The 72089-nt window shown below is 40.0% G+C and overlaps 1 protein-coding gene across 1 annotated transcript; it reads left to right on the forward strand.

The window, feature by feature from the left end:
* The first annotated feature begins 7843 nt into the window (after positions 1-7843).
* Positions 7844-36844, forward strand: tmprss13 (transmembrane serine protease 13). The gene is made up of 13 exons (XM_002932904.5): positions 7844-7968; positions 20660-20783; positions 21585-21692; positions 23600-23722; positions 24573-24705; positions 27908-27997; positions 30019-30062; positions 30178-30349; positions 30606-30772; positions 31437-31535; positions 33030-33172; positions 34669-34821; positions 35715-36844. Exons 1-13 carry the CDS (start codon positions 7954-7956, stop codon positions 35730-35732), a joined length of 1389 nt encoding a protein of 462 aa, XP_002932950.2. The 5' UTR covers positions 7844-7953; the 3' UTR covers positions 35733-36844.
* The last annotated feature ends 35245 nt before the right edge of the window (positions 36845-72089 follow it).

The raw sequence follows: 72089 nt of genomic DNA on the forward strand, positions 1-72089 counted from the left end.
CTAGGAACTGCTAGGACCTGTAGGGGAATAGTCGGATGAGAGAAGAACTTAGAGGAGGATTTAGAAACCAAAAAGAGGAAAGCACCATGAGATGCTATAAAGCACCTCTAGCATACCTCCCAACATTTTGAAAACAGAAAGAGGGACAAAAACAAATGGCGTGCGTAGCGCGGCAAAATTTCTGACCACGCCCGTTTTTGTGACCACACCCCTAAATACCACTCCCATTTGACTAAATTTGGCAGGTTATTTAAAGTTTGAACACATTTCTGTGGGTTTTGGGGTCCTGTTTTATGCATTATTACAGTTTTGCTTAAAAGGTAAAATTGCCCTTTAAGCTGCGAGTCTCAGCTCCCCTTAGAGACCTGTTTAGCTTATTAGTTACAATTGTATCTCAGTGCAGGGGGGGGGCTTTTTACCTTTCTGGGCTCTCTGCCAAAACCCCACTTTTTTAATTAAAAGTGAGAAACACTGTATCTAAGTGCAGGTGACAGTCGTTACGATTTCTGGGCTCTCTGCCAAAAGCTACTTTTAATTAAATTTGTATCTTTTTTAGCATTCAGTGCAGGAGATCAAAGGGAAATGAGGGACATTTCAGTAAGAATGCGGGTTGAGGTGTCAAAAGAGGGACTGTTCCACGAAAATAGGCGCAGTTGGGAGGTATGTAGTTTGTATAAAGGGGACACAAATGTAGAACACAGGATCTTGTAAGGAGCACATGAGTTTGCGCAGACTCTGGGGGTACTATACTCCCTTCACACACACAATTACTGCATAATTACATTATTATGTAACAAACGCAGATATGGCACAATCTTTACGGCAAATCCATGTCTGTCGAAAAATTCACGCATCACTACACTATAAAAATAATTACAAAAAAGATTTTAACTGTAAAAACTCGAACTCTAGGCTACAAAAAGAATGGGCTAAGCATGCAGTGATCTTCCCACATATTTAATATTTGGTTGATATAAAAGATGACACGGTGGGTCCTGCCACTCGTTACTGTTGGTACAAGGCACGGTAGGTTGGCGAGAAAACCCGAAGAAAGCCAAGCACTGCGGGACAATTCTGTAAGTATCTGGGACAGCGGGGCGGGGTGAAAAAAGCGGGACAGTTGGGAGGTATGCCTCTAGTACTATCTATATAGCTATGTATATAATTATGTACAAATAGTTTGTGTTAAATGTAATCTCTTAAACCAAATTAATTTAGTGCTTCTGAAATGAACAGCATTTTGGTCTGCAGTTTACATTATATGTGTAGAATTCTGGGCCAAATAAATTGAATTCTATCCCAGTCCACAATCACCAAGCCTTATAGCTTAGGAAAATAATTTTTCTTCAATGTGCATTAAACAGAAGTTTGTGCTTTGTATTTCAAGGAAATAAATAGAGAGGGGGGGTTAACCTGCTTATAGAAAGAGTACATTTTCCCTTTAAAGTTTTTGGAAGGAGGGTGTTAGAAACCTGAACCATGTTAACATAGTAAGTTGGGTTGAAAAAAGACATACGTCCATCACGTTTAACCATAATGCCTGTATATAACCTGCCTAACTACTAGTTGATCCAGAGGAAGGCAAAAAACCCCATCTGAAGTCTCTCTTATTTGCCGCAGAGGGGAAAAAATTCCTTCCTGACTCCAAGATGGCAGTCGGACCAGTCCCTGGATACTAAGAGCTATCTCCCATAACCCTGTATTCCCTCACTTGTACTGAGAGCTATCTCCCATAACCCTGTATTCCCTCACTTGCTAAGAATCCATCCAGCCCCTTCTTAAAGCTATATAATGTATCAGCCAGTACAACTGATTCGGGGAGGGAATTCCACAACTTCACAGCTCTCACAGTAAAAAATCCTTTCCGAATATTTAAATGGAACCTCCCTTCTTCTAAACGGAGTGGGTGCCCTCGTGTCCGTTGGAAGGACCTACTGGTAAATAAAACATTAGAAAGGTTATTATATGATCCCCTTATATATTTATACATAGTTATCATGTCACCCCTTAAGCGCCTCTTCTCCAGCGTAAACAGACCCAATTTGGCCAGTCTTTCTTCATAACTGAGACTTTCCATACTCTTTACCAGCTTAGTTGCCCTTCTCTGGAACCTCTCTAACTCAATCATGTCCCGTTTGAGCACTGGAGACCAAAACTGAACAGCATATTCTAGATGGGGCCTTACCAGCGCTCTGTAAAGGGGAAGAATAACCCCCTCCTCCCGTGAATCTATACCCCTTTTAATACAGCTCAAAACCCTGTTTGCCCTTGCAGCTGCTGCCTGGCATTGCTTGCTACAGCCAAGTTTATTATCTACAAGGACTCCAAGGTCCTTCTCCATTATGGATTATAGGGTATAAGTGGCTTGCATATTTTTACATCCCAGGTGCATGACCTTACATTTATCCACATTAAATCTCATCTGCCACTTAGCTGCCCAGATTGACGGTCTCTTGTGGTTGCATATAAAAAGGAGAGCTTTTTTAGGCATTTTGGCCTTTCAAATGTTTTATTCCAGTGAAAAAGCAGTCATTACAAGCTAATAAGGAGAAATAATGTTCCTTTCTGTCAGTCTGGCCTAGCTTGTGTTATTTCTTTATATAGACAATGTCTTTATACAGAGCCAGGAGGAGTTGTCTCCGGGACAGTGCTTGTCCCAAATGAAGCACAGAACACTTTAAAAGGAAAGGTAAGAGTAAAATGTTCTAAATATTAAAATACGGACCTGGCATAAAGGATTAATATAAAATATCTGATTATTTTAATGAAATTCATGCACACTGGAAGCTGACTTATTGCAGGAGGTTCACTGTTCAGCCTCAAAATGTGGATCAGATGGTCCCAGTGTTTCTGAGCCCTTTTATTTCACTCTAATGGCAAAGTAGCTAGGTAAACTCCAATAGGTAGGGATATCTGTAACAGAATCGTCACACAGAGACAGAGCAAATGTGGGGAATAACAGGGACTGTGTTCATTGAAGCTGGGGCTGATGTGAACTTAAACTCCTTAAAGGATTTGATGAGCTTAAATTGCTCTGAGGGAGTTATTTTCAAAGAGGAACCCTACTGTACAGCAGGGGTCCCCAACTTTTCTTACTTGTGAGCCCCAGTCAAACATAAAAAGACTTGGAGAGCAACACAAGTATTATAAAAGTTCTAAATAAGGGCTAAGATTGGCTATTAGGCAGCCTCTATGCACACTGTCAGCTTACAGGTGCCTTTATTTGGTAGAACATCTTGCAATTACAATTTACCACCAAGTCAGGAATTCAAAAATAACTACCTGGTTTGGGGGCACTGAGAGCAACATCCAAGGGACATGTTGCCCCCGAGCCACTGGTTGTGGATCACTGCTATTTGGTTATATGGATTTCTCTTCTGAAGAAGGGGTTGAGAAGACTCTGAAGCTGACTGGGAAAAAGATACTTGGTTCAAAGGCGAAGGTTGAAAAGGCTATGGCTTTTGACAAAAATAAAAATGCCGAAAACTCTATTTGGCAAAAAAATATCCCATGTAGCACAACTGCTGAGGAGCTGAAGGAGATTTTTTAAAATTATAAAAATATTAGAATTTCTTCTTGCAAAGATGGATCCAATAAAGGAATTACATAAGTTGAGTTTAGCAATGAAGCTGAGGCAAACAAAACTCTTGAAGAAAAGCAAGATCCATTTTGGTTGGCTACACTGCCAAAAAGAGGCAGCATTCTGTAAGCAGGAGAGGTCAAGCAGGTGATTTAAAAGTACTTGTTGTAAACAACCTGCCATATGGTACAACAGGAGACAGCATGCTAAAAGTCTTTAAAAAAGCAACGCCTATAAGGATACCACCGAACCAGGAACAGGCTAAGGGGTATTGCCTTTTTTGAATTCTCCTTTGTGGAAGATGCAAAAGAGGCTATGGATTCTTGTAACAACACATAAGTTAAGGAAAGGTCAATACAGTCCTCAAGGTGGAAGGGAAGGTTTAGCAGAATCAAAAACCCTCTTTGTTAGAGGTCTTTCTAAAGACACCATTGAGAAAGCACTAAAGGAAGCATTTGATGGCTCCACTAATGTCAGGATAGCAACAGACTGGAACATCCAAGGGGATTTCTTGAACAAGCATAATATCCAAGTCTATTGTGATTCTAAAATCTACAGTTAGTATTGAAAGGGTTGAACTTAATATAGGGTCTTAATGGGTCTTTTTCAGCCCAACTTAACTATGTAACTACAGTATATAGTGTTTGATTTAAATGTGGGCTAAAAAATTATTGGTATTTTTTAAAAGGAAGGCTCCCTATAAATCTCATCTGGTCTGTTTATGTTCCAAATGAGGGGTAGGTAGAAGTAGAGCGTGCATTCATTGTGTTGTGTTGCCCACATTCCAACTTGAAAAATGCCCCAAGTGCTAGTGCCTTGATTGTGCAGGTATCACATACAATCCAAGTATCACCTCAGTCCAACTGAGGATCAGATTTTCAGAACAGAGTACTTCAGAACATTACTGTGCCAATGGCCTGTACCCATGTTGGCAGCTCAAGTGATCAAAAACCAATCATTATTGTGTTAAGTTCAAAGCCTGATCATACCAGGTGAAAAGACTTTTATCATCAATTTACTCTTTTACACAGAAATGTTCTTTAACAACTGTGTTGCAGTTCTCATTGACCACGGCCTGTTTCCCTTCAGTCCTTATACTAAACAGATTTCTCCTCCTTGTACTTATGGCACATTCTGCAATTGCACCGTACTCTGTAGTTCAGTGCTGCAGTTTGCAGAGGAACATTCCACGCTGGTTGGTCTCTGGGATGTGAATCAGCTGTTGGATAAGGTTACAGACAGAATTCTGAGATGAGTTTTTTCCTGGAATTAGATACAATGACCTTATTGTCACCTGCCGTCTCCATTCATCCTCTGGACAGCTGATCCAAGAATAGAGAGGAGGGGGACTTTGTGTCTTTGTCCCATTGAAGATCTGTGTCACATGACCCAAAGTCTGAGGTACAAACAAACTAGGAGGGGGGAGTTATGATTAGAAACATTTCATGAACCAAAGCAGAAATGCAAAGGGCAAGTGAGAGAATGGGATCAATTTACAGGCAATATTATTGACCATCCTGATGCCATGTATTACAAAGGCCAAACAGCAAAGTATCTCAGAATATTTTCTCTATACTCATTGACAACTATGAAACTACTGCATGAGGTTGTTTTCTCTGGAAAAGAGGCGCTTGCGAGGGGACATGATTACTCTGTACAAGTACATTAGAGGGGATTATAGGCAGTTGGGGGATGTACTTTTTTCCCATAAAAACAATCAGCACACCAGAGGCCACCCCTTTAGATTAGAGGAACGGAGCTTCCATTTGAAGCAGCGTAGGTGGTTTTTCACGGTGAGGGCAGTGAGGTTGTGGAATGCCCTTCCTTGTGATGTGGTAATGGCAGATTCTGTTAATGCCTTTAAGAGGGGCCTGGATGAGTTCTTGATCAATCAGAATATCCAAGGCTATCGTGATACTAATATCTACAGTTAGTACTAGTGGTTGTATTTATAGTTTATGTATGCGAGTGTATAGATTGGTAGGTGTGGGTTGTGGGTGCTGGGTTTACTTGGATGGGTTGAACTTGATGGACACTGGTCTTTTTTCAACCCTATGTAACTATGTAACTATGTAACTATGCATTAAGTAACCCCAACCTCCTCACCCCATTCCACAAGCACTTTTCTCTCAAGAGCTTGTGCAGACTCACCACTAGAACTGTTTATTCAGTGTTCCTCTGCTTTAGCTGCTGTGCTGCCTAAAATGTCCAGTATTTGTTCACCATAGGATCATGGGAATTGCAGTTGCAGTCAGATGGTCTCCAATGAAAATATATATGCCCTGCTGTTATCCTTAGGAGTAGATTTAATATTACAGGATTAGCATTTAAAAATGATTTTGCCTTTCAGAACCATGTTAGCGTATATAATTGTGTCCATAAACCAGCTCTTCTGAAAAGAGTATACAAATAAACCTGATAATCTGGGAACCCCTGGGCTCTGTTTATCATCCTTTCTTTTGTCAGAAGTATTCTGTTAATCTTCAGATTACCAGCAACACTTTGATTGATCCCCTTGTTCAGTCCACAAGCTGATTGGTTGCATCACAATGCAATGTCCATAATGTGGCCATCCACATGTGGACAGCTAGCGCTAGTATGTAGCTTTGTGGACACCCTAACTAGTGAAGTAAAAACACCTGCACAGTGCCCTGTGGCTGAGATACATTAAATTCTTTTCTTTCTGGGTATAAGGGGCACAAATCTGGCCTTTAGCATTATTTTCAAATTGTATGGCAAGGGAATACTCAAAGCAGCTTCTCAGTAATCTTGATAGTTCCACCAGTCAGAGAAGGTGATGCACAGAATAGGTGGTTCGTGGAGCTGGTATGCTCTCCTGCTCCCTGGTGATACTGCTTAGCATTAAACTTAGGGGTATATTTATCAGCATGAGTTGCATAATCATGGTGTAACAGTAATGTCATTTTTATAAAGTCACAGCATTTTCATTTGTACTAAGACTCTAATTTGGCATAAATTCCATTTCTAAAAGCTCGGGCATATCCATTTATAAAAGTTTGTACGGCAAATTATGCTAGACATTATGCCAAAATATTATATTTTTATGGATTTGGTGATGTCTGATTGAAATAAATAGGTACAAAATTTAGTAAACTACTAGTCAGCTGGTGGTCTGAAATGCAGTAGAGGAAACTGCATTTCTCTATCAGCATAATCCTACCCGAGCTGCCTGGAGTATAGGATATAGGAGGACAAGTAAAACAGTGACATAAGGTTGGCAGAGGCTGGTATAACAGGTTAGGTGAGCCTGGGGAAAAGGTGGGGATAGTACTGGAGTTTTCTGGAAAGGAAGAGAGGATCTGAGTTGTTACATACTACAACTCCTAGTAGGCCACATATACTTCAACAGATGGCCGGGTGCTGGGAATTGCCTTTCTGCAACATATGTACCAAATACTGACAATCCTTGGCTCTGGCACTGAAAATAGACATAATTAAAAATATGGCAATGAGTTTGTTTATGGAAAAATTGGAATGTTCAGAACTAGGGAGGGAGATGCTGATTATAATATGTGTAGAAATAACTGGAAGAAAGCATGAGAAAGAAATATGGAGCAATGTAGGCTAAGCAGGTAGAGAGGAGAAGTTTTGGCTGATAGTGAAAGGGAATTGGTAGGGGTGAGGGTAGACTGGAGACAAAGGGTTAAACTACACTGGAGATTTTGATCAGATTGTGTGGGATGGGTTTTATCTGACCCACAAAATCTTGTAACACAACAGCACAAGATTTTGTAGGATCCTACAAAATCTGATCCCCACAACTGTAATGAAAGTCGGATCAGATAAATTCGGATGGAGCCTTTTGTTTCTGTATCTACATCCAAGAGTCAGTGTATTTCAATGAGAGAAAAAAGTCTTTCAGACACCATCAGATATTATCTTGATTGATCCAGAGGCAGCTTGCAGAGTTCCCTTCTGACAGGCGTGTCATTTCAGATGGCAAATATTTCATGTAGTTTACACATCAGATTTGTCTATAACCCATGCAACTACATCTGACTTGTAGGATGAGATCTGTCGATCTGACACCATCCTACAACAGCTCCCAAGTATTTTCGCTTAAAGGAAGAAGCGATGTTATCTGGTTGTGGGAAGGAGGTTCTATTTGACTAAAACAAGAGACCAGAAAGGCATGAGCTGAGAGTGCGGCTGGAGAGGTTTTCTTGGGATTGGGAAAGATTTTACTTAGTAGAGGGAGGAGAGGCTTAGCTAAGAGGGAGGGGAAGAGAGGTTTCACCTGAGACAGGAGAGTTTTTTATCTGAAAGGGAGGGAGCCCTGACACATTCAGACATTTCACATTAGTGCACACCATGTACTTTGCTCTGATCTGCTAACCCTCATTTCTTGATCCATGGAACATCATCAGGTGAGTGCTACTATCACAGCGACATTAGAAACCCTTTGGACTCTAGGGGGGAATGTCCTGGGCTAGCCCGGCAGTTTAGAATGTGTGATGCTTACAAACCTGTCTGCAGGTAGGATCTAATTCCCATTCCATTACAGTATTACTGGGGACAAGTCATAGGAGAGGTACTGGGATTCCAAGGCAGCTGCACACGAATCAATTCAAGTGCAACTATCTTTGTACTCTTCTACCTTCTGAGGAACCTCTTTGCTTCTTTTCACTGCATGTTACATAGCTGACAGTTCATTTCATGACACAACATGATGTTTTGTGCACCAGTAGTTAGCTTTGTAATTTGTTCTAATCTAATTTAAAAAAAAAAAAAATCTTTACTCTGGGTATCTGCAAATTTGCACTAGCCAACAGCTGTGTAACTAAAACTCCCATAATCCTACAGCAGGCTTTATACGCTGTGAATTCACCAAATGACAGATGGCAACAAATACAAGCATATAATGGTTAATACCTTTATAAAAGGACCAAAAGCAAAATAATGTGGTAATATTTGCTGTACATCTCCTTTCCCATAAGGGTTGTTGGATGATTAAACATAAATCAACATGTCAAGCTCTGCTGAATGTTAAATATATCTATTAAACAAATTATAGCTTAGGAGACAATTTATGGGGAACTTCTCGTACATACTCTACAGCTCTTTGTGCGTTGCATTTTTTTAATTTAATTTTCATCTTTATTTATCTTGTTATTTTCCAGCTCTTGTGAACTACATCCATCCATATCTCTATATAGTCAGGATGTACCTGAACACACAAACATTATAAATACCATTTCAGTGTCCTGTTACAACTATCAAAGGGGGTTAAGTAAAGCAGTGTTGTATGGCTCTATGTAGTGTTTGTTTTTCTTGTAATCACATTACATCAGGAGGGATGGTCAAACTGAAGTTATCAGTGCTTGACAAGCTACGACTCCCAGCATTATATGACTCCCAGCATTATATGACTCCCTGCATTATATGCTTGTTTGAGATTTTGAAATTAGTAGTTTGACAAAAGTAGGAGGGCAACAAGGGGGGCGGGGAATAGGTGGACATTACCTAATATTGTTTGTTGTATAGACTTTCTTTTTGAAGTGCTAAAGTGGTATAACAATTTGATATTTTACATGCTAAGGCCCAGGATTATAATAAAATAATGATACCATGAATATATTGAGGGCCATAAAAATTTCTATTGGACTCCACTGATAATCCTCATCTATGGTTTACAGCAGTGTAGTTAGAGCTGCAAAGTGTCTTTGTTGCAGCGGCATCAAATATACAAAACAGCTTGCACACAGGAATATGTTTCATGCAAGACTGCAGGTGTTCAAGTGTGTTCATCACACACTTGTCCCTTTAATTATGTTTCTAAGCTTTAGAAAGGGGTGTTGGTCTTGGAGAGCTCTACCTTATAAAAGGGATGGAATAAATGACTGATTAAACATGGTGCCAGGGAATTAGCATTGATCATTTTTTTTCCTGTTGTATGTTTATAGTCATACTTCCAATAAAACTAACTTTACTTAGCTTCAAAATGCTTCCACAGCCCCCCTTTTTATGATTGTTTCATATTTGCCCATTTGCCCTAGGCCAATGTCAGACACAATGTTGCCCCCTACTGTTCTAGCTGTGTATGCTTCTCACTGTGCACACAAGGAAGATTTTGGCCAGAAAAGTCATACCTGTTACAATGTTTTCTCAGTGTCTGACATGTCCTTAGGAAGCTCCCTTTCCTAACTCTGTAATGAGATTTATGAATCAGATGCAAACATTTCAGGTCAGCTTCTCCTAATGAGATCATAGCAACCAGGTTTGTGGATGTGCCATTCCATCAGTGCATTTCCAAACAAAAATCTTGGACTATGAGCTACTCATGGCCTATATGAGACTCTCATCTTTTGAATCACTGCTACTTTCCTAAGCCATTAACATTTGTCATTTCCCTATGTGATGCAATGAAGGCAAATATACTACTAGGAATGAACATCCCCAGACATAAAGCTTTTGTTTAAAGGGATTTTGTCTTGATTTTTATGGTATACTTTTAATTTCTAAATTACATTGTTTACATAGCAAATAATTCACTCTACCATTTAAAATTTGATTCTTGAACCAACAAATGTATTTTTTTTAGTTGTAATATTGCTGTCTAGGCAGCCATCTCAGTGCATTGTGCCTGAGTGTGAGCTTTCAGAAGGAGCCAGCGCTACACATTAGAACTGCTTTCCGATAACTGTTTCTCCTACTCTGGACGGGGAGTTTTTACTATTGAGTGCTATTCTGATATCTACCACTTTTAGCAATACAGGTGTCAGGGACCTGCTATCTTGTTACCTTCCCATTGTTCTGCTGATTGGCTGCTGGGGGGGAAAGGGAGGGAGGTGATTTCACTCCAACTTGCAGCGCAGCAGTAAAGTGTGACTGATGTTTATCAGAGCATATGTCACATGGCTGTTGCACCCTGGAAATGAAGAATATGGCTAGCCCCTTGTGAATTTTTAAAATTAAATGTAAACAAATCTGTTTGTGGAGAAGCTCTATTAATGGACGCATTTTGAAGAAAACGTGTTTTCCCATGGCAGTATTCCTTTAAGTATACTATACAGGATACATACCCTGGGGTGTACTGCATAAGGAGTATTTCTTTCAGGAAGTTACAACCACTGGGGTAAACATTAGGCACCCCCAGTGATTAGAAACACTTACAAGATAGGCTAGTGCTCCTGAAAACTGCACCGGCCCAGGTACTTGTATACGCAGTAGAGTAAAAAGCCAAACTTAAAGCTAAAAGTGGCTTTTTTCACTCTGCTGTGTTGGCCTAAAGTTACTGATCAATGAAGCAGGAAGAAGAAGGTCACTCTGTGGTGCTCATACAAAAGTACCCCAGGCAGCACAGTTTTCAGCAAACATGAGCACTGGCCAAGGGTATCAGGTAATTATAATCATTGTGTGGCGGGGGGAGGGGCTAACACATTTGGCACCTCCCAGAGATTTTAACTTTCCTCGTCTTTTAATGTTGGGCATCATACCTTATAAGGCCACTAAAAAAAACTTTAAAAGATTTTTTAAAAACAATAGGATTGTTTTTCAAACAGCAAGAATTTATGTTTCATTTGTCATTAAGTGTAATGTCTTATAATATAAAGTTAGCCAAACTGAGTGCTGTTGCTTAAAGGAAAACTATACCCCCAAACAATGTAGGTCTGCATAAAAATATATTGCATAAAGCAGCTCATATGTAAAACCCTGCTTCATCTAAATAAACCATCTATCATTAAAATACATTTTTATAGTATGTGTCATTGGGTAATAAGTACTAAGGGATCGTACGATTCATGGTGCACACAGACAAAGGGCACACATACATGTCAGGTCACATCAGCCAATTAATGGGCAGAGTGAGAATGAAGTCAGAGCAGCATTATTTCCTGTCAGGTGATCTCTGAGAGCGCACACAGACCATTATGAAATGGTGGTGGCTCAGGGCAAAAGATGTAAAATGGCAATATTTTCTGCTATATATATTTCCGTTTGGAAAGATTCTTATATAGGCAACTTAATATGATCAGCTGGTATTCATAAGTATTCATTCTGGGGGTATAGATTTCCTTTAATAGAACACTAAGGAAGATGGCACAGTGGTATTTCAGAGCAATCTAGATAAGGAGTTCCCAAATAATAAATCCCATACCTGCAACTGAGTACATGTGCTCTATCAGTGTAAAGTGTGGAATAACCAGACACAATTTCCATAGCTTACTTTGTAACTAAGCAATTGACTCATACCTTGTGGTAATCACACATAAAAAGATCAATTTAGTTTCAGAACAATAAAAATACAGCTGCCATTCCCATCTGTTTTGAAACACTATGCCTGAGTACTTGCCAATAAACATAGGACTGTAGCTGCGTAGTAAGAATACAATATGAAACCTTGCATAAATTAATACAATTCATTTGATTAGTGAAATAATGCATAAATACAGAAGCTGTCACTAAACTCCTCCAAGTATTGAAACAGAGTAATGTGATAAAAAGAGCAATGTTTTCCCAGATCTAGTAACCATTAATGCTGTCTGGTGATTAGCTGATTAGTTTCAGTAATGAAACTAGGATAAGAGTTACCAATGTTCTTCTTAAAGGAGAACTATACCCCCCGGATAAACGAGTGATCTGTTTAAAATATTGATGGACAGGGAGGGCAGTTCTTCCTTTGCCCAAAAACACAAGCAGGGCGGGACTGAGTGCCAAACAGCAGGGAAGGACTGAGCATGACCTGACTCAGCACCAAAATCAGAAACGACACCTCCCACGACTGCACACTCAGCCCTTCCTCAGGTGATTCTGCTTTGTGACAAAAAGTATCAACGGCACCTAAGCCTTATGCTGAAGGTTTCTAAACTGCAAACATATTTGACCTGAAAGGTATTAAAATAAAAGAGATTCCTTCTATTTTTCAGCATTTAAAAGAGAACTATACTACTGCCTTGATCCCCTCACCTCTCCCTTATTGCATAGTTTCTAACTGTCCTTATCGCTAACCCCAACCTAAAAGAGCAGAGTAGCACAGCAGCAGTGTAGCTTGCCGACATCTTCTTATCAACTAAAGACACTTTGGGGCTGATTTACTTACCCACGAACGGGTCGAATGGAGTCCGATTGCGTTTTTTTCGTAATGATCGGTATTTTGCGATTTTTTCGGATTCTTTACGAATTTTTCGTTACCAATACGATTTTTGCGTAAAAACGCGAGTTTTCGTATCCATTACGAAAGTTGCGTAAAAAGTTGCGCATTTTTCGTAGCGTTAAAACTTACGCGAAAAGTTGCGCATTTTTCGTAGCGCTAAGTTTTAACGCTAGGAAAAATGCGCAACTTTTCGCGTAAGTTTTAACGCTACGAAAAATGCGCAACTTTTTACGCAACTTTTGTAATGGATACGAAAAACTCGCGTTTTTACGCAAAAATCGTATTGGTAACGAAAAATTCGTAAAGAATCCGAAAAAATCGCAAAACATACGAAAAAGTCGCAAAATGTTCGTTTTCAAGTCGGAACTTTTCCAATTCGGGTCGGATTCGTGGGTTAGTAAATCAGCCCCTTTGAGTCTCACCGCCGACACAGAGCCTGCTTGCACATGTGCCGTTTAAGCAGATTTCCTGCTACCTCCAACTGCGCATGCACAAGCAGGGTTGGTATCGGCAGAGAGACCCCAAGACTGTTCACTTGCAGGTAAGATGTCAGCCCGGTACGCAGCTGCAATACTCTGCTCTTTGAAGAAACAATAGCTTATCTCAAAGTAATTCTATGGTGTAGCTCTGGCTCTTTCTAAAAACTCTGAATCAGGCACAATGCACTAAGATGGCTGTCTACACACTAATATTACAACTAAAAATAGATACATTTGATGGTCCAAGAATAACATTTTGAATGGTAGAGTGAATTATCTGCAGTGTAAACAGTGTTGTTTTGAATTTAAATGTGCACCATACAACTCATGACAGAATCCCTTTAAATAAAAGAAAAATAATTTATGAGGCAAGGACATTTATAACATCTCTAAATCTGTAATTCTTGTATGGCTTTATTGAACTGGAACTTTGTGGAAGTTTAAAACAAATGTTTTTCAATTTAACTATTTGATATTCAATTTTAAAAGCTTTAGAAACAGTGCACAATAGTATGTACAGTTCTCCAGTTCCACAACAACAGCTGGGTTGGGTAACTCCCTGCACCCATTAATATACTGTTTCTACAGATTTCTATGTTGTTCTGTAGTTTCACAACAACTGCTTGGGTGCTGTTTTTATGTAACTCCCTGTACCCAATGATATACTGTTTCTACACATTTCTATGTTGTTCTATAGTTTCACAACAACTGCTTGGGTGCTGTTTTTATGTAACTCCCTGTACCCAATGATATACTGTTTCTACACATTTTTATGTTATTTTATACTATTCCAAATTTCAGCACATCTTCATCAAATCAAAAACCATAGATGGTGCTTGTGTCTAGCCACAACCACTGCTGTAAGTGATATATATTATATATTATATAAAATTTTCAGACCACAAGCATGGCCCTAAATGGTCCTCAGCCAATGGCATTCCACAAAGCCGGAAAAATGTCAGATATAAATCAGGTACTCAATTGTTTTGGGCACATCCACATATCAAAAGACTGCCAGGTGGTAGCTGGTTTCTGCCTGGTTTCTGCCTGTACAGGTTCCGACCTGTAGTGTAATAGCACCTCTTATGCCTTGTCTATATAAACCATATTTGTTCTTTAATATAAGGAGCCTAAAGCTGGCCATACACGCACCGATAATATTGTACGAAACCTCGTTTCGTATGATATTCGGTGTGTATATGGCAAGTCGGCGAGTCGATCAATATCGCAGGAGGCTGCTGATATCGGTCGACTCGCCGATCAGGCCAGTTAAAAGATTTTGATTGGGCGCCATAGAAGGCGCAAAATCTGCCTTCAGCGCTGAATCGGCAGAAGGAGGTAGCAATCCTATTGTTTCTACCTCCTTATCTGCCGTTTCAGCCCTGAATGGTTTGTGGCTGATTGAACGATTATTATTTTACTGCCTTGTGTCTAGTAATTACGTAAATTGTTTGTTAAAACAGGAAAATTTATATTTTTGAGCACTGTTCTGTAGTACAGGTATGGGATCCCTTATCCGGAAAACCCATTATCCAGAAAGCTCCGAATTACGGAAAGCCCATCTCCCATAGACTCCATTTTAATCAAATAATTCAGATTTTTAAAACTGATTTCCTTTTTCTCTGTAGAAATAAAACAGTACCTTGTAATTGATCCCAACTAAGATATAAATAATCCTTATTGGATGCAAAACAATCCTAATGGGTTTAATTAATGTTTATTAATTTTTTAGTAGACTTAAGGTATGGAGATCCAAATTACGGAAAGACCCCTTATCCGGAATACCCTTGGTCCCGAGCATTCTGGATAATGGGTCCTATACCTGTATATATTTTTTAGGTTTGTTTTGTGTTTTACCCCTTTCATTTGGTTCTCAGCAGCTTTGTAAGTACAGGTATAGGACCCATTATCCAGAATGCTTGGGACCAAGGGTATTCCGGATAAGGGGTTTTTCTGTAATTTTAGACTACTAAAAAATCAATAAAGCATTAATCAAACCCAATAGGATTGTTTTGCATCCAATAAGGATTATTTATATCTTAGTTGGGATCAATTACAAGGTACTGTTTTATTATTACAGAGAAAAAAGTTTAGTTTTAAAATTCTGAATTATTTGATTAAAATGGGGTCTATGGGAGACGGGCTTTCCGTAATTTGGAGCTTTCTGGATAACAGGTTTCCGGATAAGGGATCCCATACCTGTATTTAGTTATATAATCCTTACCCACAAGCGCAAGTGAGTGGCTTTGTTTAAAACTTAATACCTCCAAGCTGGCCCGATCAATTAACTACACTGGCTCAATAGTTGCAAATTCTACTAAGCATTTGTATATAAATATAGAATCTGAAATCCTAAATTGTATGATTATTCAAACATTCATAGACATTTTTTTTATTGTTTGTTTGTGGAGTAGATTATACCAAGAAAATCATATGTCTGTAAGCTTCCAGCGAACACGTTTTAAGTTTTTGGGAGTATGAGGAATGTTTCTGTTCAGTAAATAGAAATTAGAGAGGATCACAGTCACAATTGGCACAATATATATAAAAAGTACAGGGTGGAAGCAAGAGTTCAGAAAGTCTATCCCTTCTTCCAGTCTCCACTTGCTCTAGCATATACTGCTTGCTGGCAGGCTTTTGTATATGGTAAGAGAAAACATTGTTCCCATTTAGTTTGGCAGACGATGCCTATTCTTTATAGAATCCGTTAGGCACACCATGTCACACTAATTAACGAAGAGCATTGTATTATAAGTTCAGCAGATTTCAATAGGTGGTAAAGCACAGCAAAGGTCATGATACAATTGTTATAATTAATGATGACCATGCAGTTGGCAATACAATAACCACACCTTAGAATTTAACTAGCTCAGGACATAATTCTGGGGTGGTTCAAGAACTCAGTGGGCAACAGTCCCAAAATATAATTCAAATACAAATCTAACTTGAACTAAATAGGCCCTAGGGGTTTTAAAGACAATATATTTTAGCAGAACTAAATGTGTTATAAAAAAAATAGTTAAAGCCCATACAGGCAAGAAGCCCCTAAACTGATTAAATGACATCTTGCATGCTTAATAAATAGAAGGATTCACACTCAAATTTTTAAAGTGGCTATATATATATATATCTTTACAACTAATAATATATTTGTTTCACATTACATAAGTGTTAATAAAGTATAAAGCTGTACATGGCTGAAAGGTGAAAATAGTCTGCGACATGCACAAGGTGAGCTGAGCTCTAATGCTTCTATTTCCAGCAGCACTGGGGTGTGGAATCAGGGAGGGGACAGAAAAATAGTAATTACATCAGGCCTGTAATAGTAAATTGATAGTACACCTGTTCTGTGAACATTAAATAAAAGAAAGATTTAGTATGCCTTTTAAATGATAATTATATGTTATAAACTTTTTTTAGTTGATCGGAACAGTGTTCTGCAATTTCTGGAAAATGCGTTGCTGAAAAGTTACTCCATTTTGGAACTAATTATAATGTGGCAGTCGAGAGGGGAGACGTTTTTCTCTATGCCTCCAATGCATGTTTCTAGGAGAGTGATCACCTCATTTCTCAGTTATGGAGTTACGGTGCTTCAAGTTACCCTAACATTCTAAGCATCACTTGACCATATTCCAGGTGTATTCCAGCCCTGACAGGATTTTCTACAGCCTTGGTCTTCTCCCAAGTAAGTCGCTAGCCATCATGTAGCCAGCGCACTAGGTCACTCTCATTAGACTAGTAGGGATGCTACTTTCTCATCTACATATTGAGCAATGCAAAGGGCTTCGTAAGATACACTATAAAGCCAATGGCTCAAAGGTTGATAAAATATAAGTTGTGATGTGGCAATGTAATGTATATGATTACTAGCTTGTTTCTTTTATTCTGTATGTGTCATTTGGTATATGGTTCACCGTGTGTACATATCTATGTATGAGTTTCATGCCCAGCATACTGTATGTAACCAGCTTTGAAGTGGACAGAACTAGGACCAACTATGAGTAATAAGAGTACTGGGATAATTATGACAAAGCGACCCAGAAAAATGTGCCTCAATTGCCACAGGGTGCTGAACAGGTGTAGAGGTAAAACAGCCATATACCACTCAAAACCACAACCTCAAAAGTTGTCCCTGGTGCTTTGTCCTATTACTTCTTTTGCCTACTCCTCACAGGTGACACCACTGAGTGGGCACAGAATGCATTAGTGGACAACGTTTATACTGTTGTAAAAATTGCAAAATACAGCCTACTAAATATTCACTATACAGTTGATAGACAAGGTAAAGTCAAACTGTTCTGAAGCATAGAATACTGTCAGCCACCTCTGTTGATTCTGTCATAGGTAAATTGGGTTTGGATGATGAGTGGCAAAGATTATCTGTGACATCAGTGTTGATAAGTGTAGGGTCAAGAAGGTTACAAGAAAAATACATAGTGTATACATGCCATGAGTCAAATACTGGCACGGTCCTGTTTAGTGTATAGTGTATGTTCTGGATGGGCGTGTGTGCTGCAATTTGGGGCTAGTTCCTGTTCTGGGTGTCATGATATACAAGAAATAATAGGTTGGGCTGGTATTGCTATTTATGAATACAAAATGGAGTCATGGGAGTATATAGTAGGAAAAAACCTGTACCAGCCACCATATAAGTCAGAAATGATATGGGCAGTATTGGTGTCACAAATAGTTTCTCAAAATGTAACCAACCAGCCACTAGTGCTGGTTCAAAAGTTACACATATATATATTTTAGGAAATTCATTGTGCCAGAGATTGTGTGTAGCTATTCAAACCACATAAAACAATTACTTTACAATATTCCAATTGCTTGGTTGTATTGCTTTGGTACTCAGGGCCACTTGTAGAGTCATCTATTGGGTTTAATGTGCATGGATCTACAACAATCTTGTTATGATTACTTCCAACTTTGTATAATATAACAGCCAATGGCTGTTAAAAAATGTTTTGTCACCATCAAACGTATTTCCCCTGCCAAGCTTGCAAAACCTCATACCGCATATCAGAACAGACAACTAACTTAGACTGAACCGTATTATGATTTTAGGCATAGAGTAATGCTGATCCCTAGTGCCCACAGGAGGAATTTCAGATTCCATACTTCATGTTAGGGATAACAAACTTCTTTTTCAACTCTTGTTGCTGAACTTTAGACTTCAACTACAGGAAAGCTGGGAATGTCAGGACTTTTCATTTAGAATAAGTTAAAGGTGTTCTTATATATCTAACTGTATGCACATAATGTGTATTCTAGTAAAATCTCAATAAATGTATGACTATAAGAGTATGAGGGATGTTATTGTTGCCTGGCAATTATCCAACTTTAGTGTTGGATCCAGGTAACATATGCCTTTTTTTCTACTCAATACCAAATCTAAACTGATTTCCCTATAAAAAGGTCTTCCTCCTACCTAAATATCCAAGCCTGCACTGTAGTTTTATAATTACATAATAAATACAGATAAAGTGCAGATTTAAGCTCCCTTCCTTGCAGTGGCAGATGATGACCTGCACATGAAACCAATATAATCCCCTTTTCTAATAAATAACTGATCAAGATCATTGAGCTATTACTCTAAATGCCTGGAAAATGTGTTCCACCAGGGTACCACATATTATTAAAATGCAGTCTACCTTGCATGCAGTCTACCCTGCAAAGGCCCTCTCACATTATCCGACCTTTTACTTTAGACATTATATTCAACCTAATTTGGCCCACCACATGAATGGCTATATTGGACAAATATCTGATTGTCTTTCAAAGCTAAATATTTCAGATCTTTACATGAATGGTGAACTTTAGTTCATTTCACTCATGATCCCACAACCTACAGAAGTGTTCCATCCTATTATTGGTCTTCTGTACCGATTAAACCCTGTCTGTTTACTAGGCTTTGCAGATGTCTGTAAATATCATCTTAGATTCTTGGTTGCAGTACTATATGTATGTATGTGCTGCCATTATCTAAACTGTCTATCCGTTGTATAATATAATCACAATTTCCCATATTACTAGTAAATCCATTATTAACATGGATGAAAAGCTGTACATCTACACAGTGTTGACCACCTCCCAGTGTTTCTACACATTAGGCACGCAACCAAAACCAGGGGCTACTTCAGAAATGGATGGTGTAAAGGGGATTTTATAGCTTTTAATTTGCATTTTCAAACTACTCTAATAAGCTTTACTGTATGTGGCCTACAGCATGGCAAAACCCTTTTGTATATTATAAAATGTTCCATAGATTTATGCAGATGTGATGATAATTTGTGCAATAACATGATACCTATGCTTTGATAATTGTTATTTACTAGACTCGCCAGCATAGCCACTCTTCTCCTTTTCCCTTCTGAACATTGAGTCTTATCACCAGAAATAGGTAAAGATTGGACCCTTTCAGGCAACATAGACTTCAGTGTAGCCTTGTCCTGTTAAATAATTAGCTTACATGTTACAATATCTATTTCACATTTGCTCAAGTTAAAAATTATTTGTGCACAATACCACAATATACTCTTGTGTTGGGAATGTAATGCATCTGAGGGTGTCTAAAAAAAGGCAGTTTAAATTGCTACAAGCTAAAATATAGAAAATGTTTTAGAATAAAAAAAAACAAATGGAATGCTGAATTCTCACTTCCTCCCTCCCTGCCCGCGACTTTATGCTACCCATCTTCCACATCCGGAAGCCTCTATTTATAGGAACACACCTGCCCCACCCCCTTGTCCCATGTGATGTCAGAGATGGGCCGAGCGCAGGTCTATAAATAGAGGTGCATTGCCGCGTCAGGTTGGAAGGCAGCAGGTTAGGGTTGGGTGCGGATCGACAAAATGTCAACCCACACATCACCATTTAGTATGTTATAAAATGGGCAATTCACAGAAACTTTTCAGATGGTCTTAATTTTATATTTTGTATAGTTTTGGAAATATTTCACTTCTTCTTTCCAACTTTCAAAAGGGAGTCACTGACCCCAGCTGCCAAAAAACAATTTCTCTGTGAGGCTACATTTTTATTGTTATTTTTATTCCTTACCTCTTCTATTGATATTCCAATCTGTCATTCAAACCACTGCATGGTTGTTCGGATAATCTAAACCCTAGGCACCATATAGCTGATGAATTTCAAAGCCCTTTGATATTCAATTGTCATTATCATTATTCACGTGTGGCGTAGGGTGCAAAGTGAAAAAAGTGTCATTTAGGTGTGCACCAGGGTCCGTACTTATGTCCTTACCCTATGGCAGGTGGCAAGGACAGGACCTACTTCCGTCTGCCAGCACTGTTTTTTTTTCAATCCGGTGTAAAGTATAAAGTGTGTACCTCATAGAGTGTGATTTTGTGTGCCCTGTTGCTCAAGCATTTGCGCCCAGGACCATTTTCTTTATATGAATACATTGTAATTATGTCATATTTCCTTGATTGCAGTGTCTAACTTACTTTCTTTATCTGATTTTAACAGCCTTATGCCAATGCTCCTTATATATCCCCTCCTAACAACATACCTGGAAGCCATGGAACCTTCTACCAACCATACAGCATCCAGCCAGGGGTACCACCTACCCACTATATTATAGACAGACCTCGTAAGTATTGCATATTGGTTTGTCCATTGTACAGTATTCGAATATTACATACTAGCTGTTACTTATTCCATTCCTCAATAATAAATTATTTTAATGTTTGAAATACTATAAAATGACAGCCTTCATTTACTAAAAAAAAAAAGAAAAACCTGAAATTTAAAGTAAACTCACATTCTACTAAGAAGCCCTCTGTATAAACAAACCCCTTCCTTTTCATAGGTTGGGTCTTTATTAGGCTTTGTGATAAGGAGCCTCTCATTACACAGAGGCATCTCTGTGGACTCAGGAATTGTTTTGATTGTTCTAAATAATGTGTTATGTGACTTTACTTTCAATTTTAGTTTTTGTCTTGTTAAGTGCAATAAGTAACAAATGCCATACATATTTCCTAATTAAAACAACAGGCAAAATGTATATTCATTACAATTCCCATTGAATGCTAAAGGTCACTTTTCCAGTGTTGACATCATTGCACCTTTAATGCTGAGGACTCATACACACTATACACACCCATATACACTACACGGTACGTCTTCAATTTGTAAGTGTTTGCAGGGAGCGCCACAGAAATTCTCCATCCTGACTGCTTGCCTCAACTTGCTCATGAGTCATAAAATATGAGCATTAATTAGCTCTTGTATTGCGGCATTTTGCAATGAATAAATCTCACATGGATGTCCCAACTGCTCTTCCACCTTTAAACAAACCACATTGCTAAGGATGCCATGCAGCTGAGCAAGGACGATTATTTACTTATTGTTATCATTACTGTGTCATTTAACAAACTCTATTTATTCCTAGCAACACGCAAGCTTCCATTTCTTTCTTTCTTTTCAAATCGTGGCATGAATGCTGCTGTTATTTTGATCGGGATCATTGTGGTTGCTGGACTTGCTCTGATCGCTGCATGTAAGTCAACTGGAAGTCTTTGTTACTATCCCATTATGCACCCCCACTTTGCATCAATTTGCATCCCTTCTCATCATCAGGGGCAATTTAATGGCCAGTTGGGCCCTGGCCTTTCCCCAGTACATGCCCAACCTGCCCAAGCCTGCAAAGCCATTCCTAGACACACAGTGGCTCCTCCTCTGATCGGCTCAAGCCCCATCCCCTTTGTATCAGTACTGGGTCCTGGGCAGCTGCCTCCATAGGATTAATGGAAATCCACCACTGTCTTTATATATTTGAGAGTCTCACAGTGCATCTTGCAATTTGTAATGTTTCAGCATATGTGAATACAACACAAATAATATCTTCCTACCTGTTCTAGCTGTCACTTCTGCTACTGGGCATCTTACAGTGCATTATGAAATTGATTAAATAAATACAAATACTTTTATTTAAATAATCAATAATGATCGGTAATGTAAAAAAATAATTCAACCCATATCAACCATAACCCAATCTAACCCAAATCAAGACCTGCCCATCTCTGACATCACTAGTGGGGGCAGGCACAAGTATACAATGCAACAGTAGTAGGGCTGGGACAGAGCAGAACTGTTGGGAAAGGGCTGGATTGGTTGTAAATACAGGCGGCCACCCACATGTGAGACTCTTTTGGAGGCAGTTGGTCAGCTTAAAGTCACTGACCCTATGGTGCTTGGGCACTTGGGCATTTTGGACCAAAATTTTAGAAGCCCACTTTGCAGTAATCCCTAAGCCTGGTAAGGATCCAACAGCCTGTACTAGATATATTTATAAAGATCAGGTGGGCTTTGTCCACAGAATGAGCGGACAGTGTCTTAAAGACTTTTTCATTGATTGAGCAAATGCTAAATAGTACAGACAAGACCTTGGTATTATCAACAGATGCCAAAAAATCATTCAGTAGAGTGTCCTGACCCTTTCGTGAAGCCACGTTTAGACAGATAGGCATGGGGAATTGAGCGCTAGCTAGAGTATTGTTTTGTATAAAAACCCATCTGCTAAATTAAAGATCAATGGCATTCTATTGGACTGATCACCTCTCTCCGTATATTAGATTGGCAGCATCATTTAGACAGGAAGGACTAGGTGGCGCTGGAGCTCCACCATCTGCATAGCCCTGTTTATGTTAAAAAGATCCCCCCATTATGAATAATATTGGCAAGACAGAGGGACCAACTTAAAACCCTTTTCCAGAATATTACTCATGTAGAGGGTCCTCTAATACTAGCAGCAGGAAATCCATTGGCAGCCCCTACACATACAATTTCAATAACCAATGGTGCAAGTTCAAATCTACTTGTGCCATAAACTGGGAAAAATAATTGGGGTAATTCTTCTCTGATGCAGCCTGGCAGAAGGTTTTTGTACTAACACATAAAATGAGGATAGCAAGTAAAGCACAGGAGACAAATTGGTATCAGATGGTATCTCTGCCTGCCTATACCAAAGCAAATACTGTATATCCAACCACTTTGGATATTTGCCGAAGGAGTGGCAGGGAGAGGAGTACTCCAGTACACATAGATACAGCTATCTGGGGACCTTGAAGCACTATCCTGGCTCTTTTAGTGTTGCCGAAAAGGCCTTCTTTAGATTTGCACTGGAGACAGCCAGGAAAGTCATTCCCAGGCACTTAAAATCAATACAACCCTTTTGACTGCGAAATGGATGAGGCAAACAGAAATCATAATGAGAGTTAATATCTTCAATTTATGGTACTCATTTTCCTTTTTTGCTGATAATCTTCCTTTCACAGATTTGTGATGAAGGCAGAAGCTCACCATGTTCATTTTCAAAATATTTAATAATGCAAGTTAAATTGGTGAAACTGTTGTTTAATACAGGCTTGCCCAGACTCTATTGCAGCGCTCACTTTTCTCTTTTAGATAAACTGAATGCATTTCATACTACACCATCAAACTCGATTCCCAGAGAAAAATGCCTCTCTAACGTGACTCTATGCAATGGAGTGGCCGAGTGCGAACGAGGAGGGGATGAGATGGGATGTGGTATGGTAAATTCTATTATTCTTGCTGAGGTGTGGTGACATGGGTTGGTTGGGGCTAGTGTTAAGCAACCCTATGAAGCTAACCACACCCACTAGGTGCAACTTTAGTAGCATTTATGGGGTGTAAAAACAGTGTAACACTGCTCCAAGAGTGTAGGCTGTCAAGTTCCAACAAATGCTTTACTAAATCCAGGGCTCCTCAGTGCCTTCCATTCCGCAGTGTCCCAAAACTTAGTGTAAGACTAAGGCATAATGGTATACCATCAAATACTATTAAAATATGTAGCATTGCAAACACATTCTATTGCCTTTGCTTTTAAGGCCCTTTTCTAAGTACTGTGCAGAGGCTCAGTGCACAAATTATTATTTCCTATTTCAGGATTAATGGTTAAACAAAGGGTTGTTATTTGGGGGAGACAGTAGCAGAAATATGATGGACAGTATTCAACTGGAAGTCAGTCTGATTTTACCACTCAAACTTCATATATATGCAAATATCTGAATGTGTTTTTATATTTAAGAATTTGCTCAGATTCTCCTCTCAATATTAACTCTTAAGACAAGCACAATCGCTGTAGTAATTAACAAATACCTTAGCTTCATGTCCAGAGTAGTGTTGTCAAAATAAAGGGGCAGTGCTGACTCCTCCAAACTATTGGCATAACTACAGGTGGAGGAGGAGTGATTGTGACTTGTGGGTCATCTGCAAGTGTCCCAGCATCCACTTAAGAATAAGGCCCAAAAAATATAAATGAAGTTACATTACTACTTCAGTTTCCGCTAGCAGTGATAACGCTAGCATCGATAACATCCATATGGACGTGTTCTTCATCTGCATTCCTGTCTTGCAGCGAGATTTCTATGGGACAATTCCATGGTCGAAGTCATGTCCCGCAAAAAGGAAAACTTGTGGTTACCTGTGTGTTACAACGAATACAGTTCAGACTTTCCCTCCTTTGTGTGCCAGCGCTATGGATTTGAAGGGTAAGAATGATTCTCATTTCTCTCACCTTATATAAATATTATGGCAGGATCACTTTTAAGGAATTTATGCTGTTGTAAAGATTTTTAACCCAGAAACAGGAACAATGTCTTACATATATATTCTACAGAGCATGCATAGAAGCCAATTACATTTTCAATTAAACTGGTTATAATGAAATGTCCCCCTAAGTGTAAGCTGACCCCTTATATTTTTGCAAAGTTCATATTCTGAATGGGTAAATATAGCTTTCTCCATACCTCAAGATAAAAAAAAATGTAAAGCCTACATTTACCTACAATGTATATCAGTTGGGCACGTCTCTCCTACCCAAATGGCATCATTTGTACTGCATATATCCCCTTTGCTTGCCAGCACCATCACATTTTCCTAAAGCAAATAGCAGCTTTCACCCGCAGCTTACACACACACAGACCCTTATTCAGCATACATTTCATCAAGAATACAGGCTCACACAGGCACCACTGTCTCTGATAAAAGTTCTGCTTTGTTTGAGCACTGTAGGTAAAGCTGAGCTCAGGAGAAAAAAATTGAAGCAGACAGCTAGAGCTGAGTTTCTATGGGAACCAGCAATGCCATCTCTTCACTGGCTGCTAGACTGGGGGGCGTGTTTAGTAATCTGAGCTTAGAACAACTGAGCATGCCCACAAGCCAACAGCCAAAGCCAATTCCTGAGGGAGGGGGCCAAGTGGGTTACAGGAGGAGACGGAAATCTAAGTGATTAAGTATATGTTGCAGCCTTACTATTAACCTCTAGACAACCAGTGTGGCAGGGTATTGAAAGATTCCAAAGAGGCTGTTCACTGATTAAATTTTTGTGTGTGGGGTTTACATGTCCTTTAAAACACTTGAGGGCTGTGACAGACGGGGAGATTAGTCGCCGCGTGACTAATCTCCCCAAAATGCCATCCCACCGGCTAGAATGTAAATCGCCGGTGGTATGGCATATGCGGCGATTTACCGAAATCGCTGAAGTTGCCTTGAGAGGAAACTTCGCTGATTTTGGCGTCACATATGCCATCCCACTGGTGATTTCTAGCCGGTGGGATGGCATTTTGGGGAGATTAGTCGCTGGCGATAAGGGAGATTTGTCGTGTGGCAACTAATCTCCCCGTCTGTCACAGCCCTTACAGCATCCCATCTTCATAGTAATCATAAATATAAATGCCAGAGGTCTTATGAAGAGTTTCATAAGATTCCCTTGATACATGGTGCATAGTGACCCTAAAATATGTACCATATACAGGTATGGGACCTGTTATCCAGGTACTGTTTTATGGAAACCATTTTAAAAGAATTATTTGCTTATAATGGTGTCTATAGGAGATGGCCTTGTCCCTGCTCCCAATTTTATTCAGTGTTAAGCGCCCCATGTAATAAACACGTGACAGAAGGACTGTGGTGCTAAAACACTCTGTGCAGTGTCATTGGGCCAATTTTCATTCAATAGAATTTTGAGCAGCGACAGCAGGAAGGCAGTGGTGGTCCAAGTGCCATGGGTACTATTTCCCTAACAATCAGATTCTAAGAGGCAGATTTACTAAAACTCGAATTCATCTCATTTGAATTTTTTTTAAACCACAAGTAACTTAGGGGCCGATTCACTAAAGTAAGAAAAAACGAGTGATATTTATAGCATGCATTAAAAATATTATCACTTCTTATTTTTTGAGAATTAACGATCGATTCACTAAAAGGACACTTGTCTGAATTAAGATGCAACGTTATTGTCGTTATTTATCTGGCGATGACATATTTTTTAGCTTTATTTTAAAGCATGCAATATATTTATATGTTATTTCATAGCACACAATATTAGCGCACGCTATTACGCACGTAACCATTACTTTCTGAAAACTACTGTTCTGAAAATTACCATTTCCCTGAAAACTGGAGGATGCTTCACTCTAGGACGATCACATACTAGAAAAAATCCGACTGCAAACTCCATCTTGTCACCACAGACAATCACCAGCTGCAATGTTGTTTAGTAACGCCTACTCCTGGGAGGCGTTAAGTTTCACAGTAATTATCACATTTCATGCTTTTAACGCTCCAAATATGTTTGTGAATTATGCGTTAGTATTATTTCTATGCGATAATTACCTCAATGCGATAAAAATAACGCTTTGTGATAATGTGGTATTTTGTGCATGCGAAATGACTTTGATGAACCAGTACTTCATTATCACACACTTTTTAACACAAAAAACTATGCGATAAGCGTTAACAACCTTTAGTGAATCGGCCCCTTAGTTTCCACTAATGTCAGTCATTTATCATGTCTGAAGTGAAAAAGAATGTGCAGGGAAAAAGCCACAATTTTTTCGACTTTACACACAAAAAACTACATCAAAATAACCTCTAAAAAAAACTCTAAAAGTTCAAAGCAAAGAAAGATCTTCCAAAGGAAGAGACATCTGCCATTGACTTCTACAAGATCTTGACAAGTTTTAGCTGGCGAATTGTCAGATTCGGATTTGTAGCCATTTAGATTCATGGTAAATCTCATTTATTGCTACTTTTTCAAGATTTGTAAAAAGGTATGTTAGTAAATGCCCCCCTAAATTTTACTTTTTTTTTTCTCTGCAGATTTAATTTATTAAGTTAAGACTACATTTACAAAGTGTGGGGAAAGTGGATAACATAATAAACTGTTGCAGTACACCGTAAAACAGCGGCCATCAAACTTTTTAAGTAAGGGGCCAGTTCATGGTCCCTTAGACAGTTGTGGGGCCGGACTATAGTCCCCCCCAACCCCCCCGCTCCAACTTCAGCTCCAAACTAGGGCCTGGTCCTGCATCATCCCTCTCCTGCTCCCCCCTGCAAAGTATGTGTTTTGTAACATCCATAAGTTGTGTACCAGATTTTTGCCTGTGTGCAGAAAGAGAGCCTTATACTTCAAGCTTCTTATAGTGCAACATTTATTTGCCCTACAGGCACATTAACACTTGGTAAAATGGTCTCATTCTATGTGTGTATTCCCAGCACTGAATGACCAGCCAGCTATTATATGGGTGAGAATCTTCATAATAATTGGAAATGTCTTCATTTCTTCTCATTCATAAAAGCAAAACAGTCCAAATGGAATCAAAGAAGGACTGGCCCATTACTTGTTAGTAAATACTTCCTATGCTATGTATTACACCAGGCGTCTCTTTACAGTGATTTCTTTCATTTCAGGACTCCTGCAACAGCTCCAGTGTATTTCGCTTCGAATGAGGCACTGCACAGTACCGGGATACAGAACACCATCCAGGGAAGCCTGCAAAGGTAAAGAGACAGAAGCAGTCTGTGGCTATAGATGATCAAACAAAATATTGGTAAACATCTTTACATTTATTTGTTTCGGTCTTCCCAAGGAGGTACAGGACCTGTTATGCTTAGGACCTGGGATTTTCCACTCAAGGGGTCTTTCTGTCATTTAGATCACCATACATTAAGTCTACTAAAACATAATTTAAACATTCAATCATTTAAAAAATCATCTAAAAAGGATTTGTTATTGCTTAGTTGGGAACAAGTACAATGTACTGTTTTATTATTAGAAAAAAAAGAAAATACTGTTTAAAAATGTGATTAATTATCAATGGGAGATGGCCTTCCCATAATTTAGAGCGTTCTGGATAACAGTTTTTCTGATAACAGATCCCATACCTATACTAAGGCTTCATGCTCTCTGAGAGTATATTGTGATTTCAACTTCACCATCAGGGAAAAAAAGAAAATACTGTTTAAAAATGTGATTAATTATCAATGGGAGATGGCCTTCCCATAATTTAGAGCGTTCTGGATAACAGTTTTTCTGATAACAGATCCCATACCTGTACTAAGGCTTCATGCTCTCTGAGAGTATATTGTGATTTCAACTTCACCGTTTGGGAGTCAAATCAATCTACCAGGTTGCAAAACAATACACTGTGCCCATTCTTTGCAAGCCACATGTGAGTTCTGACAATCAAAAAATGCCTTTATTGCAAAGTTTTCTGGGGCAAACAACAACAGCAGCAACGTTTCAGGTCACATAAGACCTTTTATCAAGCTTGATAAAAGGTCTTATGTGACCTGAAATGTTGCTGCTGTTGTTGTTTGCCCCAGAAAACTTTGCAATAAAGGCATTTTAATCTACAAAGAAAAGAGGTGCTGTTCTTTTATCCAACAATTTCTTTTTGCCACTCTCCAGGCTTTGGGAGATGAAGAATAGGACATGGCACTTAAGGGGTTAATGAAGGTGCCAGAGCCTGGGGGAGGCAACAGGTGCCTAAAACTCAACCCCTGATTTGTCCTTAATGGGTGGGAAGGCAGGCTATTTAGGCGTAGGATGTTTTTATGTTGACTTTTCTTACTGGTCTGTAGGCGTCAAAAGGAGTGCTTACTGAGACCCACCCTCTCTCCCATTATTGTGCTTGGGGGCTTCATCTATTTGTCATTGATGCTATTGGGTTTTGGTACATTGTACTGTAATACAAGGATCTTCCAATATGTAACCTTCTTCTACTGTTCTGTTAAACTCTCAGTTGCACTTAATTTCCTGTGGTCATTGTCGCATCTATTGGTGGGTTTTGTAACTTTTACATGCCTATTGCGGCTGTAGTGGTTGGCATTTTGGTTTTATTCTTACTGGTTATTAAAACAAATAACCCTAATGGTAAATATGGCAAGGACAGGTCATGTGGTTTCAATTGAAATATGTTAATAAAGCTGTGGCCCATTTCCATCCACCACGATGGAATTTAGTCTTCGTGTTTTTTTTATGCCATCCTTTTTGAGTTTTTAAGGTTTGGGCTTAGGGGAAAAGAAATTACACTGGGGGTCATTGGGCCTGGCCCCACACAATCAACCAGGTCCAGCACTTTTGCTGCTGTCCTTGACTACCTAGTTGTCTTGTCAAGACTGTAGTGGAAGATCTGCAGAGGCTGATGGAGCATAACAATAAGAATAGCAGACCCTGTAGCTGCTGAGAGCAGCAAGAGTAAAGGGGTCATAGTAAGGCACCTGATGGGCAATTTTTACATTTTTGTGTGTAAAACAGAGCATATTTTGCAAGGTTTATAGGGTTGCAGTCCACCAAAAAACTCTTTCTATTGGACCCATAACTATTTCCGCCACTGAGATAAAAATCTGAAACCTCACGTTAGCAGAAAGCAAGAAATCCTTTACACAATATTTTTTCTCTGCTGCCAGATATAGGGTTGCCACCAGGGCCCAGAATCCTGTCTGGAGAGCATTATTCATACAAATCATATATTGTTGTGTATTAAGCAGAAAATATTTTTTCCTTTTCAATTCTTTAGTACAACTTGTGCCAATGGCCAGTACTTGTCCCTGAGGTGTTTAGGTAAGTAGTGTTTTGATTGCCAATTTATGCCAATTAAGTTATAAAGTGATCACCGACTTGGAATCACAGGTTGTTTTTGGCCAGAAGTGTGTATGACCATATGTTCTTTGCATAGACTGTGGCAAAAGAATGGCAAACAGGATTATTGGAGGGGTCTCAGCAAAACTTGGGGATTATCCTTGGCAGGTCAGTCTGCATCAAAGGGCTGGAAACAGATTTGCCCATGTTTGTGGCGGAACTATCATCAACAACAAATGGGTTGCCACTGCCACCCACTGTTTCCAAGAGTAAGTCTTTGCTTGAATGATATCCACACTTCCTGCTAGCAAATATCTCTTCCCGCCTCTGAAAAATGCATCCATTTCCATGACATTATCTTTCATTCTTCTACTGTCTTCTGTCTCTTTCTGTGAAGGATACTTTGTATGTTTGTGCACAGTTATTGCACCATAAGTGAGCTGTCATCATCTGTCTCCCATTTGTTAATTATACCGTAAATGGGTTTGGTTTTATCTCTTACCATTCTTGCCTATGTTCCCTTAGAACTGTAGATCCCGCCAACTGGAGAGTGTATGCAGGGATTATTAATCAGCATAATCTGAACGCAATGCATACTGTCACAGTCATTGTTAGAAATGAGAATTACAATTCAGACACTGATGATTTTGATATGGCCTTGATGAAGATGAAGCAGCCGTTCATATTCACAGGTAATAATTCATCCTTGGGGTAATCATTTCAAAGGAACGGTAACGCCAAAAAATGAAAGTGTTTCAAAGTAATAAATATTTTATGTACTTTTGCCCTGCACTGGTAAAAGTTGCATGTTTACTTCAGAAACCCTACTATAGTTTATATAAGTTGCTGTGTAGCCATTGTTTTACCGTTGGTGTGAATAGTATCTGTAGAACTAGCAGTAAGGGGGAAAACAAACTCTCCAAGGACTCCCCATGGTTCCCTAGCCATTTCCACCCATGAGCAACATTTAAATATGAAAAAAGTTCCTAGGGGTGACCAATCTAGTCTGTGACTGGTTATTTCGTAGGCCACTGTGAACTGGCAGACTACAGGAGGGTTATGTTTGGCAGAGATTAAAAAACAAACATCTACTTTGAGGTCACTTGATACCACAATGTGCACAATGTTGCTCGCAAGCCACTGGTTTGGGATTACTGGGCTACACAATGTTAGCTGCAAAGTTATTATCAATCCAATTTGGAACGCCTGAAACTCACCCAAAGATAGTTATGATGCAGGCTTTATAATGAGCCCCAAAGACTAGAGAATCCTAAAGGTGGTTCCTTTACTTTCTATAAGTAATCTGGGATTTAAAAGTCTAGTTTTAACTTTCTTTTCTCTCTCCACATGCCCCAGCTGCCATTCAGCCAGCCTGCTTACCAATGATGAACCAAAATTTTGGTCAAAATGACATCTGCTTTATTTCTGGATTTGGCAAAACCATACAAAGTTCTGGTAAGTTAATATTGCTTAGGCCAGCAGATCTTGCACAAAATACCTCTATATCCTAAATTACATGGAACACAGCTCTCTGGATATCTGGCAGGGCATCAGTCATGATAAGCAGGATAAACTTGACAGCAGAAGCTATTTAAACCACATTACATGCCAAGTATGTGATTAACAGTGTTAACTAAATCCTTCCTTCATCAGACAAGATGCTAACACCTTAATTGTTATCGGGCAACTTTAAAATACTGGAAATGCTAGGTTGTAGCCAGCAAACACTTATTATATATTCTCTTTGCCTGAAACCAGTCTTCCTTTGCTCCTCTGCCTTCATTTCTGCAGGTACCATCTTGTCCTAGGGTCAGTCTGTATGACATATACCATCCATAGGGAATATTTTGCTTAGCTATTCTCTCCTAGTTCTTTTACATTAGCTTTATCTTGAAATTGTGATGATGAAAGACAATTAAATAATAAATTATGCAAAACTATTTTTTTCTAATCTGCGTTCATAGATAAATGCAACATATTTTACCATTCTCTCCTGTATAGGTATACAGCCAGTAGAAACACTATAGGGCTCATTTTTAATAGGGGTGGAAGGGTGGGAAGGGCACACTTTGCTTGATTCCCCTCTGGGAGTTGTGCTTCCTGACCATATGTTCCCCCTTCAGTGTCATTGTACCTACCAGCATGGCACCGAATTTTAGTGCTCCTGACAATTGCAGGGCCCTACGAAAGGAGCAAGTCATGGCAAAGTATGGCAAAAAAGGGCACTTTGAGATAGTTTTCTACAACTTGCCCTTTGAAGATAAACCCTGTAAACAATAATGGAGGTCAAAAATAAGTAGTTTAGTTTAGTTTCTGTTTAAAGGGGTGAAGAGGGAGGAATGGCCTTTTTGGCTAGGAAAGGTCTGCTTACGCATCTTACATGGGTGGGTTTAGACAATGGTAGGACAGCTGCAAGGGAGCTCACTGTATTACTATTAAGCACAGGCTGCCCTGGCCCCAGCAATCAGATAGAAGAAGGGATAATGACCCAATGAAGAAGCCACACTTAGGGATATTGTGTGTAGAAGCTGTGAAAGTGGCAGAAAAAGTTGAGCAGAATGTTTCAGTTCTGTAGTGTCTACATGGATATTTGCACATTTCTGAGGCAGACCCTTAATAGCTGGCTCTTCGGTGGGCTGAGAGAGATGTTTATGCTGTGAGTGGGCATGAAAAGCAGAAGAGTGTGGCCTATAAGTGGACAAGTTTAAGGGTCAGGAACACTGGGGGAGGCTGTATCAGTTGTTCATGACAGTGGAACAGATCTGCAAGAAAGTTTAGAGTTTGCTTCATCACAACCACGGTAATTTTAAGTAGGATTTATTTACCACTGTTTGACCTGCTTACACTTCTACTTCATTTTAATGCTGGCACCTTAGATTTAAGTCTGAATGATACAGAGATGTCTGCCCTGCTCACCACTCTTTTAACAGAACTTTCTTTGATCGACAGATGAAGGTTCACAATATCTGATGCAGGCACAAGTCCATGTTATCCCAACATCAGTGTGCAACAAAGTAAATGTATATAATGGAGCAATCACTCCAAGGATGATGTGTGCTGGTTACCTACAAGGGCAAATTGACTCTTGTCAGGTAAGGTTGGTCTTCTAGTACCAAGTATAATACCAGCATAGAACTTTCTGAATTATTGTTTGGTCACAGCACTTGTTCAGTTTAAAGCCGAGCTGATCTTTAAATCACAGAAAGATTTAAGGGTCACATAGAGAGGGTCTCAAGAAGATTTCCATGGTTGTGTCTGGTACATGAGACAATAGACACACTCAAATATGACATATGTTACTAGTGAGGCCACCCTAAGACTGAAGACACACAAAGCGACTAGTAGCAGCTAATTTTTCATGGCTACTAATCTCCAGAAATTACCCTGCCATAGACAGTACTGAGAATTGCCTCATATACATAGAGACAATTATCAGTAATTTATCAGTATTTCTATACCAAAAGAAGGCTCCCAACCTACCTACCTATATATACAGGTATATATATATATATATATATATATTATAAATAGAGGGCTCAGGTGCCCATGGCCCAAGCCTTTCCCAAAAAATGTTTTCTCTGTTCAATTAGCCACACAACTCATAAAACCTTTGAAAAAATCTTTAAAAGAGTCAGGTCACTCACCACTCCTTATCGGTGGTCCGGGCACAATGCTGTAGACCCGCAGCACAGGGAGAAACACCGAATCCAACTACCAACGCTCTGTCACTACTGGGGCTGGGCTTCTCGAGAAGCAGATGGGCTGGAGGCAAATACAACTTGCTACCAACCCAGCGGCCCCCTTGGGGGAAATAGGTAGGCCAAACCTGCCTATCTCACAGGTCCAGTGGGCTTTGAGCCAACACACACATCACTAATAACAATATTATGAAGGTAAGTTTGTGTGGCTCTGAGGATTTTTTAAACCCCCAAAAAAACAATTACATGATATTTTCAAATTTTAGCTGCACATCTCAGCAAAACCACTGTCCCAAATAACTAGCAAGTACTTAAGAATTTGGGATGCTGCAACTTCACCTCCAGCACCTAGAAGTCTGCCCAGCAATACAGTCAATAGTCTGTCAGGAAATTAGATTATGGTGTCATAGGTTTAAAAAGGTGTCAGTAACCCTTTAAGGCTGATGCCACACATAGCGTATGGCGTATATTTTCAGCAAGCGGAAAAACGCTTGCAGAAATATCGCCATACCCTTCTACCTGTGCCTGCACCCAAATGAATGAAATAACCTCGGGTGCAGGCACATGTAGCCGATATCCGCCGAAGATATAAAGTCTCACGTTTTTTGGCGGATATCAACTACATGTACCTGCACCGAAGCATATTTCATTAATTTGGGTACAGGCACAGGTAGAAGTGTATGGTGATATTTTCGGCAAGCGTTTTTCTACTTGTCACTTGCCAAAATATACGCCATACGCAGTGTGTGGCATCAGCCTAAGTGGCATAAAACTGCTGATTGCAGGAATGACACAGGAGCAAATATTTATTAAGGACTTAAGTCACTCAGTAGAATGTTTATCGCATTGAATATGTGGGCCTGTGTCTTATACAACTTATTTTTCTTCAGGGGGACAGTGGAGGACCACTGGTGTGCCAGCAAGGCGGAATCTGGTACCTGGCAGGAGTTACAAGCTGGGGAAGTGGCTGTGGGCAGGCCAACAAACCTGGGGTGTACAGCAATGTCAATGCTTTCCTTCAATGGATATACAAACAAATAGAGGTAAGAAGCTGCAAACACAAGTCCAACTACAATAGTACAGGTATGGGACTTGTTATTTGGGATGCTCAGGGCTGGGGTTTTCCAGATAAGGGGTCTTTGAATAATTTGAATCTCCATTCTAAGTAAACCTGATGGGATTATTTTTCCTCCACTATGGATTAATGCAGCTAAATTAGGATCAAGTCCGATCTACTAATTAGAAAAAGGAAATAATTTCTAAAAATTAGGATTATTTGCTTAAAATGTACTCTGAGGGAGATGGTCTTCCCGTAATTTGAAGCTTTTTGGGTAATTGGTTTCCAGGTAACAGATCCTATCCTTATATAATATTGACATTTTATGGCACAAAAAATACAATAGGGCAGCAGTTCTCAACCTGTGGGTCGGGACCCCTTTGGGGGTCGAACAACCCTTTCACAGGGGTCACCTAAGACCATCGGAAAACACATATTTCCAATGGTTTCAGGAATAATTTTATGGTTGGGGTTCACCACAACATGAAGAACTGTATTAAAGAGTTGCGGCATTAGGAAGGTTGAGAACCACTGCATTAGGGTATAATGTAAAGTACCTAAGGGAAAATATTGTGTTGACCTCTAGTGAGAGTTGTGGGAAACACTATCTATACAGTACTGTGGATGTCAAACTCAACCCTCTAAATTACTTCAGATACAGTTCCTTCACCATAAAAAAAGGTTAACCACTTTCTTAGAATGCTGGAAGCTGTAGATCACAAGGGACTTGGAGCCAGGGAAGATTTATGAGTGCAAAGTTAATCCCTATTTAGGTACCCTTTGCATAGATATCACCTACATTACCTGTCTACAACACTATTAACGGTTTCTAAAGTAATTTTACAAGATAATAAAACTGCATCTGTTTTTAATCTGCAGCTGGAGCGAAATTCATGACCACAGAAGAAAGCCCTGCGGAAGGAAGAAGAGCGTGATGTTCATATATGGCTATATTCATATCAGAAACTTGCCAGTGAAAGGTGTCAAGGAAGAGTTAAATATCAAGGCAATCCCAAGTGCCCAGAGGCATCAGAGGGTTGACTGGGTGTTCTTACTGATGTTTACAAATAGTTCCTTTAATGTCTTTGTTTAAAGTAATATTTTTTACTAAAAGAATATTGTCCCTTAGTGAAAGTGGAGAGATTTCCCATACTTTCAGGAAATATCTGTAGCCAGTGGCATAATGATCCTTTGACAGGACACCCCTACAAATGAAAATTTTAAAGCTCCTTCCCTGCAACATTGACTGACACCCCACCTGTGTGTGTGTCTGGCAGCTGGGATACAGGGGCCCCTATTTTCCCCTGGACCCCCACACCCAGTCATTGGATCTGAATGGTAGTTATGCCGCTGTCCCCAATGGTATTATGTGTCCTTGCACAGGTATGATCATAGTGAAGGCACAGCAATAGCGATGAGCTGACACCCCACCTGTGTGTGTGTCTGGCAGCTGGGATACAGGGGCCCCTATTTTCCCCTGGACCCCCACACCCAGTCATTGGATCTGAATGGTAGTTATGCTGCTGTCCCCAATGGTATTATGTGTCCTTGCACAGGTATGATCATAGTGAAGGCACAGCAATAGCGATGAGCAAATTTTATGGCGAAGCAAAACGGGACAGATTCGCTCATCACTACACAGCAAGATGCTTTCATTCTATATAGACATTTAAGATATACGCATAAAATGCAGATTTACAGATCAGGAAACTAAATTAAATTTGGAAAAAATACAACAGGATCTCACATTCCATGATACATAGCTCTGTTGCCACTCGCCACTGTTGGCAAGACCTAAAATAAATTGCCAGATATTTTGTTACTACTGGAGGGTGCCATATTGTTGAGCAATGGTCAGGCCAAAATCTAAGCATTTGTTTTTTTTATGTCTACATTTATTCACTTATTTAAAATTGTGGCCAAAATGTAATTTATACTGAACACTATAATGTTATTTGCCTCAGTTGGATGATGGCTCATTTATCTGGATATTAAAAATGATACAGTGATTCAATAGTACATTTACTGAGCAATGGCAGATGAGTGACTGGCAGTATGCAGAATTTGATAGAGAAGAGTCTTAGCAATGATTACTCTGTACTTCAGGGTAAAAAAACCTTATTACTGGTCAGAATTACTAATGTGCCTCTTAGCTAAAAACAAGGTTTAAAATGCTTTTCCTGGTCCTTATATATATATAATTATGAAAGTAAATGGACATCAATAATATTGCAGATTGTCTTTGAATATAACTGAATATAAACCTTTTAATGAAGTCAGAAGCTACAAAACTGCAGCATAGCACCCTTGCCCTTAGTATGGTTTTTAGCTTAAAGGTAGACCTCTTATAGGCCTTATAAGGTGACTTCACGTATGCAGTGGTTTTAAAAGGCATCAAAGCTCTTGCAGATGGCCCAATACCAATGATTATAGTGCACTATTAGCCACACTGGAAAACTTTAGTATGTAATGTAAATTTAGGATTTCCAAGGGGCCAAGTAATTTTTTTTTATATAGATCTATTTGCCAGTGTAAAATGGGTTTCACCTTTGACCTTGACAAAAAACAAACAAGAAGGGGGGTTATTGACATCAGGGGAAGAGCACTGACTTTTGGGAGTGGGCCCACGACATCAGAGGTGGTTATTGTTAGGGTTTTACAATACTGAAATCTGAACAGAGAGTTTTGACCTGAAGAGCCCTAAGAAAAACAAAATTGATCGGGTCAAAACCAAACAGGAGGCAACCCTATGGGTAATGTGTAGTCACTAATCTTTAATGAGACAAGACTTTATTTAGTTCCATAGTTTTGGTGACCCAATCAAGTTATTAACCCTGCCCCCCCCCAACTGTATACCCTAATTCCTAGAAAAGTGTATATCTTGGTGTCATACAAAGTGTCACACAAAGTTCTGTGCAAGAAAAGCCTTCTTGAGAACAAGAGAAGAGAGCCTTGAGCATGTACAAGTTCTGTAGAAGGACAGCTGTAAGCCACCTGCTGAACAGACGGCAAGGTTTAATCACAAGGATACAGGCAGTGAAGAACATTATGTTACCACCTATATCCATATATTTACATACCTGAAGACTAAACAAAACACATATTGAAAGCGGAGCTGTCACTTTTATCGGGTAGATAAACCAGTCGGCTGCCAGGGAAACTATCTTTGCGCTCTGTGGGCAGGATACTTTTTACTTATTGTATCATTGTGGTTTTCTGTATGCAACACAGTAGTGGCATTAAATGGCTGCACATATGACCCTAGAAAATTTCCTGGCAAATGAGGATCCAGCTATGCTATCCTATGATTACTGTCCTCATTATTTTGTGAGTTAATTACAGGTAAAATGCAGGTCAGCTATAGGAAAGCAATGGACTATTGGCAGTTCTAATATTGTGTGTTTATTTATTATGTCAGTCTATTAATTTTGCATTTTTGCTTTGTGTATCCAGTACATTTCCAGGTTTATTCTAATTTTACTCTGATTGGATACTGGATTCTGAAATCATTGAATATTGCAAATGTGATATTTTAAGTGGCAATGCTTCCCCCTAGTGGTCCCTATACTAAATATATTATTGCAGAAATTAAATATACATACTGTATCTATGCTAAATAAGTTACCTTCCTGGAATGCCAGGTTTCAGTACTACACCAGTAAACCATTACTAGCACAGAAGAATATAGAATTAGAAGTTAATGGACCGACATTTTTGGGAGGATGGTCCTAAAGCAATATTGGCATGGGTTTCAGTTACATCTCCTTCAACTGGAAGCACGTGAGAGCAGGGGCATCTATGTTCTGGTTCATACATCATATTTCATGTATTTGTTTTATTAAATATCAGTAATTGTTTCATCTCTGTTGTATAGTACCAATTAAACCCTTTAGCATAAACGTATCAGTATAAGATATTACATACAGTATTTATGGTAAAATTGGGTTTTCATTGGTTAATAACTGCAGTATGGGTAGTTTGGTAAAGTATTTGCATTTCCATAACAAATCAGTATAGATCCGATTTTAACCTAAAAGTAAAATGTGTTTGTATCACCATCTCTGAAAACCAGAACATAAAACTTAACACATAATTCTGACGTGTTCCAGTTTATCCAGTATTTGATATAGGTGGACAGACAAAAAGCAGGGACAGATGTTGGAACTTTATGCCAAAATCCTGCAAATAGCCCAATATACAGAGCCCATGTATTCTTTCCATTTTAAATTGTCATGCCACAGGACTACACCCTTTCAACAGGTTGATGAATATGAATGTTCTATCTGGTCTGTGGGGTGTCAGAGCCACTAGGTTCCAAATACTTTGTGGCATACCAATACCTACTGGGTCGACAAATGAGGTACAGTCAACAGAGCTGTTTGACCACCTCATAATGTTCCAAGGCCATACACACGAACCTTGCATAAGGTTTCATACAATGGGAATATTGCATCATAGAAGGACTTCTTGGAAAAAGGCCAAGCATCACCCATAAGATTTCCATTTACAGCTCACCAGGGAAGTATGCTAAAATAGTGCAAGGTAAGAAAGCACACACTGACAGAACATTCTAAGATGTCTTGCTCTTCAGTTAATCTTTATAATCCTCAAGCTGGCCATACACGCACTGATATAATTATGTGATACATAGTTATTTCTCACCAAAATTTTCTATCCTGTCCGATCAACTAAACGACTGATGGTATGACAATTATCGGGATGATAATATGTGTGTGTGGGGGCTACAAATAATCATCCCGATAATTTTCATAGTCAGATAACGTTAAAATCTGTGCATGTATTGTGTATCTGACACTATCCTTGGGGGACCTACAATGCATTTCCAGGAAGTCACTTGCAACCAACTAGTGTCTGCCAACTATTTCATGTTCAGAACATCCTCCTTTAATTTTTAGGGCTTTATCTTACAATTGCAGTCTGAATGTTAGTTTTAGATCGTTGCATTTAAATATACGACTAAAATCTGAACGTGTATGCCTCCTTTAGTCACACATTTTAGACTTAGAAATAAGGATTTACTCTTGCATTTTTAGCCGCACACACATTGTAGTATTTACATATCAGCATTACTGAGAAGGCAGTCTGCTGATATTTAATGTGTAATATTTGCTAAATAAAAGAGAGGAGTTTTATTGTTTACAGTGGGAGAAAGAACCTTTTGCTGTTTTGTAAGGATATTACTGTTGCTTGCTTATCTGTCATTTCCATGCTTGGGATTCCTGTATGAAGGGAGAAGTGCAGCTGCTTGATAGAATGTACAAAGTTGCAGCTGTCTGAGAGCAGGAGAAACACACAGAGGGGAGTAAAAGCAACAAGTGTGAAAAAGTAAACAGCAAAGAGCAGGAAAAAACAGTAAGTGACTGATGAAAATACTGCAAATACATAAATATTACTATGGAACCATCAGAGGAAAAAGTATTGTGATGGTGAGAGGGTCTTTAGGTGAAGGGATTGCAAGAGACAGCCTGCCAACAGTGGGATGGGATGGAAGCAAAGAAGGACAGTGCAGAGAGGGAAAAAGATAGAGGAATAAAAGGAAATAAATATGGAAAAAGAGCATAAAGGGTTTACCAGGGCTTACATACGGAAAAGTGAGTGTAAAACGGCAAAGAAAAAATGTGAAAGCTTAAGAGGGAAATGCAAGGATTTCAGAGAGAAAACTATTAGAAAGCATTAACAAGGACATAAAATAAATAAGGACAGATCACATAGAATGACACGGGGTCAGAGGATGGGAGAAGCAAAATGAATAATAAGAGAAATGAAGAGACATGAAGTTATAGCCAGGACTCAATGTAGAACAAAGTTAAGGAGAAGGAAAGAGAGAATAATGTAGAGGAAGCATCAGGTCAGTAGGAATCAGCGAAGGGGGTGAGAGACAAACCCAGACAAGTGACAGAAGAGGAGAAGGAAAGCAAACAACAGGATTTTCCCAGTGGGCTATTTATAATCCTGTTACTCCTGTACAGAGCAGCTCATTCTCAGTGCACGGAGCAGCAGAGCAGAGCTACGAGTCAGCTGGCACATAAAAAGGTATTTGTTTTGTATTTTTTGTATTTTCCTCAGAGAAAGAACAAACATTCAGTCTTTTCTATCTCATACACATATTACTATATGGAAAGTACTAAATGCTTTGCTCTAAAATAAACAATTCTTCACACTCAAAGCAGGCTGTGCTGTGCGTTGTGATTCGATTTCAGATTAGAGAATGCCAAAAGTTGTAGTTCAGAAACTTCTGGAGGACTATAGTATGCAAATAATTGTGGCACTGGCACACAGTGGCCTTCACGCTGAACAACTACATTGCTACATTGCATTGTGTGGAGAAAGTGAGGTGGCAGTATCATCATCTGGGAGGGGGGGGGGGGTGTAATATTGGAATATGTTGTTTTACTACACACTCCAGTAGTACAAAGAACTCCAGTAATTGCAGTCTCTGCACTAGCATATTCTGCCCCTGCCCCATCAGTGTGCTGAAGGTAACTGCAGGAGGAGTCTGCAGCCTCAGGTGGAAGCAGACCCTTATGCACCCCTGAGTGTCACTAAAAAAACAAATGGTGGAAATATATGTGCAATGCAAACTGTATCCTCTCTCTGTGTGCAACTCCCAGGTGCCTTTGTATACCTCTGGGAGCTGCGCCACCACACGGTGACAGCCATTGCACAGACAATGTGCAGAAGTGCTGGGGCAGTTTTGTTTGTAGCAGTAAGCAGTGTATGTAACTTCTTAATGAAAATGCTGTTTTTGCACCATATAATTTATGCCACCATCAACAGGTATTACATAATGTGCAATGTGCATTTGCAATATACAAAATGTAATAAAGTATTAATAGTTACATAGTTAAGTTGGGATGAAAAAAGGCCAAAGTCCATCAAGTTTAACCCTTCTAAGTGAACCAAGCACACACAAACCCATACTGACCTATCTATACACTCACATACATAAACCCTATATACCAACATCAATAGTAACAAAATCACCTATGCTGCTTCAAATGAAAGTTCCGTTCCTCTAATCTAAAGGGGTGGCCTCTGGTGTGCTGATCATCTTTACAGGAAAAAAGAACATTCCCTATCTGCCTACATTCCCCTCTAATGTACTTCTACAGAGTAATCATGTCCCCTCGCAAACACCTTTTTCCATAGAAAATGACCCCAACCAGTTTAGTTGCACGTCTCTGTACTCTCTCCAGCTCATTAATATCCTTCTTAAGGACTGAAGCCCAAAACTGCACTGCATACTCAAGGTTAGGCAAAAAAATTTTTGCACAAGGGGCATGTCTTGCACTTGCAAGGGGCTACTGTGTTGCATTTCCTATCTTTTAATAACACTCTGTAACCTTTTTGGAAGTGAGGAGTCCATTTGATGTAGTTTACAAAGTGAAATGTTGCTCTGTTTTTGCCTGATATAGGATTTCTTAAGTTTGGTGTCTCCTTTGTCATATTTTTTCTTTCATAATGCACCATATGGTTTCAGTGAGTGACAGGCCTGTACTACAGACAGCAGGTCAGTTCAGAAACTGAATTCTCTTACTAAAGAGCTATGCTTTTGTAACATGTGCAGAATGTGGTTTGGCATTTTATTGCTGAAATAAGCAAGGTATTCCCTTAAAAAGGGAAGGCTTGATATGTTGCTCCAAACCTGTATATATCATTTAGCAAGAAGGAAAGACTAAATCCCTGGGGGTGCAAAAAGTTATAGCTTACCTGATACCCCTGGCCTGTGCTCCTGTTAGGAGAAAACTGCACCAGCCTGGGTTATATGCAAGCAAGTATTCCTCTTCCTTTAGAATCCGGGGGCTGACACATGTGCATTCCAGTGAAAAAGTTGGCTTTTTTTCCAAGTTGGCTTTTCACTACTGCACATGTGGGAATATGGAAGAAGGTACGCTCACCTGCCTACACCCCGGTCAGTGCAGGTTTCTCCTAACAGGAGCACCAGCCAGGGTTTCAGGCAAGTGATTAAATTTCCCGGGGGTTGCATAACATTTTGGCAGGCCCCCCAGTGATGTAGCCTTTCCTCCTCCTTTAATAGTGCCTTCCCAGATGTGCAAGCTACTCATGCCCCCACAACTATCAAGGTACTGGTTTTTGGCCTTGTCCTTGGCATAGAGAGATTCCTATGGATTCTTTGAATCTTTTAATGATATTATGCACTGTAGATAATTTTACATTAAGGAACATTAATCTTAAGCTGATGCAATATTTGTCCGCACAGTGTTTCTTCTCTGTCTGTACTTCTGACCCAGCCTCTCTGGGATCCACTCTGATATACCCAATCATGTTACTATGCATTTTTTAGCATTACACAATTTTCTAGTCTTTTGTTTCCCCTCTCAACTTTTTTTATCAGATTCAAAATGAGCAGATATTTTTGTACTATTTTAAAGGATTTGGAAACCATCCCATTTTGTTTTTATCTACATTTTACAGTGTCATAAATTTTTTGGAAACAGAGTTTGTATTGTAAACTGCAATTTTTTTCATTCTTACTTTTGCAAAATTATATTCACTTTCTGTCTTATCTTACATAATGATTACAGAGCAGCACTCACTAATAAGAACTTAACATGTTGAGAGCAAGAAAACTAGTACCTGTGGTTTTGTTCTTTACTTATTTATATATATAAAGACGGCACGGCACTGTTTATTTCAGCCAGACTATGGATGGAGCTGTTCCCTTCGGGGTGGAACTTCATTTGTGGGATACTATATTCAGATATATATTACCATTGATCTATTAATGTATCCTATAGCCTTATGCCCAATAAGAAAATGCAGAGATTTCTATCCAATATGTGCAACCTTACAGCCAGCAATTTGTTATTGTTAGTTTAAGGGTCTTTACTCCCCTAGTCTTGTCCTGGCTTTCACCAGCAGGGAAGGGATCAATATCATGATTTTCTTTTTCATCTTGCTTTTACCAACAGTCTTGGGCACCATCTGACCACAGTGTTGATACTACGTGACACTCAGTATTCATTACTCACTACGACTGTGGCGTCTAACAGGGCCTGCTTTCCCTTGTGCATTGCATTATCCTATTTATAGCTGTGCCAGGAAATATGAGAAATCTTTTCCATGACATACTCATCTGCTTCAGCGCTGGGAGGAAGCACCAGATTTCTCTATTCAAAAACATCACTTGAAGTGGGTTGCACTAAAGCTCTCAGGAATGTTTACAGGCCCAAATAGGCATGCAAGGAGTTAAAACACAATGGGGCTCATTTATCAACACTGGGCAAATTTGCACATGGGCAGTAACCCAGAGCAACCAATCAGTGATTGGCTTTTTTTTAGCCCGCTGCAGGAAGAACAATGAAAGCAACAAATTGATTACCTTCATCCTTCAGTTGGCTTTAAAGACAAGTTAGTAGCAAAGCACAAAAACCAGGTCCAAAACCCCATGTTTTCTTGCCCACAATCCCACTTGCCCAAGCTCTTTGTCCCTCCACCTCACTGTTAATGGCATGCTGGCAGGTATAACTTGTAAGCATCATGTAAGAGTTTTCATATTGACAGGATGTAGGCAGCCATGTTGAGGCGCACGTATGTGCATAATGAGAGAGTGCCACAATTGCATATTATGCACGCGTGTCACGTAGGAGGGTGATTTACATTCACCAGACTTACATCAGGTGCATGCGTATAGTGAGCGAGCAGGGAGGCTGCTTATTATGCGCATGTGTGCCAACCATCATGGCCGGGTAGCCCAGTGCTGGAATGCAGAGTGCATCCTCTATAAGCCTACACCTCTGCTGGGGGAAACAGAATAGGGGTGATAGGTGCTCTTTAAACCAGCACAATTATAGATGATCACTTTATTGTAATAAATAATAAATAGGTTTCAGAAAGGGAATCTATCAGTAATATCCCACTGACAAGTCCTGAATCAAATATAAGAATAAATTGCAAAAGTTTTCAGTGGAATAAAAACAACAACATTTATTGGCTCAAATAAATATGAACATAAACAGAACTCATAACAAAAGCATACTATACCAAAACATGACCAGGTGCATCCTAATCTCCTAACGCGTTTCGCACCAAGCAGTTTAGGATCTAGCCTAGGATGCAGTGACGTAATTAGCAGGTGCAAAAAAATATTCAGAGGGGCCCTATGTGCTGGCACAAAGTGCAGATCACAGCCAGACAAGGGCAAAAAGTGCTTTATAAATGACACTAAGAAGTGTGTTCTTTAGCTTTCTCTTTACCCATATTTGCTTCTCTCTTTATAATATCTTTGAAAAGGCTAAAATATGGCAGTCATACTTATGTGTGGGTATTATATGAATTGGGCATTGCATATGCTTAGTAAAAGCTGCTTGGGAATGATCCAATGGAGTCGGTGTAGTAAAAGAAAATGTTAGTATTTAATAATCTGTAATTAACGATCTCACAGCTGACAGACTTGCTTTTAATAACAAGGCAGATTGTGTGCCAGTTTCTTCTCATTCCACCATTCATAGGCTGGAGATTCTAGCAGGGAAAGGATCTGGAGCCAAAACTACATTAATTACTACTGAAGCTTTCAAGCTAAAGGGAACCTGGCAAACAAAAGGCTTTGCACTCGGCTGCCATGCCTTGGACTTGTTTCTGCTAAAACACACAGCTCACATCAAACTTGTTTCAGTTTTACTATGTATACACAGGGATAGTGACAATGCTGTGTGCAGAAAAATTGTAGATATTACAAGGGGTATGTTCATCTTTAAATTAACTGAACTGCAACTGGCTTTCTAATTGTCAGGGCCAATGATGCCTGCAACTATAACTGTGAGACATTTATTTTCTTATTATTAATGTTCTTGCTTATGTTTATATTCAGGCCCTCTCTTCATCTACCATTCTAATTTCTACACCTTGTTAGAATAATTAAGTCTTTGCAACCCACTTGAAATTTCCCACCTGGCCACACTGCCCACTTGCAACATGATCACGACCCCTGGATGCTAGAACATTGTTGGTGGGATTTGATTCCAAGATGTATGGCACTTACATAAAGCCTACCAAACACCGTTAAATACAATGACTAACCCTGTTCCTGTTGTTGCAGCTAGGTTTCCCAAATTTAGTCAGATGTTTCTGGGCATCCCCTAGCGACATATACCAGCTTTTGTTTAGGGAGGGTTCATTGATCAGTCTCTTTCAAAATGCCAGAGATGGGGGATTGCTTGACATTCAGGTTAAAAGGATAGCTTTTTTGGCAGAATAAAACAGCTGCAAATAACAGAGTTTCTTATAATTTCTCATATTAAGTTCGCCAGTTACCCCCTGTAGGCACAGGCTTGGTGACAATATGTTGGGCAGTGCAAGGGTATTTTCAATGTATGCCAGTATTTCACGCCAGAAGGTACATGTGACTGGACTCCCAAAACACATGGACGAAAGAGCCGATGTCATTGCTGCATTTAGGACATGATCAGATGCTCCTTGATATATTTTAGAAAGTTTCACTCTATGAATGAACTTAATACAAATGTACCTATCCCTGGCTGACATAGTAATTTTGGGGCACCCAATCAAGTGCCTCATCCCACTTCACCTCATTTAAGTCTGGTATGTCACCAGAACATTTTTGTTTGGTTTTTGAAAGAGGGTCAGGTTGCAGATTCATTAGAATGGCATATAGATATGTCAGTGCCTTGGATAAATCTGGTCTATGAAGATATACTGTAACTCCAAAGTTGTATCAGTTATGGAGAGTGGCCGATGGGGACCTAAAAGCGTGCCTTAATTGAAAATACCGGAAAAACATCTGCAGAGGCAGTTGGAACTCTTCAAGAGTTAAATTGCTCATCCTCCACATATAGGGTAATGTCAGCTAGCGATTTTACCCCTGCCATTGCCCAGGTGCTAATCTCGGGAATTTGTGCAAAGTGGGGCAAGAATTTGTTTTCCCAGATTGGGGTCCATTTTGATGCCCACCGTTGGCCATTTTAAAGGAGAAGGAAAGGCTAATAAAGAGTTAATCTCACGCTGCAGGCATACCTTCAGTTCTCTCAATAGTGCCCTTAAGTCTCCCCATATTTCTCCCATTCAGATGATCAGAAGCCTCATAGGAAATAAAATCGCTGAGCTCTGAAAAGAAAATTCCCATAATGCTTTACTCCTGCACCAATACCAAGACCGGTGTACATGCGCAGTGTGTAAGATTATGAGGAACTTCCTGCTGATTGGCTCAGATCACACATTCCTCAGGGGGGAAAGGAAGATCTTAGCATTCTTGAGGGAGGGGCAGCAGGAGAGGGGAGAGGAGAGAGCTGCGTGTCTCTGGCACAAGAAAACAAAGACAACAAATCTTTTGACAGAGGACTCAATGCAGTGTTTCTGTGAGTGTTAATGGCTGTATTTACATACACTTTTCTTACTTATTTTTTACCTTTCCTTCTCCTTTAAGGGTTTTCTGACCATTTACATTGGGATGGTTGTAGTGTAGTGGAGGGATACACTATACCTCTATAAAAGGGGTGGGCAAACTATGGCCCGCGGGCCACGTCCGGCCCCTTGGCCTTTTTAATCCGGCCCGCCGACGACGCCAAGTCTCATCACGTGAGACTTGGTGTCATTGGCGGGCCGGAATTAAACAGACTAAGGGGGCGTAACGCTGGCCCTGCCCGCCCTGGCCCGGGGGTAAGTAAATGTGGCCCGTGAGCCAAAAAGTTTGCCCACCCCTGCTCTATAAGGAAGTTTAGCCAGTGCTTCCAGGATTGTAGCCTGGTTGTCCAGTTTGGGAGTCATCCACCATTGGGCATACACAGGCTGACTAGCTAAGAAGTATATTAAGAGTCGGGTAGTGCAAGCCCGCCTTTATAGGTAGGGGGCTGCAGGGCCGAATTAGCCAACCTTCGCCTATCTCCATGCCAGATGATATATTGTTATATTTACATAATTTTACTAATTTGCTTTGCTTTGAATGTGTGAATTATGCTGCATTTAATAATTCTCATAATATGAGAAATCATAATTAAAATCTTGATAGAAATAAAATGTGAAAATTGTCTTCACGCCTATTTGAAGCCTTCCCTGGGTAAAAAGGCCATAATTATCCTACAATAAAACATGGCAATGACAGCTTTCTGTTTTGGAGATGCCTTAGAGGGATAGAGAATATACAGCCTATCATTAAGGATTAACGGCAATGTGAATGGTGCTAATTATAATGTAGGAAGAAAGCATTACCCCAGCTAATGGCAGCTCAAAAGAAGATTTACCTTTTAGCTGAACAATGGTCCAATGTAGAGAGCAATGGTTCTGCTGTAAATGGAGCTTCCTGCAAATAGTCAATTTGTATCACAAACAGGCAAAGCTCATGAACTTGGAAGACAAGGCTACAGCAGAAACTAAAATGCACAGAAATGATGCACTAAAAACATGCAATTAAACATGCGGCTTTCTCTCTTTTAGCCCACTGCCGCAATGCCTCTGTCTTGTTGGCTATTTTTACAGTACTAATTTTTGTGTCTAGAGCTGCAACTTGTATTCTAACTGACCCTGTCTGTTTCTTAAAATGTTTGTAACCCTATTTTGGCTGCTATGGTACTTTTAACACGCAATCACCTGCGTGTGGCGCCCCGCTTATTTATGGGGGACAGGTATGATATAAATGAATGGCGTGCCTCCACCCAGGGTAGGTATAGGTAGAACTATATGTGCCCTCCCCCGGAAAACTTGTGATGTCCTTGGCCCAGGACTCCCTGCAACTCCCGGTACCTTGCCCCTCCATTGGGGTAGCTGCTTACCAGGCAGTTGAGGATCCTCAGTATATGAACAGCCAAGACACCGGGTAAAATGGTGAACCAGATGAACTTGCTTTATTGATTGATGCAGGCAGAACACTTCAGAGGATGTCACACAGACTGCTCAAGTCACACTCTCTCTCTTTAGGCTACCCCCGGTACTCCCGCCGGATGATTCCACCTAGGAACTCACCCCGGTCCACGCGTAGGGTCCCTTCACTGGGAATACTCCCAGGTGCTGACTTGGCTCCTCTTACTGCACACTACAGGACCTGAACTCCAGCCATGAGTGCTGGGGGGTCTTAACCTCTCTCTCTCCTGTTGGGGCTATCGCTGCCCGTTCTCTATAACCTGCCTGTCACTCCTAGAGTGACCTATAACAGTACCTCCTGTACTAGAACACTGGCCTGTTGTTGACCTCCTTACAGAGGGGTCCCAGGCAGAAAGACCTTCACAAAATGGGTGTCATCCCTTTTTATATTGCAGCACACTGCCACCTAGTGGTTGCTGCTGCATAACAGGGAAATCCCTTTTCACACATAAACACTCAGGACCACCTTTAGGTGTCCAAATCTCATAAGGCCACCCTCATGGTGCCTGTCTAAAGGGGAACTAATCCTGAGGGGCCCAATTCTTTGGGGTCCCTACATGTTCATGAATTTGTATTTCACCATGTTTCACTTACAAGCTTTAGGTAAACCCAGGCTTGTTTCTCTGAGCACTATACTTAAAGGAAATGGAAACCCTACAATGAATATGGCTAGAAATGCTATATTTTTACAGTTTATTTAGCTTTTTCTATTTGACTGGATTCTGGACTATTTCTATTTGACTGGATCTGCATCCATTCAATTTGTCCAGTACTGAAAGTTTAAATATTGCCAGAAACACAAATAGTAGTTCTTTTGTTAAATACTGCTTTCATAGTGATAAGGAAAACATATATGGTCCTTCTAGGCATAAATGTTGAACCCTGAAGGAAGGGCTTAATGCATACACATGCATATCAGTGTCCTGGTCCTTTTCCAAAAAACAGTAATTAATGTTCTATATGGGAGAAAGCTTGCACAGAAAGCTATGTGATAACACAGAATTAATAAGAATAGGTAGCCTCTGAATGATTTTTTTTTAATTTTAGGTCTGATACAGCAGCAAAGAAAGAAAAATCATTAAATGCTGCAAAAGCTAAAAAAAAAGGATACTTAAATGTAATTGGAAGGTTAACATCCCTCTTTAACAGTTATTATTTGATCAGCCCATTGAGCTTTTCAAAAAGATCAGTGTGTGTGGCGCACACAGTAATTTCTTCTCTGAGATCTCGCATCAGAAACCTTGAGAAATTAGGTCAATGAGGCCTTTCACAAATCTTTCTCTTTACAAGCCAAAAAAGCTGTGATTAAGACATTTTTTACACCACAGTTCCAATACAAGATTGGTATCTTTTGGGGGGCTTTTTAGTTTTAGTTATGGACTCATTTTAATAAACTAGTTTACAATTAGTTGTACAACTAGTGTACAAAATAGTTAAATTCTACATGTTTTTATTCACAATTTAATGAAGTACATCTCAGAATTTACACCTGATCCATACAGGCCCAGAATTTGTGATAAATGAGTAAAGAGTCACCCTAGCTATTGCCCAGTAGCTCATTAGGCTTTGATCTTACCCGTAACAACCAGCACTGTTATGGTAATTGATGCAAACTAAAAATACATGTGCACAACCATAACTAGAAGGTCATTAGAGGGCACCAGCAGAGCACATAAAGCACATTATACATCAGACACCACAGCACTGAGGGGGTCTTGATAATATACCTGATTGAAAAACACCCTCTGTATACTTAATTGGTTTAATGTTTCATTCCAAATTGCAAAAGGGCCATACAATGGGCATAAGGAAAGGATTTATGTTGCCAGTATATGGCAGCTCGCTTCCTCTCCGTGATTGACCCATACCAAATTGCTTTCTCTCTCATCAGTCTCTTTCATCTTTATCTATCTGCCCACACAAGCTATTGCTGAACTGTGATAAAATAGGTTGAAATTCAATTTTCTGCATTCAGTGTTGTATGCATTCAAGCTAGGATCCAATAGTTCTGCCACTCCATGTCAAACACTACAGAGTTCTTTTGGAGTAAAAAAAAGTGGGTTGGGTGGGCTTAATCTGATGTCAACAGAGAAATTAATGAAGATTTTCAGGATTGGGTATTGCCACAGATTGCCAATAGACTTCTGATTGAATGCCAGTATTATCATATCCTGCTAAATTTCAGTTGATCAGTGATCAGTTTAGTGAATTCTGTGCTGTGTATGTGCTGACCTTGACTTGCTTGTTAGAACTTTATTCTCTCAGTCCCCCCTTGGCAAAATACAATTGTTTTATTGAAAATGTCATATTGTCAGACCTCAAAAAAACATTTTTATCAGTCTCATTTCTACCCCAACAGCCATCACCACAAATGGCTACAGCTACAAACGCAGCAATTACGGGAGTGATTCATAGCAGAATACAGTCCTGTGAAGTAACATATCATGCCATACTGCTTATTAAAGAATCTAAAACCTTGTTTTCTCTACACAGTCCATCAGACTGACTGGATGTCTAGAAAAAGCATACATCATTACCCTCATACTTATTATATTAATATAAATAAAAATTATATTATACAGGATATAATATAAACCCTATAGTAAGGTAAAAGGATATTAGAAGTCACCAAGGAGTCCCATAACCATAAAAAGCACAAGGCTACCAGTCGAGTGCATTTTATACAGGCAGGTCCAGACTGGCAACTTGTGGATTCTGTAAAATGCAGAAGATCCACTGTAAGATGCCATTATTTATTATGGCATATTTATTATTTTAGTGGGGGCTGTTTGATTCTCTGTGTATTTGAAATACCAGGGCCTTTTTGAATCCCAATACAGTGACAGGGATTACATTACCTTTTATCATACACAAATTTCAGTGAGTCATGTGAAAGATGACATAGCTGAACACAAATTATAACTAATGACATCACTGTTTATAAGAATATAATTTAAAGGAGAACTAAACTCTAAAAATGAATATGGCTAAAGTTTCAGCATCTCAATAGGAGCAATGATCCAGCACTTTAAACTTGTCAGTGGAGCTTCTCATCTTGGAAAATGTCTGCGACACAGTGCACTCTGTGCAACTGTTGAGAACCTAAGCTTAGGGGTTGTAGCAAATTATCAAGCAGAAAATGAGGTTGGCCTGTAATATAAGCTGATGCTACAAGGCTGATTATTAAAGGAACAGTAACACTAAAAAAATTAATTTGAATATTATGTACTGTTGCCCTGCACTATTAGCACTAGTGTGTTTCATTTTTTAGTGTTAATGTACCTCTAAGTTCTGAGCTGCCATGTAGGAATTATATGTATTAATTACTAATCAGCCTTATTTTGTGACATTTATATTCTGTATATACAGTATATTGTGAGTCAGTTCCCAAGCTCAGTAACTGACAGCAGCACAGAGCATGTGTAGGGAATCAGCAGAAAAGATGGGGAGCAACTGGGGGCATCTTTGGAGTACAGATCTTTCCTGCTAAAGGGCTGTGGTTTGGACCGTTACAAAGCCCAAACTATAATGTACAACATTTCTAGCTTACTTCTTTGGTTAGGTTTTAGTTCTCCTTTAAAGGATGCGTATGGCTCTTTTTACACACTTTTACAGTGTGTGCCCTTCTCCTAGTATGTGGAAGTATGAAGTATATATACCTGCTTTTTCTGAATAATAATGTAGGCCTTGTGCGTTGGTACTAAATTGCTCTGTGAGCTGCTACCCTTACGAATTATATCAGGGATCCCCAACCAACATCACACGCAGATGTAAAAAGTGTAGGGGAGCCACATAAGTATGAAAAAATTCTTTGGGGATGCCAAATAAGGGCTGTGATTGCCCAGTGTGGCCTGCTGGAGGCTCTGCTTGGAGTAAAACTGTGTCTCTGTGCTTCCAAAACTTGCCTTCAAGCCAAAAAGTTTAAAATGGGCACCTACTTTGAGGCCACTGGGAGCAACATCAGAGGGGGTGGGTGAGCAACATGTTGCTCCTAAGCCACTGGTTGGGGATCACTGAACTATATGGTGGCAATAAGAAAAGTTAAAAATACAAGAGGACAGATTTCACTAATAATGAGCTTTTGCAGCAATGCCATCAAGGATTTAAAGGAACAGTAACACCAAAAATGAAAGTTTTTTTAAATCAATTAAAATATAATGTACTGTTGCCCTGCACTGGTAAAAGTTGTGTGTTTGCTACAGTAACGCTAATATAGTTTATATAAATAAGCTGCTGTGTAGCCACGGGGGCAGCCATTCAAGCTGGAAAAATGGAGAAAAGGCACAGGTTACATAGCAGATAACAGTTAACCTCTCTAGAATACAATAGTGTTTTATCTGTTATCTGCTATGTGCCTGTGCCTTTTCTCCTTTGAATGGCTGCCTCCATTGCTACAGAGCAACTTTATTTATATAAGTTTCTGGGGAAAACACCCCAGTTGTACCAGTGCAGGGCAGCAGTACATTATTATTCTAATTACTTTCATACACTTTAATTTTTTGGCGTTACTGTTCCTTTAAGTATGATGTTTTCTCTGATGATCTAGTGGCAAAATGCAGAATCTGAAAATAAATATTGCTATGTTATGGGTTTAGTTCAAAATATATAAATTGACAAATGATAACAATTAAAATAATTAATGAGATAACAAACAAAACAAAAGCAAATGTGTCTATAGAATAATTTCCTTTTGTGGGCTATTATGTTGTTGCAGGAATCATTTATACAGTACAATGGCAAGCTACTCTGTATGTACTCTGTATATCCTTTGCTCTGCTCAGTAATCATTGCCCTCTAATTTTGGAATTTGACCTATGGGAAACCCTACATGGAGCCAATGCTCTTTTCCAAAAATCTTGATGCGGTTGTTTACAAAAATCTTGATGTAGGGTTTACAACTGTTCAATAGTGATGGGTGAAATAATTCGTCAGGCATGGATTCGCTGCGAATTTCCGCATTTCGCCATTTGCGAATTGTTCCGCGAATTGGGCCAAAAAAATTGCCACAGAAAAATTGTCGCCCACATAAAAAAAAAATTGACGCACACGTAGAAAAATGACACGCAACAATTTTTTTTGATGCACAACATTTTCAACGTTTCACTAATTTTTCGTAGGGACAGATTCGCCCATCACTACTGTTCAATTTAACTTATACAGATGCAATTGCAGCTCTGCAAGACCAAAGGTGACATAACAATCTGATTTAATTACAGTATAGCCTTTACCTTTTTTACTTTGGGATATTATATATGTGTTGTCTGTAGCATAACAGGTTTTCACAGAACAAGAGAGTTTATCGATAGGGACACATTCTAGGGATTATGTTGCTAAAAAAGAAAATACCAAGTATTGCCAGACCCCCTAGATGATTTGTTCCATCTTCTGATGAGGAAACATTTAAGCTTGAAGCTACGAGTTATGACTCTTGTTTAGGTCATACAGAGGAGTGTGCCCATTGTTGTGGTATAAAGGTCTGATTTCTATAAACTCCCAACATGAAATTATAAATTGGTTTTATAAGCTTGGTTTAAACCTCAATAAGTTTCTGACTGCACATGAGTGTGGGAGCTGCTAAGGTTAATGAGAAAGACAAATTTGTAACAGTTAAGAAGGGCAGTAGGGGACACAAGGGTAGGGGGGCTGGTTCACAGCTTGTACAAACCAGCAGATTTGCCGCTTTAGGTGAAGATGCTGGGGAAGGCAGCTCTGAGCTAGCATGTATGGAGCAGGCTGACTCTCGGAGCACCCTGGGAGCCGGCACCTCTAATACAGGTGGGGGGAATAGTGCTAGGAAGGGAAGGCAGGCTATAGTTGTAGGGGATTCAATTATTAGAAAGGTGGATAGGGTAATTTGTCGCAAAGACCCTACATGCCGAACTGTGTGTTGCTTGCCTGGTGCTAGGGTTCGGCATGTGGTGGAACGAGTGGACAAATTGTTGGGAGGGGCTGGGGAAGACCCGACGGTCTTGGTACACATAGGTACCAATGACAAAGTTAGAGGAGGGGGGGTAGTCCTCAAGAATGATTTTAAAAAGCTAGGTGCGAAGTTGAGGGCGAGGACTTCCAAAGTCATTTTCTCAGAGATATTACCTGTGCCACGAGCAACATTAAGAAGGCAGCGGGAGCTTAGGGAGATTAATGCGTGGCTGAGAGATTGGTGCAGGGATGAGGGCTTTGGGTTTCTGGAGAACTGGGCTGATTTCTCAATCGGCTACAAGTTCTTTGCCAGGGATGGGCTGCACCTCAATGATGATGGGACAGCTGCTTTGGGGGAAAAGATGGCTAGCAGGTTGGAGATTTTAAACTAGGAGTGGGGGGGGGGGAGGGTGCAGCGGGAAATTCTGTGGTAGACAGGATAGATGAGGTAGTGGGCATAGTAAGGGAAAATGGGGGAGGAGACTTGCTTCAGGATACTGATAATGGCAGGGAGGCCCATAAGTTGTTTACACGTCATTCTCACGCCGGAACCAGTATTAAATGTATGTTTACCAATGCAAGGAGTCTGACTGGTAAAATGGGAGAGCTGGAGGTACTGGCGTTGGAGCGGAAATATGATGTGATTGGAGTTGCTGAAACTTGGTTGAATGAGTCTCATGACTGGGCAGTTAATATTGGGGGTTATACATTGTTTCGGAGGGACAGGGGCAATAGAAAAGGAGGAGGAGTGTGTCTGTTCATTAAGCAAGAATTAAAAGCAAATATTAAGGAGGAAGTGATGGGGGTAACAGAGGGAGCTGAATCCTTATGGGTTGAGCTTCTCACAGATAGTAAATAATCTACCAAACTAATTGTAGGGGTATGCTATAGACCCCCTAATGTAAGCGAAGAGGAGGAGGCCCAGCTCCTGTTGCAAATAGAAAAGGCTGCTAGTTTGGGGCAAATGATAATAATGGGGGATTTTAATTACCCTGATATTGACTGGGGCAATAGTACTGCCAGGACAGTAAATGGGAACAAGTTTATAAACTTGCTGCATGACAACTTTATGTCTCAAGTTGTTGAGGAGCCAACCAGGAACCATGCTATACTAGATCTAGTGATCTCTAATGACCCAGAACTTATAGCAAATGTGCAAGTGGTTGAACCCCTGGGTAATAGTGACCATAATGTTATTTCATTTGATGTTTGGTGCAGTAAACAAATTTACACTGGGGCAACAAAGACAATGAATTTTAGGAAGGCAAATTTTAGCTCCTTAAGAGCAGCGCTTCAGGGCATAGATTGGGGCATTATGTTTTCTGATAAAAACACAGAGCAGAAATGGTTGTCATTTAAAATGATATTAAATCATTACTGTTCTCAATTCATTCCATTAATAAGAAAAAGTAGAAGTGTTAAGAATCACCCTATGTGGCTTAACTCTGAGGTAAAAAAGGAAAGCTTTTAAGAAATATAAGTCAGAGGGGACAGTAGCTGCGTTTAATGATTATAAACACTATAACAAGTGGCAAAGATAGAAAATGAGGAACGCATCGCGGCCGAGGCCAAGACTAACCCCAAAAAGTTTTTTAAGTATATTAATAGTAAAAAGATTCAGGTTGAGGGTGTGGCCCCATTGAGTTATAGTAACAATATGGTTACAGCGGATACAGAAAAGGCAGATGTGCTTAACCAGTTCTTTTCTTCTGTGTATACAGTAGAGGAGCCAGAGGGCCAAGTCCCACCCAATAGCTTCACTGTTGCCTCAGCTCCAACTACTCAGTGGTTGGCACAGGATATGGTGCTTAAAGGGTTACACACGATAAATGTAAACAAGGCACCTGGGCCAGATGGAATACACCCTCGGGTACTGAGAGAGCTAGGGGCAGAATTACAGTGGCCCTTGTTTCTGATATTCTCGGACTCGCTTTCATCAGGTATGGTACCTAGGGATTGGAAGAAGGCGAATGTCATTCCTATATTTAAAAAGGGAGTAAGATCTCAGCCTGGCAATTATAGGCCTGTAAGTTTGACATCCGTGGTGGGCAAGTTATTTGAAGGCTTGTTAAGGGATCACATTCAAAATTATGTAGTGGAGAATGCCATTATGAGCAGTAATCAGCATGGCTTTATGAAGGACAGGTCATGTCAGACCAATTTAATTGCTTTTTATGATGAGGTAAGTAAGAAGCTGGACAGTGGGGATGCAGTAGATATAATCTATTTGGATTTTGCCAAAGCATTTGATACCGTTCCCCACAAACGACTGCTTTCTAAACTAAGGTCTATTGGTCTTAGTGAAGTCGTTTGCACATGGATAGAAAACTGGCTACAGGATTGGGTACAGAGGGTGGTTGTTAATGGCACATTCTCTACTTGGAATAAGGTTCTCAGTGGGGTCCCTCAGGGTTCTGTACTGAGTCCACTTTTGTTTAACTTGTTCATAAATGACTTAGGGGAGGGTATTATGAGTAATGTATCAGTGTTTGCAGATGACACAAAACTCTGCAGACCAGTCCATTCTATCCAGGATGTGACATCCCTGCAGCAGGATCTTGACCAACTGGCAATCTGGGCAGCTAAGTGGCAGATGAGATTTAATGTGGATAAATGTAAGGTCATGCACCTGGGATGTAAAAATATGCAAGCCACTTATACCCTTAATGGGACTGCACTAGGCAAATCCATAATGGAGAAGGACCTTGGAGTCCTTGTAGATAATAAACTTGGCTGTAGCAAGCAATGCCAGGCAGCAGCTGCAAGGGCAAACAAGATTTTGAGCTGTATTAAAAGGGGGATAGATTCACGGGAGGAGGGGGTTATACTTCCCCTTTACAGAGCGCTGGTAAGGCCCCATCTAGAATATGCTGTTCAGTTTTGGTCTCCAGTGCTCAAACGGGACATGATTGAGTTAGAGAGGGTCCAGAGAAGGGCAACTAAGCTGGTAAAGGGTATGGAAAGTCTCAGTTATGAAGAAAGACTGGCCAAGTTGGGTCTGTTTACACTGGAGAAGAGGGGCTTAAGAGGTGACATGATAACTATGTATAAATATTAAGGGGATCATATAATAACCTTTCTAATGTTTTATTTACCAGTAGGTCCTTCCAACGGACATGAGGGCACCCACTCCGTTTAGAAGGGAGGTTCCATTTAAATATTCGGAAAGGATTTTTTACAGTGAGAGTTGTGAAGTTGTGGAATTCCATCCCTGAATCAGTCGTACTGGCTGATACATTATATAACTTTAAGAAAGGGCTGGATGGATTCTAGGCAAGTGAGGGAATACAGGGTTATGGGAGATAGCTCTTAGTACAAGTGAGGGAATACAGGGTTATGGGAGATAGCTCTTAGTACAAGTTGATCCAGGGACTGGTCCGATTGCCATCTTGGAGTCAGGAAGGAATTTTTTCCTCTCTGCGGCAAATTAGAGAGGCTTCAGATGGGGTTTTTTGCCTTCCTCTGGATCAACTAGTATAGGTTATATATAGGCATTATGGTTGAACTTGTATGTCTTTTCTCAACCCAACTTACTATGTTACTATGTATGCTTCCAGAGCCGCACAGGCATTTTTTCAGAAGATGAAAATGTGAAACACCATCTGATAAAAAAGCCTGTGCTGCTTTGGAAGTCTATGCAGTTGAATATATTACCTATATAATTTAGTAATATAAAAATATATTACTAATAATGTTGGTCCATTTAAGTATCTTTAATACTTGTCTATTTCTAGAACCTGGTGACTTCTAAGGAAATATTATGAGATCACAATTTACCATACTCCATTCTCGTAGCTCAATGCCCCAATAACACACTGCAAAGCTACAGAGATATCACACATTACCAAGGACTCCATCTGTACTTATCCATTCTGTTGTTGGGAATCTTAAAGCAGAGGGTATGAACTGCCCTCTTTCTTATTTCTACTGTAGGGCTTGCTTAGCTACTACTAAACTAAAAATATTTTTTTTTCATAATGGTAATTAATTCTATCTGGGATCTAAAAACATTCCAGGAGGCTTACTGGCTTCCTGCTCGGATCAAAACACAACCATGGTAACAAAGAATGGCCAAAGATGTAGTGGAATGCTCTATAATGCACCTTTGTGAAAGTGCAAGGATTGTATGCAGGGGTGACTTTTTCCAGAATATTTTAGGTAAAGCAGCTATAATACTACCCATAATGCTTGGGACTTTGGGGTATCCGGGCAAGGGATCTTTCTGTAATTCAGATCACTACTAAAAAACAGTTGAACATTAAGTAAGCCCAACAGGTTTGTTTTGCCACCAATAGGGATTTGTGCAGCTTACTTACCCAGTAGAAGCTACGCTTTTATTATAAAAAGGAAGTCATTTTCAAAAATTACTATTATCAGGATTCCTATTTGTGTCTGTAAGTTACCCACCCACATAGACTGTAAGCTCTTTGGGACAGTGACCTCTTTCACCCCAGTGATTTAGCCTCTCCTTCTCCTTTAAAAATATACACAGATGCTACCTGTCCCACATGCTTGGGAATTACTGTACCCTAATGTCAACACAGCTCACCTGTACCTGAAAGAAATAGTCAAGTATTATTAATACATAAATGCCCAAGGTCAGATACATAAAAAAACCTTGTCCAAAATGCACTGGATGTACATTTTCAGCTGGGGACACCAAAGGACAGGATGTTGCTGTTTTGGGGTAGGCGTATCCTGTCAGGGGGTGGAGCTATGATGCAGCGACCAGGTATTGGCTGACTATTGTGTCATTTATCCTAAAGTCACATTAATGTGTAGCCTAGAATTTTGCCAATTTTGCCCATGTGCAAAGTCACAGCTGAAGCCGAAAAATTCTGGAGAAACTAGGAGAACGATGCTGCGGGGCAGGAGATTGGGGGACAGCCACCAAAACTGGGTAACTCCCGAACATATAGGGGGGGTTGACAGCTCTGGAACTAAGAGCTGCAATTTTGCACCCCTCAGTGCTCTAGCACTTGTGTTTGGGACCTTTATATATTACAGGTTAAAGACCAAGAAATCTAATGAAAGATAAGGGGCATCATTGCCCTAGATGCAAGTTCAAGAGCACTAATCACACCACTGACTGCTCATTGGAACCTTGCTGTACTCTGCACCTCCCACCAGACTAAATATTTTGCACAGCGCTTTTGGAGCGAGGCAGTTATATCCTTACTGCCTGATATAGGGCACCTACATGTCTCTGTCACAGGGGTGGATTAAAGGTTGATGGGGCCCTGGGAAGTGACCTGCCCCTCTAAGACATTTCCTGGCTCAGTTTTGACCTGTATAGTCCTAATGGGGATTTGCCTCACAGAGAGGGACCGGCTGACCAGGCACCTTTTTCCACTGCATCCCGTTGTGCCCCTCATGATTACCTGCCCCTCATCACCCCTGAAGCAAAGTGCAGGGTAGGGAGCAAATTGCGAAAATTTTTTAGAATTAGGCAGGTTTTTTTTTGTTTTTTTGCCATGCACTCTGAAAACTGCCCCCCTAAGAAATTCTATATTACTTTAGATACTAAGGTAATTATTTTTTTTTAATTATTATTCTAACTGGGTCTTTGATTTACTTTCAGATCAATAAGCTCCAAAACTGTTCCAAAGGTGGCATAGGCTGTCATCAGCAGTTACATTGCTCAAGTTGTGTAGATTAGGAAGTAATTCACATTGATTTATATAAAAAAGCAATTTGTGTTAGTTCTTACAACTAAGCTAAATGAAGCACCAAATTCAGTCTAAATATTGGTACATGTATTAAGCTATATCCATACAATAAGGTCAAGGATCAGGCAGGTTGTGAGAATTTCCAGGAATTCGAAAGGAGATTCGAGCTGGAATCGTATATTTCTGAGAAAAAAAACATCTTTTCTTGAACAGAACAAATCCCCACCTCACAGCACATATTCATCTGCCAGGGAGGAGCACACCCAAGCACACACATACACACACACACTCCCATCTCTGGTCCAAAAGGAAGAATCTCCCTCCCTTATATGATGTGTCATTAGCCCACAGGCGTCTGTATCCATTGATATCAAGCTCACAAACACAAACAGATTGCACTGACTGCTCAACCAGCACATAGGATATTCCACCTGCTGCAAAAACCGTCACAATACAGCACTACAACAAGGTAACAATATCTGGAAATATAAGAATTCAATTTTTTATGTTAATCTGGGGTGGAAAAGCAATGTGTGTTTGTGCATTTATATATTAGTGCATTGTACTAAGGATGGAGAATGAAATGTGATATACAGAATAACCTGTGGGCTTTTTCTCTTTTTTTCCTGTTTTTTTATGTAACATTTTACTATAAAACAAAGGGAGAGCACCAGCAGAAAGCACTCATATTGCAAAACAACATTTGCAAAAAGACAGGCAGCTAGCAATGTGTGTAAGCATAACTGATATTGTGCCATATTCATTCTGAGAAACAAGCCAAGATACATTTCTTTCCTCTCCATACAGAGAAGATTTACATCAGCATGCCAGCAATTGTGTTTGATAATCCCGTGCCATTGCTCTCTCCGTCTTCCTCGCTCTTTGTCTGTGTCTGCACACTTTCACTTCTCCATTCACACAGGTGTCTTGCAAGATATCATAGTAATCTGAGTTTATTTGGTCAGAAAAATGGCTTACAAGATTGATATTTGTAAATTATTTGTGAAGGATGTGAAAAATTTTTTGAAGTAAATCTTTCCAACCCCTCCACTGAAATCCCAGCTGTCTCTTCTCTGGGGAAGATGGCCCTGAATAGTCTGCGAAGGATCAGCTTGCATATGGAATGCAACTTCTTCTGTATAAAAATAGATTAATGCTCAATGAAGCCCTAATACACTGATAGCAGGGCTCCCATCTAATTCAATACATACATTATGATTACCTGATTAGTGACTGATCCTAATGCAGTTAGCAAGGTTACTGAATGCTAGCTAGCCCTACCACATGAGAATTGCTTTTTACTCGTAATATTGTAGGTTTGCTACTTGTCCAGTATTTTCTTTTAGCAAACTTATACTTATACTAAAATCAATGTTATTAACGGTGGGGTTAAAAAAAATGGTGACCCAAATTGTAACTCCAAACTCCAGCCTTCCAGCATCCTGAGTAAAAAGCAATTTGGAAAGGGGTAGAGGAATTTTAGGCACATGTCTTTATGATTTTTAAAGAACTTTTTATGCGGACTTATCATTTGCAAAGATTTTACTCCAAGAAAGAATATTAATAAGCTTTTAACTTTTAAAATGGAAGTTAAACAGAAAGGGCCTGGCCCTAATAGTAACAGGAGGATTTGTCCAACTAAATGACAAACAGCACTGGTACATTCACGTTCTTTTCTAGAAAACACTGGCAGAATATAAACCCTGTGTGTCATAGGCCTGAAGGTTAAGCCCATCATTGATGAAGCAAGGGCTGGTATCACCTTTTTTGTATGAGGTTTCCCTTAAATCTATGAATTTATTAGCAAATGCTTAAGAGCCTATATATGAACTGGTGTAAAATGACGTACAGAAAAATTATGTAAAAAAGTGATGTAGCATATATATATATATTTATTTATGACTCGGTTCAGGACATTCCCAAGATTCAACCTTTTTCGTCAGGATTCGGCAACGACTGAATCCAAGTGCCTGGCCAAACCAAATCTGAATCATTAAAGCCACGTGACTTTTGGCCAAATGAACACGGATGTAAAAACATTTTTATGGCCACGCTTTTATTAAACCCATCCTTTTTGCATATGCAAATTAGAATTCAGATTTGGTTCTGTATTTGGCTGAATATTTTATGGGGTTTCAGGCTTTAGCCAAATCAGTGCATCCCAAATATAAAAGTGTGTATGTTATCTTTCAGAGACCATATTACCCCATTATTAACACCGCCTCAAACCTTGCATAACCTATTGAAGTCAATAGGAAAAATAAAGGAACAATTAGAGTTCTGCTACAAGAAGCTGTATTAGCAATGACAAAATAGCAATGATGCCTAGTGCCACTTTTTATACAGCACTTTTAAGTGGTCACTGCTCTTAACCTTGGAATTTTGCACTGAGCTAAAGTCAGTAAACAGCTTGATATTATACAATGATGCCTGCCCCTGCTACAGATGTTGCACCCACTCAACCAACCCTGAGTGCAACAATGGTAAGCACTGTGGGTATGGGGGAGGCTTGGAACATGTTGCCTATGGCTGCAGCAGAGTGCATATGTGTCTGGGCATTACTGAGAACAGCCTGAGCTTGTGTAAATATGGACTGTCTGAAAGTATGTAGTTCCAACACTTTTCTAAACATACATATGAAAACTTATGTAAGGCAATATGTGCCAATACAGTTTAAAGCAGTGCAGTCAGGACACCATGCTTAATGCAGTTTGATGTGTCATCATGTTATTAGACAATCCAGTAGCCCTTGCTAGGCTTTGACATTCTGTTGTCAGGATTCACAATTTACCAAATCTGTTCAACTTCATTATACACATAAATCTGTACTGAGAAATCCATGCAAAAAAGCAGTCAATGTAAACTATGCACACACTGAACCATAAAACTCACTTGATTTAACATGTCTGTGTAGCTTATTCTAATTCAACTGATGGTGTAGCAAACTACAGCCCTAGGCTCACTGAGCTGCACACCACAAATACACTTTGCTCTTTAATATATATACCAACTTTTGCTCTTTAATATATTCACACTCTGTTTAAAGAATAACATTCTCAGCTGTTAACCATGGAGACAACACAGAAACTAAATCAATATCCTTGGCAAGCCAATGTGATTTTAAAAAGTCACTCTCACCATGACAGCCAAACCACCAAGTCTACAGCGTGAAAGTCAATCCTGAATGACACAGGGGGTCAAGCTCCATTAGTAACATTCTTTGAGAGCTGCCTTTCTTTTAAGGGGGGCACATGCAGACCAGAGAAGAACCACTTTAATTTGTAGGGGATTAACATACTATTTTAATCCTTTCTTGAATTTATTATAGAAGTTTTTTTAATTATTTCATTGTGTAAGGTTTATGTTGATCCATGTTGTAAGGTTTATGTTTTTAACCCCAAACATAAAATAAATATGCCAACATTTTTCAGAAATGATAGTCATTGCTGAAAAATAAAAAAAAAATCAACTTTAACAGCTGACAAGGAACAGATCAAAAGGCTGATATTGAAAAAAGCAAAAGCCTGGGACATATATATAAATAGATATAAGAATTAGCAAAGGCTAAAAATGCAGGACTAAGCGGGCCACATGTAACCCCTAAAACACTGGTCTGATGAGCCTTAACAGTAACACACAAGTGAATACACATTTAAAGACTGTGTTGCTGCAACCATCTAGTTTCTGTTGATGTCTGTCAGTCTATCATCTATCTATATACCAGAAAATAAATACAGTGCTTTGCATTAAGAAATGTACACTGCCCTGAACTGGAATTAAACATGTCCATTCAAAACATGCAGCATGCAGGCATTAGTTATATTCCAGACACAGGGAGTATACTAAGACTCATCGCTTGTTTGTTTTGTCTATGAAGCCCGCCTCCTACTGTTGCCACAGTAACCTCTCCTCCCTATGTTGCCAGGGATACAGGAGATACAAGGACCGCATCACAAACTGTGACACTGACGGTGAAGCTCAGTGATACGATACTGTAGCCCTAGAATCCACACAGAAAGAGCCCAAAGTGACTCATTAAGAACAAGTTTCTATTCTCATAACATATTATGCCTAATGCAAACAGAGACACAGACACAAAGACACATCCTACATTGTGTAGAATCTGAATAATAAATGTATTATCCATACAAGCATTCAGTGTGAACCATTAATAGAACATTCAGTATATGTTAAATTATTACCTTGGTTCTTGTGATTTTTGTGTCTTTTAAATTATTGTTTTACATTGGTTATTCTTTTTTTTCTTCTGCATTTCATATTTCCAGTCTCTGGCTTTGTCCTGTTCCTTAATGTTGGTTTTACTTTGTGTTTTGTCTTGCAAAAAGTGGAAACATAATAGAGATGAAGGTGTAAGCTTCTTCGTCTCTAGCGTGTTTCCATTGTCTTATTTTCTCTTCTTCCACTGTACCCTGTTTTTACTGTATCCTCTCTCAGATGTATACAGTTCTCCTTTAATATGCAGCTGTCTTTTGTTATTACCTTATATCCTATTTATAAATTCTGGTACCCAACCCATTTATTTTCACATTATGTATCCCTCATGTTCCTCTTTACATTTATCAGGCTAATGCTTTCCAAGGTTTGTGTGTATTTCATTGTATATGGTGAGTTGTGTCTTGTGTAAGGTTTGTGGGTTCAAATATACTGTGTAAAGATGCAAAAGTTTAAGAAGAAAAATCTCTGTGGCCAAAGTAGACTCCAGGACAATTGTCCATTATATTTATCCATGCTACTGACACTATGGCAGCCCTTTATGCACTAACATATCCTTTCATTCATCCCTTAGTTTATAAAAAATCAAAACACACCCTCGCCTTGGATTTTTATATTTATTATGCTCCAAATGAGCTTTCTCCTTCAGAGGGTTATAGCTTATATCAACCATTTCTATAGAATAGTAAAATAACACATTTATGGAATAACTATAATCACTCCTCTCTTTACTTCATACCATGACTTTTGGGGACAGGGATAACAATAATCACAATATACCAGTACCTTACAGAGAAATAAGCTGAGTAGGTAGCATGGTCCACTGGGGCTCTACAGAACAGATTTTATAATGATGATCCCCTAACACTACCTAAGATGTTATTAGGGAAGCCCTTAGCAAAGTGAGTCTACACTGAATGCATTCTCTTTGCATTGTGGCCCTAGAAAAAAACATGCTACATTAAAAAAAAAGGGGCAAGAAACATATTAAAAGAGGTTTGATACACTTTAGTATACATTTACATCAGCATACATCGACAGTATAATTTACTTTTTAACTTTACTAATATGTTATAAATAGCTCTATCATTGTGCATGCTTAAATATAAGTATTTGTAGTATGTACTTTTCAACTTGAATACCTGAAAACTATTTGGTTATTTAAATACAGAAAAGCACCCTGTCTACTATATTATATTCCAAAGTCTGAAGAACATTTTTTGCCATATTATGTCTGGCAGTTAGGCTCAAGAGAACATTTTTATAATGATCATGTGGCATAATTATATGTACAGTATTACTGGTACCATTCTGTATAAAGGTTTGTGATGAGCTTTACAGAAGGGAATACCCACATCTTGTACTCTTTGTTTTACACCACAGCTCTTGCAAGTTTTTTTTTAATGAATGGAGTTCCAAACACATAGAACTGAACAGAGCTGCTAATACTCTCTCCTGTCTCATAGCTCTCTCTCTCTTTCTGATATTGAAAATGTTGACGTATGAATACTTAATAGGCATCTTTAAAAATATAGATATTTCGCCAGTGTTATTTTACACTGATGTTAGAGCAGAAATTTAGAATTACACTGATAGCAGTGGAAGATTTACATAAGGGATAAACAGGTGGTCACACTGGGCCCAAAGTGAAAAGAGGGCCCAGCATCGGGTGAAAGAGGTGGACCTACCTCTTTCAGAACTACCATTGGTATGAGTGCCCCTGACTGATATGTTTTAAAATTGATTATGGGACGATGAGAAACAACAGCAAATATAATAATAGTGAACTGAGTTTTAGAGACATAACCAACACTTCTGATAAGGTATTTGTTTGATTTAGTGTGAACTAGATGCAGTAATTAGCATCAGGCTGTATTCACAATGTGCTTGAGTCACCCACACAGCTTCCTACATGGGAAGGTGTTTTCTGCAGCTCATCTGTCCAAATTATGGATAAGCAACTGTGGTGCTTGATAACCCAGTGCCCTTGCTCTGCTCAGCAGCTGGCCCTTTCTGCATCCCCCAAGTAAGTAGTGGAGAAGATGAAGAGTACAGTAGAAGCAAATCAGTAATACTGTACTATTATACAGTGCCGCCTGCTTAGCCAAGGAGGAGGTTTGACAGGAACAGGGCACGCAGTGTCTGAAACAGAACCACAGGGATTTTTGTGTATTCCCACTTTGAAGCCGTGTAGCTTTTTAAGTTTACTTTGAGAGACAGCAGCAATTTTGTCAGCTGGGGTTTTACAGTTCCTTTAGGAAGTAGCTCAAGTGAAAATGCTTTGGAGTGGAACACCACTTATGATTTGGCAACTTTCATTACACAAATCCATGAGAACACAGCTGACACTGACAGACAAAACTGACAGACCAGTTGGCCAGAATGGTGGTTGTATTGAACTGCATGGGTGGATAGTAGTCTGAGAAATAATCAGCAACAGAGTGAAAGCCCCATTTCTATTATCAAGAATTTAAAGGAGAAGGAAAGGCTAGTAAAGAGTTAATCTCAAGCTGCAGGCATACCTTCAGTTGTCTCAATAGTGCCCTTAAGTCTCCCCATTTTTCTCCTGTTTAGAAGCCAAACAGGAAGAAAAAACGCTGAGCTGTGTAAAGAAAGTTCCCATAATGCCTCACTCCTGCAGAGAGACCAAAACCAAGTGAACATGCTCAGTTAGTAAGACTAGGGGGCTGATTTACTAAGACACGATTTCGAATCCGAATTGGAAAAATTCCGATTGGAAACGAACATTTTGGTCTTTTTCGGTAATTTTGCGATTTTTTTCGTATTTTTTGCGATTTTTTCGGCGTCTTTACGATTTTTGCGAAAAAACGCGAGTTTTTCGTAGCCATTACGAAAGTTGCGCAAAGTCGCAATTTTTTCGTAGCGTTAACACTTGCGCGCAAAGTCGCGCCTTTTTCGTAGCGTTAAAACTTAAAAGGCGCTACGAAAAAATCGCGACTTTGCGCAACTTTCGTAATGGCTAAGAAAAACTCGCGTTTTTACGAAAAAATCATAAAGACGCCGAAAAAATCACAAAAAATACGAAAAAATCGCAAAATTACCGATCATTACGAAAAAAACGCAATCGGACGCATTCGGCCCGTTCGTGGGTTAGTAAATGTGCCCCTAGGAGTTAGCTTCCTGCTGATTGGCTCAGATACACATTCTTAAGGGGGAGGGAGTGAGTTCTTAGCATTCTTGAGGGTGGGGGAGCAGCAGAGAGGCGACTGCAGAGAGCTGCGTGTCACAGAGAAGTCAGTGCAGCGTTTCTGTGAGTGCTTATGGCTGTATTTACATAGACCTTTCTTATAAAACTTACTTAGTTTTTACCTTTCTTTCTCCTTTAGGGCTCTGGCACACGGGGAGATTAGTCGCCCGAGACAAATCTCCCTGTTCGCGGGCGACTAATCTCCCCGAGTTGCCATCAGAGAGCTGTCAGTTGCCATCCCACCGGCGAACATGTAAGTCGCCGGTGGGATGGCACACGCAGCGGCGCGATTTTGGCAAATCGCCGAAAATGCCTCGCCTGTGCAGCGTATACCATCCCACCGGCGACTTACATGTTCGCCAGTGGGATGGTAGGTCAGGGAGATTAGTCGCCCGTGACAAGGGAGATTTGTCGCGGGCGACTAATCTCCCTGTGTGCCAGAGCCCTTAATGATAATTTAGAATGTTTGTTCAACAAGCCAAAGATAAAACTTGGGCTGAGGGCACGCAAAGCGGTTTCTCCAGTGTTCTTAACCTGTGTTTTCTTTTTGTCAGGCAGAAAAAAGAGGATACAGCTTCCACCTTCGCTCTTCTACACAAAACAGAGCCAAGGGAGCATAGTCCTGAAAGTGTGAAAGCAGGCATATTCAGGCTGATCCCTGCTCGGCCCTGCTTCATGTAGCCAAGCAAAGGCAGAAGCTGTACTTGATAGTGCAGTTACTGAGGCGCGTAAAGGAGTGGATCCTCTTCTGCCTCCAACAAAATGCAGGCTGACAGCAGTGGAGCAAATTCTCCATGTGCCCTCAGTCTTAGGGTTCATTTATTAATGCAGATAATAAGTGTAAAATGGGCCATGTTTTTTTGCCCATGGGAATAACATATAGAAGGCATATATTACTGTCAGTAAGTGAGACAATAAGGGACAGTGTGTCAGCCCTAATGCCCTGTTGGAAAGGCAAATAGAAAAGGGGTGGCTAGAAAACCCCAGGTGTCAATATTCTAGATCTCATGCCTTATGACACCTCTTTCATATAGAGGTATGGGACTTTTATTTGGCATGCTTGGGACCAAGGTTTTTTTTTGCATATGGGGTCCTTACATATTTTGAGAACTATGCTTATAATTTAACTGAAACACAATTGTTGAAAAAATTAATACAGTACAATTGCATTATTATCAACATGTTATGCTGTTTTATAAATAGTTTTTAGTTAACATTATGTTCCTGTGCCAAGTTAAAGTTTAATTATACCAATAGGTGCCAAGAGCCCATCAGAAAACCATAGACCACAGTTTCACCACCTCATTTACTCACCTCCAAGTTTTTTCTCTTCATATACTCTTATCTATTCCTTCTTCTGTTCTCCCCTTTGCTCTCATACAGAAATGGGAAATGGCCATGGTAAAGGCATAGAGGAACACATGGATGGGTGAGCAGGAAGGCTGACAGGGATTTGCCCACTGGGACTTTTCCTGGCACGCTCATGGGCCATTATCAAACTGAGCATATATAGATGCATGTGATATTTTTCATCAGGCTTTGTGAAGCAACTGCATTCTTCCTTTTCTTCAGTATTTTGTCCTGTGATAAAAACAAATTCGTAGGTCTATTTCTTATCTCTATTGAGTACAAGCCATCTTATCTTTAAACAAGGAAGGCTGTAAAACTTCCTGTCAGCAACATGTACCAAGTGCCAAAATCAGAGGTATACCTGTACTTTACTGCTAACAAGCTATGAAATAAAGCAAATAACATGTATTTCCTATAGCATAAACCCCCAATACTATAATGTAATTTATATTCTTATGTGACTGACTAATCATAGCTAAGTGCCTCTAAGTACCTTTGTTAAGGTTTTATAAAGGCCCAGACTCTCAAGGTGTTTATATAGGCGTGTCTATAACTGTTAAAAGGCTCAGTTATGGAACTCTCAGCTTCCAAGTACCATGCAACACTCTGGAATAAAATATTTACTGAAACAGCATATTGCTAAGGCTCTTTAGAAAGGATTAGAAAAAAATGACCTACCTATGAAAGATGCTGGTACTTTCAGTATGTTATTGAATGGTCAGTTCTATGTAACTTTTCAACTTCATTATTTATCTTTATATGGTTTTAGAATTATTTGCCTTCTTCGGCTGACTCTTTCAAATGGGGGTCACTAACCCCGGCAGCCAAAAAACTATTGCTTTGTGAGGCTACAGTTTTATTGTTATTGTTACTTTTTATAACTTATTGTTCAGCATTTTGCAAGAAATAACATTACTTACACCCATTATGTACTTAACATCAACAAATGCAAAAAAGTAATTGTTGATCCCATTTTGTCTGCCCCAATAATCCTCAGTCACAACCAGTTTTTTTCTACCCATATTCCCATATTTAACCATGTAGGATATTATGTTGGCCTGATTATACTATATTTTTGCCATCTGTGTTGAACTTTGTAATTTTGCCAAAGACTTCTAGCCCAGGTGAGATAATGGTTCCTGCCCCACAGTTACACTCTCAAGAGAATATTACAGTGTATTATGCACATTGAGGCAAGGTAGAGCTTTTTAAGGTATAACATCACGGTGGCTATATATACAAAACGTATCATTTAACCACGGTAGAGCTGGGCGGTATGACCAAAAATTTAAATCACGGTATTTTTCAAAATTATATCGGTATCACGGTATTTGACGGTATATAAATAAAAAATAAATATTGGTGGCCCCCCCCACCCCCCCAACAACCCCAACCCCAGCCCCCCCAACCCCCCCAGCCACAACCCCAGCCCCCCCAACCCCAGCCACAACCCCCACAGCCCCCCCAACCCCAGCCACAACCCCCCCAGCCACAACCCCCCCAACCCCAGCACCAGCCACAACCCCCCAGCCCCAGCCCCAGCCACAACCCCCCCAGCCCCAGCCACAACCCCTCCAACCCCAGCACCAGCCACAACCCCAGCACCAGCCACAACCCCCCCAGCCCCAGCCCCAGCCACAACCCCCCCAGCCCCAGCCCCAGCCACAACCCCTCCAACCCCAGCACCAGCCACAACCCCAGCACCAGCCACAACCCCCCAACCCCAGCACCAGCCACAACCCCAGCACCAGCCACAACCCCCCCAGCCCCAGCCCCAGCCACAACCCCCCCAGCACCAGCCACAACCCCCCCAACCCCAGCACCAGCCACAACCCCCACAACCCCAGCACCAGCCACAACCCCAGCACCAGCCACAACCCCCCCAACCCCAGCACCAGCCCCAGCCCAACTTACCCAACTTGTGGTTCCTCCAGCTCCAGCGATGCGTCCTTGCGACGTCGCGTGCGCGCCGACGTCGCATGCGCGCCGACGTCACGTGCGCACGGGCGCAACCCGGATGTAATTGGATAAAAACTGCAGGAGGCGCGCATACCGGTATAGCGGTATGTTCAAAAATCATATCGGTTTTTTTTCAAAAACCGGTATACCGGTTAAACCGGTATACCGCCCAGCACTAAACCACGGTATCATTTTGATCTTAGTCACTGATTACAAAGAATGTTAAGGGCTCTGGCACACGGGGGAGATTAGTCGCCCGCGACAAAACTCCCTGTTCGCGGGCGACTAATCTCCCCGAGTTGCCTACCCCTGCCATCCCGCCGGCGGGATGGCAGACGCGGCGGGGCGATTTCAGTAAATCGGCGAAAAAGACTCGCGAGTCTTTTTCGGCGATTTGAGCGAAATCGCGCCTCCGCGTCTGCCATCCCGCCGGCGACTTACATGTTCGCCGGCGGGATGGCAGGGGTAGGCAACTCGGGGAGATTAGTCGCCCGCGAACAGGGAGTTTTGTCGCGGGCGACTAATCTTCCCCGTGTGCCAGAGCCCTAAGTGTACAGAGATGTATTGGCTCTTGCAAGACTGATGTCAATTATCTGAAAACCCATTATCCACAAACCTTTGAATTACGGAAAGGCCATCTCGCATAGAATCCTATTGGGTTAATTTAATGTTTAAATAATTTTTAGCAGACTTTAGATAAATATATCCAAATTACAGAAAGAACCCTTATCTGGAAACACCCAGGTCCCAAGCATTCTGAATAACAGATCATGTACCTATACTATGAATTACTATCATCACTGCTGCAACTGACCACCTGCAAACAAATTAGAACAAGCATATTACAAATTTACCTAGTAAAACGGATACTGCACTTTAACTTATCAGTACAAATGCTATATTTCCTAGCATATGTAAAAATAATATATAAATGTATATTATTAATATTCAGATAAAATCCTTCATTTACAGTAGAGCTGCATTTCTACAAAAGTCCATGCTGCCAGGCACATGTGTATGTTAAAGTTTTACTCATTAAAAAATGTCTGCAGCATGATATTG

The sequence above is a fragment of the Xenopus tropicalis genome, chromosome 7 (genome assembly GCF_000004195.4).
Source record: "Xenopus tropicalis strain Nigerian chromosome 7, UCB_Xtro_10.0, whole genome shotgun sequence".
NCBI classification, from domain to species: domain Eukaryota; kingdom Metazoa; phylum Chordata; class Amphibia; order Anura; family Pipidae; genus Xenopus; species Xenopus tropicalis.

Excerpts from the sequence above, each read along its gene's own strand:
- tmprss13 (XM_002932904.5), top strand. Across the intron at positions 30,063-30,177 it reads CTTGTCCCTGAGGTGTTTAG|ACTGTGGCAAAAGAATGGCA; the intron begins GTAAGTAGTGTT and ends TTCTTTGCATAG. Across the intron at positions 31,536-33,029 it reads CAAAACCATACAAAGTTCTG|ATGAAGGTTCACAATATCTG; the intron begins GTAAGTTAATAT and ends TTTGATCGACAG.